General features: G+C 43.7%; 7 protein-coding genes across 14 annotated transcripts in view; 5 read left to right on the plus strand and 2 right to left on the minus strand.

The window, feature by feature from the left end:
* Nucleotides 1–2952: 2952 nt before the first annotated feature.
* On the minus strand, nt 2953–12868 carry LOC130403052 (ubiquitin-conjugating enzyme E2 Q2-like). Of its 3 annotated transcripts, none has more exons than XM_056607178.1 (13): nt 12098–12868; nt 11666–11770; nt 10763–10885; nt 10347–10403; nt 9141–9281; nt 8330–8414; nt 8159–8219; nt 7920–8010; nt 7752–7810; nt 7564–7612; nt 7290–7385; nt 6450–6516; nt 2953–4589 (listed from the first exon to the last, which is right to left on the minus strand). In XM_056607178.1, the coding sequence occupies exons 1-13, from the start codon at nt 12254–12256 to the stop codon at nt 4558–4560; spliced, it is 1125 nt and encodes a 374-aa protein (XP_056463153.1). In that variant the 5' UTR covers nt 12257–12868; the 3' UTR covers nt 2953–4557. The 3 variants fall into 3 exon arrangements, with proteins under 3 accessions (XP_056463153.1, XP_056463151.1, XP_056463152.1); XM_056607176.1 differs by having other exon boundaries at nt 9126–9281; XM_056607177.1 differs by lacking the exon at nt 2953–4589 and having other exon boundaries at nt 4607–6516; nt 9126–9281.
* Nucleotides 12869–21261: 8393 nt separating this feature from the next.
* On the plus strand, nt 21262–29087 carry chrnb4 (cholinergic receptor, nicotinic, beta 4 (neuronal)). 3 transcript variants are annotated; one of them, XM_056607161.1, is made up of 6 exons: nt 21262–21332; nt 24268–24413; nt 25353–25397; nt 25659–25768; nt 26088–27144; nt 28014–29087. In XM_056607161.1, the coding sequence occupies exons 1-6, from the start codon at nt 21281–21283 to the stop codon at nt 28176–28178; spliced, it is 1575 nt and encodes a 524-aa protein (XP_056463136.1). In that variant the 5' UTR covers nt 21262–21280; the 3' UTR covers nt 28179–29087. The 3 variants fall into 3 exon arrangements, with proteins under 3 accessions (XP_056463136.1, XP_056463138.1, XP_056463137.1); XM_056607163.1 differs by lacking the exon at nt 21262–21332 and adding an exon at nt 21996–22324; XM_056607162.1 differs by lacking the exon at nt 21262–21332 and adding an exon at nt 23411–23731.
* A 1576-nt stretch (nt 29088–30663) lies between these two features.
* On the plus strand, nt 30664–36101 carry chrna3 (cholinergic receptor, nicotinic, alpha 3). 3 transcript variants are annotated; one of them, XM_056607181.1, is made up of 6 exons: nt 30664–30761; nt 32756–32800; nt 33847–33956; nt 34096–34908; nt 34978–35320; nt 35437–36101. In XM_056607181.1, exons 1-6 carry the CDS (start codon nt 30741–30743, stop codon nt 35563–35565), a joined length of 1461 nt encoding a protein of 486 aa, XP_056463156.1. In that variant the 5' UTR covers nt 30664–30740; the 3' UTR covers nt 35566–36101. The 3 variants fall into 3 exon arrangements, with proteins under 3 accessions (XP_056463156.1, XP_056463155.1, XP_056463154.1); XM_056607180.1 differs by having other exon boundaries at nt 34096–34876; nt 34937–35320; XM_056607179.1 differs by having other exon boundaries at nt 34096–35320.
* Nucleotides 36102–38385: 2284 nt separating this feature from the next.
* chrna5 (cholinergic receptor, nicotinic, alpha 5) lies at nt 38386–43574 on the plus strand. The gene is made up of 7 exons (XM_056607190.1): nt 38386–38428; nt 39796–39947; nt 40178–40222; nt 41036–41145; nt 41450–41627; nt 41926–42606; nt 43242–43574. The coding sequence occupies exons 1-7, from the start codon at nt 38392–38394 to the stop codon at nt 43398–43400; spliced, it is 1362 nt and encodes a 453-aa protein (XP_056463165.1). The 5' UTR covers nt 38386–38391; the 3' UTR covers nt 43401–43574.
* Nucleotides 43575–46990: 3416 nt separating this feature from the next.
* LOC130403048 (UDP-glucuronosyltransferase 2A2-like) lies at nt 46991–48997 on the minus strand. Its single transcript, XM_056607165.1, has 2 exons — nt 48923–48997; nt 46991–48570 (listed from the first exon to the last, which is right to left on the minus strand). The coding sequence occupies exon 2, from the start codon at nt 48557–48559 to the stop codon at nt 46991–46993; it is 1569 nt and encodes a 522-aa protein (XP_056463140.1). The 5' UTR covers nt 48560–48570; nt 48923–48997.
* A 1534-nt stretch (nt 48998–50531) lies between these two features.
* On the plus strand, nt 50532–55997 carry LOC130403047 (UDP-glucuronosyltransferase 2A2-like). Its single transcript, XM_056607164.1, has 4 exons — nt 50532–50658; nt 52032–52178; nt 52460–52547; nt 53312–55997. Exon 4 carries the CDS (start codon nt 53323–53325, stop codon nt 54889–54891), a length of 1569 nt encoding a protein of 522 aa, XP_056463139.1. The 5' UTR covers nt 50532–50658; nt 52032–52178; nt 52460–52547; nt 53312–53322; the 3' UTR covers nt 54892–55997.
* Nucleotides 55998–59847: 3850 nt separating this feature from the next.
* LOC130403050 (neuroplastin-like) overlaps nt 59848–70029 on the plus strand; it is a 20117-nt gene continuing 9935 nt past the window's right edge. The window contains exons 1-2 of one of the 2 annotated variants that reach the window (XM_056607170.1): nt 59848–60242; nt 68355–68702. In XM_056607170.1, coding sequence (XP_056463145.1) covers nt 60164–60242; nt 68355–68702 — 427 coding nt within the window. In that variant the 5' untranslated portion in view covers nt 59848–60163. The remainder of the gene's footprint in view (nt 60243–68354; nt 68703–70029) is intronic. The other variant, XM_056607171.1, reaches the window with a different exon arrangement.

The following is a 70029-nucleotide window of genomic DNA, read 5'->3' on the forward strand; positions in this document are numbered from 1 at the left end:
CCCTTGCTTTTATTGTTCTCAGTCATTTATAATGCTCTAAAGTTTCACTTTAAAGTACTCTGGGCACTATTAAAGTGCAACTCTAAAGTTGCACTTTAATAGTCGATGAGTCAAAACTAGGCAATTTGTTACAACAAACCGTTTTTAATAATTTGCAATGCAATATGAGAAATTAAACCTCTATTGATCAGATTAAGAATTCATCACAAGCACCAACTCCACTGCGGGGGAAACGCATACGACCTCTAGAGATATTTGAGAGGTGGACGGAGATAAGAACAAGATGCTTTGTGATGCTGCAAGCCTGCAGTTGCTGATAAGTGTCGCGGAGGATTCATTTAGCTCTTTATCACTGGCCCATGACATCCATGAAGCTGTCAGCAAAACAATCGCTGATGCAGACACAGAGTTCAAATGAGCTGTCAATAATATCCAACTGTATGTTTCCATCAACAACCCCCTCCCCCATGCGATCTGCTCTAATAACTGGCCTGCTGGAGATCTGACCTTGAGATGGAATGAACCACATCGAGACCATAGTCAGCCTCATAAACCAAACCATAATGGACTGTTGACCTGCTGCATGACGTTATGACAATGAACAATAATTGGCGTGTTAATGGCTGTTGCTGTTGTGCTGCAAAAAGTAGCAGCCAAGGGTCGGGTATCTGTGTGGTATGTTTCAGCACCATCTAGTGGTGACTGTTGGAAGCACACAGAGACGCAGACAGAGTGAGACAGTGTGCGTGTGTGTAGAAGCTTTCTAAATGAGGAAGAGTCTGAATATCGATTCGGGGAAGTAGCAGAAGGTTTCCTATGGAAATTATGGGTGGGCTCAAAAAGACATGGAGAAAGAGTATGCGTTTTGAAAAGCTTAGTGAATTGAGATACATCTCATTGAGGAGGCTTTTGGCTGGAAGTTGAGCCAGTTCAGACCCTGTTCTTAGTTGTCCGTGTTCGGTATAACTTGAGCCATTTTGAGTGAGATGTGTTCGGGAACCTTTATGGGAAGCCTGCTTCAGTGAGGCCAGTAACAGAGTTGCGAGTACATAAGGGGATAGAAGCAACATTGACAGGACATATACACACCGTGTAGAACACACCATCTGCTGGACGGTACAACACATGTCTGGTGGTGTCCCATTAACCAGGTTTCATCCCAATGCGAGACCCAGTTCACCCAGACATCTGGACACACTCTGACAAATAGAATATACTGTTTGAGGGGTAGGAGGACGGGGTGGGGAGGTTGAGATCCGTGTCTGGTAAAAGCATCAGCTGAATGCTTCATCCATCTGTTTGACAGGTAAGACAATATTGCTCTTTTTAAATCAATAAGATATACGACTGATAAAGTGGTTAATGTCACATCGCACATTGATATAAAAGACTGATCTCTACGGAGCTCACCACATATCCCAGAACCTGAAGTGAAACATGACAGATGATACAATAACACCTGAAACAAATGGTATTGTATCACACTTTTTGTTGAGTTACACTCACCACAGTCACTCAAGGTATTTCATAAAAGTCTTTATTCATAAACTTGATGCAAGTTTACAAATTGCTGTACATGGTCAACGTCCCCCTTGCAATGAGAGAAATGAAACCCAAAACAAATGAACTTGAATCATGCTGAGAGTGTAACCGAGTTCGGACCGGGGGTCACCACGGAACGACACCCAGCTGGGGGGCCGGGTCGGACCTCCTGGGATGGAGGGGGTCCATCCTTAGTCACACCCCCCGGTCGACCTCCGGACCTCAGAGAGATGGTCCAACGTCTCGAAGACCAAGAGCTCTCCAGGTCCCCTTGTTCAGCGGTGGTGGCACATCTGTATCAGAATCTTTTTTTTTTTTATCCAATAGCACAAGAATGTGAACCGCGGCCGTGTTTTAAAATTTACAGAGGACACGTGTAGTGGAAAGGAGCCCAGATGTTGCTGAATGAAGAGTAAAGGAATACATCAGAGTAGCGCTGCTCTGTTGGTTAGAGGACAATAAGGGGGAAACCAAAATGGACCTGCATCTTTATATAGCCCTGCTTACTGCCCTGTATTCTGGGGGGGTAGGGGACACCACTTGATATACCGACATGCACAAGACAGTACAACCAAAAGAGCCAGGGCGCACATCCTCCGAGATGCACTCATAAGCAAAGCAAAACCCTGCCCATCACTTCCAAACGTGCTTATTAAAAAGAGCTACCATTATACTCGTTTTTATTTATTATTATTTATTTAAGTGTGAAGTTCAGAGGACGAATATGTCTGTATGCAGTCCAACAGCAAAAGAAAATAAATATAAACAAAAGACAAAAAACCCAACCCCCTAGCCAAAACACCTGCCAGCCAACGCCTTTTCTTAAACAACGGGAAGTTTTGGAGTGTCTGGACTGAAGGTAATGACCTGTACTTTAGAAGTTTACATCTTGGACGTGACGCCATGCCTGGGTGAGCATGCAGTATGTATTCCTGAGTTTACTTCTCCAGAGAACAAAAGGGCGTCAGGATGTAAAAAACGTCCACCAATTTATCTTCTTAAACCCATGCTTCTGATTTGTGATTATGATTGCCCGTGTGGAAATCCTGTGTGGAGTACGCGAAAAGAAGAGATTACATTGGGTGTCAAGTGGAATGGCTTGTACAAATAATCAATTATCTGAACCAAATTGTACATTATAAGCCCGTTGTGGCCACTTCTTTTAATTTCGGTAGACGGACTGAGGTTACGACAAACTCCACTTCAAAACATGAGGAATAACTTGGGACGGGGCTAAGCATCTACGCTGGTAGCTTAGCACACGGAAACGACTACAAGACGGAAAAAAAAACAAAGAACGGACACACATGTAGAATGGCATCCACTGGAATGCTTCTCACGTGTCTCCTGCATATTCACATTTCGTCTTTGACTCAGCTCAATGGGGGGGGGGGGGGGGGGGGGGGGGGGGGGTATGGCAGCGAGGTCTCGGGTGGCAACAAATACCAGAGAGGTAGCGATGGGGGAAGCCGGGTCTGAAGGGTTTTGGTTCAACCGGGGGCATCCTGGTGCAGTCTTAGCGGTGTTGGGTCTGGGACTACTGCTGATGATAATGTGAGACTCTAGCAGTGTTATTAAAACACCTGGGGTAACACAGGATTACTTGTGGACAGAGAGTAAAAGGTCAGATGCTGTGAAGCTAAACTAAAGCTGATCAGGTGTCTTGCTCGGTCGTGCTGACGGAACATCTTGTTCCGCACATCCAGTTCCCTCGATTGGGTAAGGATTCGTAAGAGGGGGATGGGACGTGAATAGCCACAATGTCCCTCGGAAACAAACAGGCATCACAGTCAAGAGGTACCATTGAGGGAGAGAAATTAATGTTACGGTCACCAATTACAACTGAGACTCAGAACCCGGAAATAAACGCAGTAGTCGTTTAAAATTACATAAGAAAAATAAAATAGGTTTAAGTTTTCGTAAATTGTTCTTTTACTTATGCAAAAACATCGATTAAGCAGTTTTTCTTTCCTTATTCTTTAAAGTTGCGTCGACTCTGCTGTTAATAGTCAAGGGTATATAGTGACGCAGCCTCTGCCTTGGCAAAGACCTACACACGGTTACATTTAAAAACAGATCCATTTGCAGGAGTACAAATTTACATGTTTACACGTGGAGTTAAAATCAAACTACATTACAGTGTGATTCACTTCCAATCAGAGGCCTCCGTTTGACCCGGTCGCGTACAAGCGGGCTGCCAGGTGCGGTCAGAGGTTCTGTGTGCTGCAGACACGTGGACAGTCCCAGACTAGTTCTGCTGGAGCAGGGACAGAAGCCTCCTCGACCAACGCGGCAGCAGGAGGAGGAGGAGGAGGGCGTGGCCTCGTCGGGGTTTGATCCAGGCCATCGACGAGCCGTTTAATCCCCTTTCCCAGCCGCAGAGCTTAGAATCGTACGGCTGATAGCAAGCTGGCCTCTGGAGCGTAATATCCCAGAGTCTTGGCGATACACAAGATTTTACATGAGCACAAATATGACACAACGTCACCGGGGGGGGGGGGGTCCCCGTGCGGCGGCGGCGGCGCCTCCAGGCCACTAGGGGGCGATACGAATGGTAGTCAGGGGCGATGTGAGGAGGCGGACGTGACACGAGTATTGACCTCATGGCTTGCCTGGGGAAAGGAGGGGGCCTTGTCCGGCGGCCTCGCAGCTCGGTGCTAAGGCTCACACGGTCCCCCCTCCTCCGCTCTCACTCACCACCAAATCACACGGGATGCTCCGCAGCCCACCGCCCGACGCCGGCGGCGGCGCTTCTTCGTGACACGTCAGGAAAAACAAAAAACAGATGAGGCAAGAGGCGCAGGAGAGCGGGAGAGAGAGGTGGAGATTTGATCTCCTGCCAAGCAGCTGATGGGTTTGGGGGTAAGGGGTTGTGCACACCGGTTGGGGATGGGTTCCGAATCCAGGTTCCATAATTTGGTCACAAGAAAGAAATTCAAAAAGTTGGGGGGGGAGGAACCATGTAAGATGTGGGGTCCCAGTGCGGGGGGAGGGGGGAGGGGGTGCCGAGGGTTCCTAGCCATCCTCTTTAGGTGGGGTGTACCAACCTGCAGGGTGAACAAGAACACATGTTCTCACAGCAGGAACAGAGCAGTGTTCTCTGGAATGAGTGGTACGTCTACGATAAGCATGGCTTGGCAGGGAATACACAAACATGCAGCTTGGTTCAACCAAGTTATTATTCAAGTCACATCTCATTCTGATAGCTAAATGATGTACATATTAACAACGGATATATACATACATAACACGGCGCTACTCTTCATTTCTAAATCCCTTACTATACAAACTTTCTTCCGCTCCACTACAAAAATGCCAATCAGCGCTGACGCACCCCTAAAGCTACACCCAGCTGTGTTATTTCACCTCAACCCCGCCTCCTACTTTAAACCACTCCATCCAAAACACTACACCCACTAGACTGCACAGAACAATCTGTACGATTCCGGCTCCCAATCCAACCAGCCAGCCACCTGAGCCAACACCAGACCTCTGCCCCTGGTTCCACTTGGCTGAGCTTTGGTTTGGGCCGTGGTGGCCTGACGTCCATTGGGTGTTGTAAAGTGTGATTCTAGAGTCTAGGGAGGGTGCCACGTCTCACTGCACCGCTAACTTCCTCCTGGACAGGCCACTTTACTGTACGTTAATATTTGCAGCAACAGGAGCTAGTGGGCGGTTTTCTGTACTCCGTAGAGCATGTCCCCCATCACAGAGTGGAACAGATAATGACTTGAGGAAGTTTGTAGAAGGAAAACAAACTGGCCGTTGACCATTTAAAAAAAAAAAAAAAAAAAAGAGTACCGGTACATTGTAAATTGTAAATGTCTTCTGACCACGAATTTAAATAAATAATGTAGATGGCCAGCATTGGGTAACAGGATAAACTCGCCGTTTTAAACTTGATGATCGCACTGAGATAGAAGGCATCCAAGGAGACAAGGAGATTTTACACACATCTAAGGTGTAAGACACGAGTGAGAGGACTCCATGACACCAGGGAGCCGTCAGGTTAACCTGACAGACTCAATGTACCCTGTTGCTGCAGCTAGTTCACTGAACCGCTTGGACAACCGCCAATGTCATTAAGAAAATGTGCATGATTTTTTTTTGGGTGAGATTCCTGTGAGGATAAGTATCTTGATTTGTATCTTCTAGGATTCGGTTGCGATTCACAACTTTCAGGAGAATTTTTTTTTCTTTCTCCTTAGGTTTGATGCAATCCTTTGACATAAACTTTTCAATTGTAAAAACGACATAATCCTATGCACACTTTACTCTGCTATATAGAATCGGAATCAGGAAATATCGGTCAATGTTCCTTTACAAGTTACCTGTTCAAAGCCTTTTTCTGCAGAGATTAGAGCAGCTAACCATGGATGCAATTCTACCGTAATCAAAGCGAGATTCTCTTGTTCGAAAAAGAAGGGTTACACTTAAAAGCAATTCAAAAGATTAAAAGTAACTTCTTGTCTATTGCTGGTCATGTCAACTTTATATAATTTTGAATTCAGTATGTTCTAGAGAGGCAGACTAAATAATGAGCAGGAGTAGCAGCTGACCCACTTTCACTGTGGGCAGGTTGAATGAGCAGGTAATGGCAAACGTAATGCATTATGTTCTATTCCTTGAGTAGTCATGGTGATGCAAGAAAAAAATATTTTTGTCATTCTTATGGATTCTAAGTCGGAGTAAGGCGGTAACGATTGCTGTCGTTCCTGCTATTCACGCAAAACATGTAATACCAATCATGATGGCTATATCAATCGATTAATGACGCACAGGATAATGTTGTTAACTGGCATTACGTCACTGCCAGCGTTCGTACTCCAATGTGTCGACAGTGGGATAGGGTTTCTGTAAACAAGGTTAGCATTGCTACGTCTGTGAAATAGGAGACAAACACTCACCATTCTTTTCGTGGATCTGAACCAGGGATTTGTAGGACTGTTGTGCTCTTGCAAGGTTGTACTGGTTCTTGAGAAGTCAGAAGGTGATAGTTAGAAGTAATTCGGTCATGTAGAAGCAATCGCTCACTCAAGCATTAAATAGGACAGGTAAAGACACCAAAACGACCACAGTATCATTCGGTAGCCCATCTATTGCCATCTCTCCTCAGAACGCATGCCCAACCTGAGACACAGGCCTCACTGTGTGGGATACAGTGAAGCGTACATGCGTAGGATATTTCAGATGCTGATTGCAGCCCACACTCCATTAGACCTACTCCAACACACTTTACCTCGTGGGAGAACTGGTTGAACCGACCATAGCGCTAAAGATCAACACTCTAACAGCACCCTCTGTCGCGTCAATGAATAACTAAACACCTTGTCCTTCGTACAGGACCAGTTGACTCCCGGCTGAAACTATTAGCACGGGTTCGATATCACTGCCGCAGGCCCGTCTGTGTTGCGAAATTGTCTTGTATGTCGTGTTCTACTTAATGTACGCACTTATTGTTAGTGTGCGTCCTTGCATCTAAAATAGTATCTTATCCTAGCAATCTTTGGTGTACAAGGGGAATGGGTTAACATAGCAATTGTAAGTGCTTGGCACTTGTTTCTATGAACATCCTTACTGTACAGACAGTTATATTGTTGTTTGTCTCTTCTGACAAATGTACTTATTATAAATCGCTTTGGATTAAAGAGTCTGCTAAATTAACTAAACATGAATGCACAAAGTTAGCAATCAACAGGTTTCAGGTTACCTGGGCACATGCACTCTCCCATCTGAGCACTGCTTACCTTATTGGCTCCAAACTGCACTCTGGCTTTTCCTTTGACTAAAGTGGCGTTGATCTGCATGATGACAGACTCTATTGAATAGGCACTACTCCAACCCTGTAATACACAAGCCCAAATGTTAGGTCACAGAGGCTACAAACAGCCTTCCATATAATGTGGTGGAGTGAGTGCGTAATGTATGTATGTATGCATGCATGCATGCATGCATGCATGCATGCATGCATTTGAGCGAGTATGCATGGATGTATGCATGTACGGGCGCAATAGGACCTGCCTGCTTGGTCAGAAGCTCCATGCACAGGGCTCCTCCTCCGAGAACGTATCTAGCCGGACAGACAGACGGACGAGGGGAACAGGGACAACAGCAGGTTCAGACGAGACAGCGGATGTCTCTGGTTAACATTAAAGAGGAACAGAGGCGTCCATGTGTCAGAAGGTGGACCGACCGGCCGGGCGACTCACCCTCCGGAGAGAACCGGGGAAACCACTCGCACGAACGGAGGATCGAAAGGGAAGTTATCCTGGGGAGAGACAAAGGGGAGGGTGGGGTTGTTGTCGTCGGTGAGATATGCGTGTTGTAGTAGTGGCAGTCATGCTGAACTAGAACAGCCCCGGGTGACTTCTACATACTTTATATGAGAAGTTGAGGAGTATGTAGTCCATCCCCTCCTTTTCCTTAAGCACCTGGAGATCACTGTGCAGAGGGCTGTCTGGGTCCACTCTGTGGCGACGGGGAACACACGCGTCGTTCAGGACAGCGTCGCACGCGACTCATCCCAGATGGGGAACTCGGAATGCGTGTGTAATCATGGGGTGATTTGTGCAACGAATACCATCGGCAGTGAGTGACGCAGAAACAGGTGACTTACGTTCTCAGCTTGACATGCCATTCATAGAGGCTGTCGTTGACAAGCTCCACCGAGTAGATACCTACTCACGGAGGGAAGGAGAGGGTTACATCCAAGGGCAGACTTTACTAATTGGACACAAGGCAGATGATGTGAGAGTAGGTTCTGGTGTGTTCTGTTGTCGGTGTGTACCCGTCTTGTAGCTCTGGGATCGGTAGATCTCCCTCAGCTCCTTCATCAGCCGGTCCGAGGCCTGCACCGAGCCAGAGACAGCACCCTGGAAAGATAAGTAAAGAAACAATAGAAACCAGTCGAAACAACACTGGCTGCTCTAGAGGCTTTCACAGCCCAAGAGGAAAAGCAGTAAACAGTCCACTAAAATAGAACCTACCGCTAGAATCTGTAATGGATTACCGCTCTAACATCAAACACATTTTATTTTAATTAAATTCAAACAACTTTTATTCACTTGACCATTTCAAAATATTGTGTGTTTCTGCTCATTTCCAAGAAACAATGTTGTTCTCATTGTATCCGGGATTGTAGAGTAATCCCTAATTGAGAACCAGTTTGACAGGGCATCTTCACATTTTGACACGTTAATAATCCAAAACCAGCCCCACGGCCAAATCAGGGAAATCAACGCCTGATCTGGCTGGAACAGGTTAAATCTGTGTGCGTGTGTCTGCAGTGCATTGAAGGGCAGAATAACCTGAAGGGACTGAACCAGCACTGTACTCTTGGAACAAAGACACCGCTCTCTGCGTATTGTTAGCCCTTCACAAAGCCTCAGCACGTCTGTCATTACAACAGGAAACAAGCACCTGACAACGACCCAATCCTGGGTCCACACACACACACACACACACGTGTGTGCGAGGCAGCGACACACTACTGACCTACAGACTAGTGTACATAAGCTAGACAGACTACTAGTATCCATGGCATGCTCCCCACCCCCCAGAGAAGTAGGAAAAGGTGACCTTACCGAATGAGCACTTACGTTCAAGTGGTCCTGCCTCTGGTTCTTGCGGATCTTCTCCAGGATGGCCAGGTTCTCCTTCTCGATGCCGTCGTCCTCCGACTTCTTTCCGTCCACCGGCTCCTCCTCTTTCATGTCGTAGTGGTCGAGGTCCTCGATGTCCTGTTGGGTTCCAGGTCAAAACACGCGTTACTGGCCTGCCACATCCACAGCCCGATGGAGCCTAGTATACAACGCCACCCGGGCTATTGACAGTTCAGTGTTGCCCGTCTGGTGGACGTTCCCGAGCCCCATAGACCCCCGAACCGTTCGCCCACCCCCCCAGCCCCATAGACCCCCGAACCACCAGGTCTGAACCAGCCATGTTAATCTCCGTGGTGACCTTGATTAGCCCAATGTATGCACTGATCACTGCCTATGGACACTCAATGGACAGCGCCAAAAATCTATGTTTAGATTGAGTCCTACACTTTATATATAAACTATGATAAATTCTTATTCCCATGTCCATCTTCCCAATCCTTACTGTCTTTGGAACTGCTGCTAGTGAATTATTTTCAACTGTTAAGTATATTTCCGCCTTATTCTTTGCCATTTGTTTAGCTTGCTTATGGCTGCATTTTATTGTTAAGAATGACCCTGTGTTATAGTGTGCATCTGATAATAAGGAAATTACTTGCATCAATTTGGAAGGTTAAGTCACTTTTGGAAAATGAAGGTCCAGTGTTTACAGAAGGTGACCAGGCTGGACCAATGCCTTGATGTTTTGATTTGATATAGGAAATGAAATATATTTATTAAATTCCTAGTCCACAGGATGGGGAAGTATGCAATAGAACTTCATCACTTAAGCTGCATATAGTGTTAAGGCCTTTTATGTACATATGAATGGATGGAAAAGGCAAGCACGCATGCCTTGATATTTCAGTCTGTATATAAAATAGCTCCACTGCTCATGTTAGCAGTAGAGCTACTGACTACACAGCCCCTCTGGGAGCAAGGCGCGATGGCTCCTCTGCTTGCTCAGAACCCTTGACAAGATCTTGTCTGAACACAGCTTGAAAAACAGAGTGGGTGTAGAAGAAGATGAAAGGAAACAAAAATATGGACCAAATAAAAAAACAGAACAATGTCTTGGACAGCAAGTATATTTCCAACCCTCATTCCGTCACATAAAATTCAATAAACCATACATTGTGATATCTGTGAACAAGGGAACACCCTTACCTCTCCCATCTCTTCCTCCTCCTCTTCCTCAGAAGTGACCTCGTCTGTCGTCCCATGCTGAAAGACAAATCAACACATCAATTAATTAATTCATAAATTAATGCATCAACTAGCACGAGTGAAGTAACATAGCTCGAGGCAGAACCACTGGGCCCGAGGGTCAATCTGTAGGGAACAGTGCCTCTGGCTGCTGGTGACCAAAGGCAGAGACGATTGATCTGCTCAGAGCATGCACCTCATCATACGCTGGTCAGCTGTGATGCAGGCCAGGCTGGCTCTGCAGTGAACATGAGCAGACTTGGCTCGCCTCGGTCCGTGCCATGTCTATAAATATACACTTTTCATCCACAATCAAAAACGAGCCCATTGGCCCGTCATGGGCGATGGCTTGACGAGAGTGCATCAGGCAGCCTTGCCTTTCGGTCGGGCCCCACTGGCCCTGCAGGTAGGGGCTGGTCCAGCATCTCCACATCGGGGTGCTGGGGGAGGTTGTACAGGCGGCAGAGATCACAGATGAGCTTCTTCAGCTGCTGCAGAAGCTGGGGGATAAAACAGAGACGGATGTTTGAGATACAGGCCTGTCTTGCGAAAAACATCGGACAACAGATATACAGTCTCTGGCCTAGATAGATTGCTGCATGGCTTTGTAAAAATAAAAGGAGGACATGTATTGACTAAGAGCAAGGGACTGCACCATATGTCTATAGTTTATAATTCATTGAATTGTTTGTTATTCCAACATATTGCTAACATAAACCAGTTGTGAACATAAGTTAATTGTGAAAAAATTATGCATGAAAAAAATCATTACTATTAAGATTGGACATATTGTAATTTGATTAACCTCAACCTGCTGTATACAATACATCAATGCAACAACAAACCACCACAACTACAACCAGTGTCTATTTAGAGAGGCTGATCTAACTTTTCAATACTACTTGTCACATTTTGCACATAATGAGATTAGACATTGTGCAAGGTGTCGGCAATAAACATTCCAGCAAAACATAGCTGACAACAAACTCACAGAATAAATACAATTATATAAAGTGGACTATAGGGTGTTCAAAAGCAATAAGTACAGTCGGTCTAATCTGAAGAATGCACCTACTGACACAACATTATGGTGGCTCATTGCCCACCAGCAGGAAATAAAGACTACAAAAGCCCAGAATTACGTCACCATGGTACGACAAAAACGATGTCAACAGATTGTGATGACAAAGGATTTCTAAAAACGCTGGGGCCTGAAATGAACAATTCTCAGCCGGCCACCACCGTGTATGCAGTGGATAAACGCAGACCGGTATACCAACCAATGTATTGCCTCTTCTGACATCCTCCAACCGCTCCAAGACTTGCGTTAGGCTGGGGTCATCGGAGTCTACGAACCATATGGGCGGTGTGGACGGATAGGACTCCTGGATAGAGATTACATCACATCAACACAACAACGCAGCAACATTTGATAGAACCAGATTGTGCACTTGAACTGTCTGTTGTGTAACGTCCTGCCACACTGATCCGTTCCGATCTGAAGTTCACAACACTACACACAATCATTTCGCATTTTAACCCAACAGTTCGCATAATAACACAACTCAACATCCCACACACAAAGACGACAAATAAAATGAGCCCAGTGGCTGTTTGTAAAGCGGGGCTAGCTGCTAAGTGAAGCTAACTAGGCTAACGGAAGCTAGCCAAGCCGGGGACAACAAGGGCTGGGGTTCGTGCCATCCACCCACCGTGATGTTACAGTGGATAATCAGCAGCTTCTCCCCCGTCACGTTGAACTGGCAGCTCAGTTCGTCGGGCTTCCAGTCGATGATCCTGAATCGTTCATGGTTCGGGTCGAAAATGGACTCCAGGAACTTCAGCTCGGCCTTAAGCCCCGACACCGACATGTTCCACCGCGCATCTCCGGCCGGGCCGCCGGGGGGGGACGGGGATCGGCGGGCAGGCAGTTGCGGTGGAGCGGGCGGGTGCCTGGAGAAGGGAGAGGTAGCCTCGCCTCGCGTCGTCCCAGTCCTAACAATTACTAAACACTTAAATTATGATAACTAATAATAACTTGAACACAACGACGACGACACCCGAGGTGCTCTGTTATCGTCAACAACCCGTCCGGTCTGATGTCTCCTCGCGGGTCTGCCGCTGTTGATTAGCTCGCTACGAAGCAGCTAGCCGCTAAGCTACGAGCTAGGCTAGCTCCACCTCCGCTGATTTGCTCCGAGTTTAGCCTGCTACATGCTAGCGGGCTCGTCCCCTTGTTGTTGTCGTCTATTGTTGTGTCCGATCACTAGATCGTCCGCATCGTAGCTAGCCTCGTTCCCGGACCACAGCCCTCTACTGTCCACTGCAGGGTCCAGCAGTAGCTCAGTGTCACACTTCCAACACAACACAGTCCCCACCAGTCCGAAGATCACAACTTGTAGTCCGACGTGTGGTTCGTTTCGCTGCGTTGCCACCCGTGTTCAGCTGAAGCTTATTGTGGGGTTTAAAGATGGCGTCGTGCGGCTCCTTGCTCCCGCAGCGTCCCAGCATGCACCGCGAGGGGGGGGGGGATTCTAGGCAGAAAGTTTGTTTTCTAAAACTGTCATTTCTCAGACGTCTCCTTCTAATCTTAAAATAGCACGACTTCAGGAACAATAACATAATATGGGGACATATTTTCTTTACTTGCTAGACTGTATACTCTCTATAGGAATGGCCAAATGAGGTATAAAATACCAAAAAATATTAACAAATTATTTAATTAAATGGGGCCCCGTATGTAGCCTTTTGTCTATTAAAATGTACATTCAGATCAGAAGGCTTTTAGAACTTAGTTTTCAAGCCCAGTTATTTTCAAGAGAATATATTTGACAATAATTATTTTACTTTCAAGTATTATGCAACAACTTATGTTGTTAATATCTCTACACTTTTTAAATACCACCATGATCTCAGCCTCAAGCCTACATATGTTGCTTTGGAGAAAACGTTGTGCTAAATTACAGAATGATAATGTTAATAGAAACATACTGACTGGCTGCTAGCTTTGCTGTGGCAAAACATAGTGGCAATCATTTATGTTAAGTTATTAAGCAGACAACTTGGTTAACAACCTCTCCAGTGGATTCAAGATCAGGCCTTTCAGTCCATATTGGAGTGCTGCATTAAAAGCTTCATTAAAAATATATACTTTTTTTTTCTACAGGATGGTTGAAGGAACAAAGAAACAAACGTTAGTCCTTATGTCACTGGCAACTAGTGTGTTGGCGGGAGAGATTAGTCTTCAGGTGCCTTCTAAAGCGATAGGGACTCCAACCTTTGGGGAGCAGGTTCTATCATCGAGGTACCACACATGAAAAACACTTTGTCTGTTGTGCCTAGCAGAAGAACAAGAAGATGGTATACTAAGGATCAACATATTTTACATCAAGAATAGCAGGATCTTGGTGCTATGGCTGCACATATGAACATCTGATTGGAATGTGGGAGGGATGATGAAGAGAAGAGAAGGTTCTCAATTCTTCCACTTGAATACCCTTTTCACCTTTCATTCTTCAAGACATATTTTGGGTTACTAAAATGCCCACTGTGTAATCTAATTGGACTGTCCAAGTATTCTTCACACTTGCACAAAGTGCTCTAGATATAATGGCTATGGCATATTATTAATAATTTGCACATCGTACAATCAACTTTTCTTGATCAGAAAAGATTAGATCCAAGAAAACAAGACAACAGTACTTGGGTAACAACACACTATTATATGATCAGAGAACTGATGCATTCGCCCTACCACTAGATGGTAGCAGACACAAACGGCATTTATTTTCTGTAGTTAACGGTCAGGTAACGGTCAACTTGTGTTTGGTACATGCATCTACATCTTTTGAGCTTGGAGAGACGTATTTAAATCTAAATTTTCTGTAGTTCAAATTGACAGTTACGGTCAGCTTTAAAAGTCATTACCCTCACATCAACAATTTCCCTGCAAACCGTTTATTTCCAACTCTTTATCAACCATCCATCTTGATCAACACTATCGATGTTCCTTATTCTACTAATATTGGAATACCAGACCCTGCAACCCTGAGGTAAACTTGGCTCTGATTGGAGGTCGAAGGAATTCTTTGTCGAAGAAACATGAATTATTCATGTCACATAGAGCCACAGAGAAGGAAATGGTTATCCCAGACCCTTTTATTTCACCACATTCCCCCAGTGTGGATTTACACAATTGAGTCACCCATTTTTAGATGACAGTAACAGTCTAATAACAATAAGAAACCTGGTGGCCAATACGGGTACTATAGCCAATAATTACAGGAAATTATGAAAAAGGGCACCAACTATAATTTGTCGAGGGGAGACAACACAAGAGTACTCAAGTACTTAAGTACTTAATAGTACTTAAGTACTTAATAACTAATCAGTAATAACTCTAGCGGGACCATCCATCTTGATGAAGGTGGGCCATGTGGTGAATCTTGCAGGTGACTGGTGTGGTAATCTGGACAACCAACGCCTCATAGCTTATCTTAATAGCACTCAAACTGTTGGTCCAGCAGTGAGAACAGAGCTGTCTCCACACCTTTCACTAACGGACACGGCAGGTTCAATAACCTGAGGGGCAATTTTGCTGAATTTATTGTGGTCAATTGCCAGCCGCCTTATTTCTGAACTTACTTTGTGTTGGACACAGATGTGGGATATTATGGCTGATGTGGTCCGGTCAGCAGCTTGGCTGATGTCTCAGTTTCTCTGGAAAGGCCAGGGTTTCACTCCACTTCACAAGGTAATTCATTTCTTCAGCCATTTGGCCGAACGGCTGCAAGTGGCAGACTTTCCTTGTTGTATATTACATTACAACGGAAAGTGTATCTCATCTCAGGGCAATAAGCTATAACGTGGAACATCGTATGTACCGCAGTGCTCTTGAGGGGAAAACACAATTGTTACGTTTTCCAGATTGAGCTCACTTATGATCAGATCAATAACATTCAGTCTTTATTGGTGTGTAATCAGCACCTATTCATCTCGGAATAAACACCAATGAAAAGTGTTGTGATAACATTGTAATTCCTTATATACTGGTTAAAGCATGTTTATGTTAGCGTATGTAGCACGCAAGGACAATAGAAAGGCCAATAAGATATTGAGTGAATGTTTTAAGAGGAGCATGCAAGGGATTGGCAGTCCAATGGAAGGCCTTCCAACATTTTAAGATACATAATAATGCATAATACTTTCTTGGCCATGTCACGAAAGCATTTGCAATCAATCTCTTAAGACAAATGTCTTAGCTGTGATTGTCTTTCCCATCTTGTTTTATGAGCAAACAGCAGATTGGTAGTCAGTCACATCCTGCATGTGCCTGCACTCATAAAGAGGAAGAGCGCCGTTGTCCGTTATTAATGCTCTTCCTCTGTCCTCCATCTGCCCTGGTGAGGTAGTGGATTAAATCCCCGTCTTCATCGGATCCCCTCAGTCCGTCCCCAGAAAGGAGGAGCAAATCATCTCTCAGCGTTTACAACCTTTATTATATCTTTATGATGAAGGCCCCTGTGCCGTTCTCAGGAAGACCATGAAATGCACTCTGAGGCTCTCGTATACTCTTAGACTCATATCCCGTATCTTGTGTGTCAGGCCTTATTTACTGCAGTGTACACACCAAGCCATCCCCATGGTTATTGTCTTTATGTTAAAAAAAAAATCATTATAGTCCACTGAATAGCTTTATAATGAAATTGCAAATTAATGCACAAATTGTTCCTCCAGACGTTAAGTGCATAGTATTAGGTTTAACAATTCGGCTTTATTAATGAAGTTCAGCCAGCTCAGACGCAAGACCCTCTTTTAAGATGAATCACCGGAAGGAATTCACAAAACAACTGACACATCTGCATTCCCAAATTGCTGATTAAACCTGTCATCTTCAGCATAGCCTGCAGCTTGAAGGAGATTCAGGAGTTAGAGGTAAAAAAAAACAGCAACTTTATGCAGTTGGAACCGGAAGGACATGAACCAGAGTCTAGACGTCTAGAGGAGATGAGGAAGGGAGAGAAGAGAATACGCTGTGTGATGTCTCAGTTTTACTGCAAACAGATGTTTAGAAGGCCCAAGCATAAGACCTGTTTGGCTGGCAGACATGAGAGGCCACGCCTAGATTAAATTAGCACAGAGGACAAATGGAATTTAAGACATGGTTTGCATGGTCTGGCCAAGGGCGTCTGCAGAAATGAGTGCAACAACACACACACACACACACACGCACACACACATGGGCACACACACACACACATACACACACACAGACACACACAAATTGATTCACTCATCTCTGCTTTCGTGATTGAATAGCTTGTGCAGCAAAATAAAAGCTGTCTCTATCGTAAACATTTTGTTGGTTCCCCCTTACACATATATTAGTGAGTCTGCAAAGACCTTGGGAACACACACAATATGCATCTACCTGGGGCCCACACACACACACACACACACACACAATGTCCCTCTACCTGAACAGGAGCTTCATCAAGAGAAGGAGCTTTGTCCAATCAGCTTCTCTGTTCTGCAGCTACATACAGCCCGCCCGTGATTAGCTGATTACCTCTGCCCTCCATACATCCTCTTGTGTCCAGACAGGCAACACTCAGCCATCACTCAATAATCCACCCGAACCTGCCTGCTGGGAAGCTGATGGCTGATAAAGATGACAGGCTGTGTGATCCAGTGGTTGCCAAGGGTGACAGCACAGAATTCTCTCTCTCCCTCTCTCTCTCTCTCTCTCTCTCTCTCTCTCTCTCTCTCTCTCTCTCTCTCTCTCTCTCTCTCTCTCGTGTCATAGTTGTAGCTGTAATATGGATGGTGTATTGAACTACTCAAAGCGGACTGTAGCTAATCACCTGACGCCATTAACCGGGGATAAACTTAGAATATCCAGGGGCGATAAGGAGTGTGGCATTGGTGATGCTGCAACTTAACACGTGTATAGCCTACACATTGCCTGGCTCTCACCAGCAAGGTATTGACCTCACAACAGCTCAGGTCCTGCACCGGGGAGCAGGTAGCCCTCAGTCTGATGATATGCCTTTGATCACTATCAGTCTGATAATGAGATATGGCTCATTATCAGACTGATAATAAGCCTTGGCTGGGGTGCTGCGAAAAGGATAAAAGCTGTAAGCAGCTGGCCTCCAATGCTCAAGAGAGCCAAAAATCTTCCACATTCCTATTAAATATTCTCTCTTTTCTCCTTCCCTTTCAAACAAGGAACATCAAAAAGGGCGATTTTCCTGTGTGTGTCAGTGTTCAGTTCCAACTCTTATGACTTGTGGCCGATCCAGCAACAGCTATACGGATGCCACGGGCATCCGCGGCATACTGGTGAAGGAGTCGGACTGGTAACTGGAGGGTGGCCAGTTCGAATCCTGAAAAAATCCACGGATGAGGTGCCCTTGAGCAAGGCATCTGAAACCCCCACCTGCTCCCCGGGCGCTGCACTGCGGCAGCCCACTGCTCCGGTAGTGCCGGTGTGCCCCCATGTGTGTGGACCTCTGTGTGTGTATGTGTTCACCGGTTACCCGGATGGGTCAAAAGCAGAGAAAGAATTTCCCCCTAAAAAGGGATGAATAAAGGACTTAACTAACTAACTTATAATAAAGGACGGCACCACGGCCTTGCTCTGTTGCGGTTTTCGTCTCAAACTTCTAGGAAACCCCTTTTCTAAGCACATTAACATCTCCTCTGGGCCAGAAGGAACTGATGTGATACAACAGATAATTCTCAGTCTTGTAAATCCAGTCATGTAAAAGTCATGTATTTGTTGTTTTTGTCATCAACATTGTGTATTTATCAAGAACACAAAGGTACTGCATTCATTTGCACAACTAAAAAGTATCAGAGTAAAAAAAAAAGTAACCAATGATAATTCTTGAACTAATAACATAACTCAAGAATTCCCATAAGTTTGTTACTAAAGTAACTAAGTAATGCAGCATTCCTATCCACTTTAACTCCATTTAGTCTCTATAGCTTTCTGACCTTTCTTTCTCTATAACAACTTGCTAGAGATGTCTAATTATCCTTATGGATTCTTCGTCACTTAATGGAGTTCCGTAAAGCCTTTGAGGCTCAAGGAACACAGACACTTCCTAAATACCCACCTTTGACTAAATCAAACGACTAAATGAAAATGGAACACAGGGCGATGTCAATCCCCTTGAATCTTTTTGAACGCAGTCTTCCAAGACAGGGGCAGCTTTATGTACGGTCCCATAGCAGTCCTCGAGAGATTTGTGGAGGACCTGTTGAGATTGGCACTGCAGAGTATGTTTGATTGCAGTTACAGTGTGAACCATCCCGTCTTCCGGTGTCCACCAGGGCCTCTCCTACGGACCATTCGTCTCCATCGGGATGGCGGGAAACATCGGACATCCCCATTGGTCACCGTCCATCCTTGAGAAGCTGAATACATTGTTTCCTCATCTGTCATGGACGCCCCCCCCCCCCCCCCCCCACACACACACACACACACACACACACATACACACACACACACACAGGTCTGTATAAATTGCAGTAGGTGGTGAGGTGCCACCGAGGGACAGGTCTCTTCCCTTGGAGGGGGTGGTACTCTCTAGCCAATCAATACGCTCCTATGAGACAGAGGGCTATGGAGCCAAGCACTCCATGTAATGAAGTGCCTGGCTGATTGATGCCCCCTGCTGGCTCAAACTGCAGCGGTGCACCGTGGTACTGCAACAGCAGCACTTTTCTTTGATTGGACGTTTCTCTCCTCCATCAGCATCGCCCACGACCCACCAAAACGTTTACAACCACCTGTCTCCCATCCTGCCCCAACCCCCCCCCCCATCCCCCCCATCCCCCACCCCTTCAACCCCCACTACAGACACTCTCTTATCATTCTTATATGGTCTGCCTCCATCTAAATGCTGGTGCTGGTGCTATGGATGCTGATGTTACCACGGCAACCGCTGCGCTCTGCAGAGGGACTCTCGGGCTGATTGGTCGATTGTTTGTTTAATTTGAGTCGATTTTCGGCAAGAGTCCTGACCCGGGGGAGTTGGATTGTTGATTTCCTGTTATTAAGCTGTTTTCCTTATTTTTTCAGATTTCATCGTAACTGAGACAATTAAATTGGTCGAGACAAGAAGGGTTGGTTCAGTGGAGTACAGTACCTCGAAATGGATAAATTCTGTGAAACGTTGTGATCAATAACAACTACTGCCACGCATTACGGTCAACACAGAGACAACGTACCACGAGCTGGAATCACCTCCTGAACCGCTGTTGTTTTCCCCATCTTATCCCTGACCCTGTGGGGCCGAGCTGGCCGTCTTCCAGGGAACGTTTGATTAAAGTGGTCTCTTCAGGATGTCAGCCAAGTCTGGGAAAACCCTGAACTTCCAGATACTCTCGCGTGCTCCACACCCGACTCTCCTCTCTCTACCAACACCTAATCAGACATCACCCCTATGATGCCCCGCACCTACAAGGTGTCTCAGCTCCATCTGTCCACCTGGCTCAGTGACACACAGTTATGATCTATAGATCCAACATCTGTGAATGCCGATAAATACTTAAATCGATAAGGACTGATTTATTCTTGATGTAAAAATCAATCTGTTAAATGTCCATTCCATATGAAGAGATAGCCTTAAAACTACACTTCATCATCTATATCTCAACAGAACTGTTTCAGATTCAGATTCATGGGGACTTTATTAATCTGGGGAATGGTTTAACCCATGCATTATAACTCAACCCTGGCAATACTACTTCTATCAGTACTGTTGATACACTGCACATTTCCACTAAAAACAGTTTACAAATCCAACAGAATGAAATCGAAAAAGCATGACATTCGAAGGGCAAATGATAACTAATTCCTATTGATCGGTCTGTAATATTTTAGAGTGGCACATCTCAAAATGGAAGATGAAAATGGAGGATCTCAGGGCATGCGTTGGGGAAGCATTTGATGCCGGATGCCCATAATAATGCGCTTCTGAGCAGGACAGGGACTGTAAATCTCGGGGCTAAGATTGCATTGCAGCGGCCCGTCTGGGCTTCACCCGACTATATATTCCCCTAGACAGGGCACCAAGATAGTTTATCACACAGCCTCATCCCCTCTATGTGGAGAAGTTGTAGGGTTTATAAAACGACCAACTATAAGTTAGTAGGGAACTATATTTAATCTGAAGTAAGATTAAATGTGCAACTTTCTTTCAATACCAGCGAGGTAATTTATAATGGTTGGGTCATTAAGGGTTAATGTGTGTTGATTGAGTGTGGGGCAGAGTGGCAAATTGGGCTCACACCACCAAGTCTCCTCACATAATGAATTGAGAATTCATTAAAAGCCAACTGTTTGTTTTACATGACTAATTTGGCCTCACATTTGCAGTATTGTATGGTTTGAGATATGTGAATATACCCAGAGGATTTAACTTTATTTTGAAGAATATTACACGGCTATTTTTCGTTGCTTGTTAGTTTGGGAGAAATGGAGGAAACAAGAGGTAGACCTTCAATGTGAACATAAATTCTGTAAAAAAATAAGCCTCTAACAATGCAGCCATAAAATAAACATCGTTAGGCACAGAAACCCACACAATCAAAATATATGCGAGGCGAAACGGAGGACTCCGAATCCTGGGAGGAGGATCGCACTCACGGGGCGACGCATATCTCCTCTCCCCGTCAGAGGGGCTGGAGACGCAGACAGGACTCCCACTCTATCCTAATCATGTTCACAGCCACTAATTGCCTACTTTGCCACGCAGTGAGTGAGGTTCCCCAACCTCCGAGGAGCCTGCATGGCGCTTGAGCAGAACTTGCTGATCTCGACAAGGCGCGTGGGTCGTTGCCCTGGTGAATGAGAACTTCCACCTGGACCAGATGCTGAGAAGATGATCGGAGCTCTCCCCGTCATCGCTTGCTATTTCCTCAGTTTGATTTACGGTAAATATTATTTTATCTTATTTGTATATCATTGCATGACTTCTCTATCATTTTTTTATTATTTTGCCGGCAAGTTATATGTAGGCCTAATTTACCTAATCAATAGCATAGTCTTTACTTTTCTTTTTTATCGTTAAAATATTCTTTATCTGCTGTCATGAAGTAAACATTAAGGAAAATACTCTTATTTTTTCAAATAACACAACCACTGCATTCATGTTATCACATGGAAGACTGCCTCAAATAGCAAAGGAAAGTTAAAAAGTTAGCTTCTCTTTATACGGTTTGGACTCTGTCTTGTGATATGGTTCTTGATGTTTCTTCAAACTGAGGCCACGTTTATACGTAGCAGGGTATTTATAGAAACGAATATTTCCCCCCCTCCGTTTTCAAAAATAACATTGTGCACACAACATCGTTTTCAAAAAAGTTGTCGTTTACATCAAAACGGATAAATAAGCCGTTGGGACATTATAACTATGCCAAACCTATGGTTGGCAGTGTAGGGAGAAGGATAAAGCCGTGCAAGCCAATCAGAATCCTCAGAATCAACAACAACGAATAACACGAGCGTCTTCCTGTAACAAACAAACTGTAAACATAGGGCGCTCATATGACGTTAAGCATTTCCTGGCGCATAATGTGACGTTTCAGAACCTAAAACCCCGTTTCAACCCGTTGACACGACAACACGTAACCGGCGTTTTCAGAAATCTCCACTTTGGCCGGAGTTTTTTAGAAATTATCGTTTTCTGTGACAAAAACAGCGTTTTCGTGTAAATGAGAGGCCAAACCGTGTGAAAATATCTGCGTTTTCCCTTCGTGTAAACGGGGCCTGAGAAACCCCTCCAATTAAAGTTGATAGGTCTCAGGTGTGCCGTGTGAGTCTCACGAACGGCAGAGGGAGAATGAATGAATGAAACAAATACATTAATTTATGATAGGTATTTTAGTGGAACACATGTTCCACTAAAAATTCATCGGAACATCAGGTCTGTAATTCCCAAAATTCATAGGAACATCAGGTCTGCACTGTGATATAATAACTCCTTCACAGCCCTGCATGGAGGGCTGTGAAGCCCACAGCCCAAACAAATGTATGCTTGAAATGTGCTTTTAAAGTGTATAATTTTATAAATGCACTTGGGTATATGAATATTATACTAAATTAGGCCCACTACACTTGAAGTACATTTAAGTAAGCCAAATGTACTTCTTTAGGACTTTATACTTCGAACACTTAACTAATAACAATTTCACATACTTTTCTTAATAAACTAAATTGGCATAAAAAAAAAACCTTACAGTACACTTTATTTATGTTACTAATGTATTTAAAACACTTTAAAGGCCTTTCTATTTGTCTGATAACACTTTCATAGTCACCAGTATATTGGAAACACACTTTAAAGGCGTAACCATTTGTATGATAGCACTTTGATAAGGTCACCAGTGTATTTGGAACTTACTTTAAAGGTACTGCAGTGACCTTTACCAGGTTATTGTGCCACTGCATTAATAGTCCTGAACTCGTCATCCCCCATAATGTCAACCTTTATAAAATACACACTCATGTGGATGTATGCAGCGTATGCGTATACACCTATATGCATACAGACGGACAGACCCATGACAAATGCACATGCAAACGCACACTTAAACAAACAAATGGCCAAGTATGTGCAGAAACACAGACACATTTACACACAAACGGACACAATCACACCAACTACCCGTCAGTGGTCAGTGTTACGGAGCCAACGTCTCTTGGGGGTCTGCCGGCATCCCGGGCGGGCTCGGTGGCCCTGTTTGATTACGGCCTCATGGAGCTATGACAACCATCCGTCTGTTAGACTGAACTCTGCTGCTGCGATCGTGCTGATTGGGCCCTCAGCCAAGGAGCTGATGAGGCTTCTGTCATGGTGGCGATGGCGTTGACGAATGGGTGGCGGACCTGCCTGTTAAACTCCCATAACTCGTAGCACCTTACGGAGTGTGTGAGGAATGAAATGCAGTTTTAGAGTAGTGTAGTAAAATTCAAATGAAGAAACCCGTCCAAAACTTCATAGGGTTCATATGCCTTACATCAACGTCTGTAGGGGGAAATTGATAGCAAAGTTGCAACCTGATGCAATCAATCTCTCGAGTCCCTGACTACAGTTTTGTTTTCGTCCCTCAGCCAATGGGATGGTCAATATTAGTCCCGCATCTCATTGGGCGGTTTCCCGTGGGTAGTTTGGTGCAACTCAGCTACCCGTGGTAGTGTCCGGACATTAATTATAAACAGAGGACAAGAGTGTAGCGGTATTCTATCCATCCTGCCTTAGTGGGATAGGGCTAACCATCTGTTTAAATCAGGCAGCTCTTTACCACTGATATGGATTCCATTCATCAAGCAGGTGAGGTGTAGTCACTGCTTTTGCAAGGCTTGCACATGCGCTTTTTTAGCAAAAGCTTGTATTTAAAAGTTCCTTTTAAATACAAGTTCCTATAAACAAGTTCCTATTTAAAATGAGCTTTTAAATACAAGCAGGACAAACACAATTGAAGGGAATAACTGAAAACCAATACAAAGCACTTTGTCAGCACAAAAAATCTTAGCATGGGAACCAGGCAGTGGTGCTTCAATGAAAACAATGAAAACATTTGCTTTACCAGCAGCACAAGTCATTGACTATTTATCTCCAAAATAAATACTCTTCAATGACTTCAAGAGTGAATTTTTCAAAGACCCAAGACAATTGAATAATTCTAATAATAAGAGTCAACTGTTGAAAAGGAGGCAGTTCATTATAACAACACATTGAGCAAGATATCCCTTGCCTTCCATCTCCAGCTCATTGTTATGCCTTTATAAAGAAAACCTGAGTTAACCTTTGGTTGGATGCAGATGCGTCACTCCTTAGTAGGTAAAGATATCTGTTCCACGGCACAGGTAACAGATGTGCGGAATCTGAAGAGCGCCTCATGAACCGGCTGCTTGTGAAACAGCATTACAACAAGCTGATCCGCCCAGCGATAAACAGGTCGGAGAGGGTGACCATCACACTGCAAGTGTCTCTGGCACAACTCATCAGCGTGGTGAGTCACCAACCATCCACACGTCTACAATCTCAATTGACAACAATACACTGAATCTTGTTTTATGTTTAACTGAGTCTTGAAATAAATCAACATTTATAACAGTTTTCACAGGGTTCCAAAATAGATTAAACATTGTTAATATTCATGCATCACACCAACTACCTTACAAAACATATTGTCAAACTGTCTCGATTGTATTAGTCTTGCTTAATGCTTAATGAGAGAAGGGACATTTGTGTCAAATGGTTGTATTTACTATTTGTCCTATATAAATGTACTTGTTTTTAATTAATCAAAAATATACAGCCATAGAGCAGGGCCATTAGAATGTTGGTGATATGCAGCCAAGGTTTTACGCTGCAGACCAAAACAGCCTGACTCATTCAATGCCTCCGTTTATGAGCCACAAAAATTCTTTGCAGCAATTGACATTTGGTTTACATTATTGGAATTGTTCATCAGGACAATGCGATAAGAATGTCATGGACACAGAGGTTATCAATGCACTTATTATTTCATTCTATTGGACAGCTGAAGGGCCCTGAGTGATGGGATGGCTGGGATGTGATTTTGTCTGTGTTAGGCAGCCTATCTGCTTCTTAGGCTTATGTAGGCCTAGCTAAAATCATTCTAAATCGCTTTGGATGAAGGCATCTGCTTAATGTAAAGATAGTCGTTAGTTGTTAGATTACAAACTCATTTGTGTATACAGTATTTCAGTTTTTATTCTTGATGGATGAAAGTACAACACTTTGCATTCTTGTGGACTTAAAGGTGTTTCATTTGTGATAAATAATATAATTAATTTCTTGAATATGGCTTCTTTATTTGAGCCAAGAATCAAATTATTCTTGGTGTTTTGTTTGTGAAGAAATGCATGAAATTTATATGAATTGAGGTCACCACTTTGACCTCTCCTTCCCTTTCCATTTCCAGAACGAAAGGGAGCAGATTATGACAACCAATGTCTGGCTCACTCAGGTAAGCTTAATAAAGGCTCAAGGTCAATCAGCATCAATCACCAACCGCTTCCACCCTGACCAAAGCCGTCTCTTCTAACGTCCTTCCCCTGAACTTGGATTAAACCATATCCCTTCCGTTCTACCTCAAAGTGGAACAAACAGGCTCTGTAATTGTGCTTCTTTCCAGTGATGATGAAGCTTGTAATGGCCAGTTTGAGCTGGTCCCCGGTAGACTTTGTGACAGGATTTGACTGTGTCAGTTGTCTTTGTTTCTCTGCAGTACTGGGTGGACTACAGATTGGTCTGGGACCCCTCGAAATATGAAGGCATCGAGAAGCTGTGCATTCCCTCCAAACAAATCTGGCTGCCCGACATTGTTCTGTACAATAAGTAAGACCCACTACAAACTCATTCTGCTACAATCTCCTTATTTACTATATACTTTTAACATATCTAACAGGGTTTGTTGCTGTTTTACTTAATAATGATGATGACCACAATCTACCCACCTTGTCTTGTCTCTTACCTTCTACAGTGCATGCCTCTTTAACCTTCAGAATCATTTAGGTTTTTTTAGGTCCAGGCACAGACTTTATTCAATAGTTTCGTGGATTTCTTGAAATGGCTGTGAAAGATTTTCTATATGGTATTTTATATGATTTAGTCGCACCCACTCTTTTATGTCATTTCCTTCCACTGTTGTTCTCAGTGCGGACGGCACCTATGAGGTGACGGTGTTCACCAACGCCATCGTGCAATTCAACGGCAGTATCTTCTGGCTTCCGCCCGCCATCTACAAGAGCGCCTGTAAGATCGAAGTGAAGCACTTCCCCTTCGACCAGCAGAACTGCACCCTCAAGTTCCGCTCCTGGACCTATGACCACACCGAGCTGGACCTGGTCCTGAAGTCCGAGGTGGCCAGCATCGACGACTTCACACCCAGTGGAGAGTGGGACATCCTGGCCCTTCCAGGCAGGCGGACCACCAACCCTCTGGACCCCACCTACGTGGACCTAACCTATGACTTCATCATCAAGAGGAAGCCCCTCTTCTACACCATCAACCTCATCATCCCCTGCGTGCTGATCACCTCCTTGGCCATCCTGGTCTTCTACTTGCCCTCAGACTGCGGGGAGAAGATCACCTTATGTATCTCCGTCCTCCTAGCGCTCACTGTGTTCCTTCTCCTCATTTCCAAGATCGTTCCGCCGACGTCCCTGGACGTGCCGCTGATCGGCAAGTACCTGATGTTCACCATGGTGCTGGTGACCTTCTCCATCATCACCAGTGTGTGTGTGCTCAACGTGCACCACCGCTCGCCCAGCACACACACCATGCCCTACTGGGTCAAGGTGCTGTTCCTGATCAGGATGCCCGCCTTGCTATTCATGAGACGACCTCGAGATCACTTGGCGCAGCCGAGATCCCATAAGCAGCCAAACACGAGGCCTACCAGGTCCGTGCTGGGCAAGGGACGGCCTCCTCCTAAAACAGGCATCACCGTGTCCTCTTCCTCGGCCACTCTCCTCGCCTCTGACTCTGTCTTCTCCATCCCGGGACACTTTTACAACCGGGATGCCATTCCCCCACTGACACACAGGCACATGAACCGTAGAGTGGATGGAGGGTCTTTCCCCGTTGGCTCCTCGTGCAGCCAGGACCTCAGGCCCAGAACCGGCCGGGACTGGTCCGCAGAGCTCCAGGAGGCGGTGGATGGGGTCCGCCTCGTCGCCGATCACATAATGGAAGATCACGATGATCAGGGTGTATGTATCACACTCAATAAGTCACTATTGTTGAAAGGCTTTATGTACGGTTGAAAGGTTAAATATTTGACAAGGGTTTTGGAATTGGTGTTAATAATAGGGTTGGGGTTTAAGGCATAGGGAATGTAACCATAGTCAACATTGAGAAGGCCCACACATTTCTATTTCACTGTCCAGTAGGAGGTATTGTTAATAAAAGACGGGGTATGGATGATCAACCTCATTGTGAATCAAATCCTGGGTGTTTTTCGCTCAAAGCAGTTCCACCATATCATCACTGACCCCAACGCTGTTCTCCGGTAGTGCTTTGACCCCTGTCCATTTGGTCTTCTGAGGAGGCTTGTAATATGTGGCATACTTTATGCCTCTGGGTCGCAGGAGGTTTCACACTTAAAGTTAGACACTATGTAATGAATCGTTGTCTTGCCGAAATCAATGGAATAGGTTGGTCACAAGGCTGGACAAATGAACCCCTTCACAAATTGCCACGGACAGCATAGCGTGGTCATTATCCATTTCTAATGTGGGAGTCAGCAGAATAAGTGATGAATCCATGCTCAGACATGACTTGGTTTACTTTACAAATATACAGCATCGTTAAGTAACTTAATAATAGTGAGATGTGGGATATAGAGATATATAAGCAGTGGCGGTTCCTGTCCTTGAATTGTCCATCACTAGTATTCACATACAATCACTTGTATTGATTATTTGCAATCTGCCCAATGGCAGCAAACTACGCATGCCTCATCCAATAACTTTCTAATATAAGTATGATAAGAAGTATTTTTCTGAGACTAGAATCAGGGCTGTGTTTAAATTGTTGTCATTTTCCAAACCATTTCACCCTTATTTCTGTGTTATCGCAGGTAATTGAGGACTGGAAGTATGTGGCTATGGTGGTGGATCGTCTGTTCCTGTGGGTCTTCCTGATAGTGTGTGTGGTGGGAACGCTTGGCCTGTTCCTACAGCCTGCTTTCCAGAAGCCCATCGTTCCAACTCTGCAGCTAAGCTCAGAGACTCCTCGCATCTGATCCGGCAACAAGCAGATCAATGGCAGCATTCACATTTTGGTGTGTGTGTGTGTGTGTGTACGTGTGTGTACATGTATTTGTGTATGTATTTGTGTGTGTGTGTGTGCGTGTGTTTGTGTCCGACGTTAACACTCCAATATGACATGGGTAGTTTGAAAGAAATTTGAATTGTTGATTGATGTAAGATGCCATGGGACAATTTGGTATGAGTCTGCTGTATTGCGAATACTTCAAAGGTCGCTGGTAGATCATTGTCAGCCAGAGCGTAACTAAAACTCAAAATGATAGCAATCATGACAAATCATTGTATCACAACAAGGCAGCTGGGTAGAACAGCACGTTAAGTGAGGAAAATGATTTGCAAATATGATACAGCAGTGGTCGATCTGTGCATTCTAGTCAAAGGCACCAATATAGTGCAGCAATATAAGCCAACATAACAGCTCTCTGGTGCTGTGATGTAATGAAAGAGGGGCATCTGAATGGACCTCATGAGCAACATTAGTGGTCAGTGTCAGCAGAACATCAATGTCCAAGAACTGCTAGAGCACAGCTGCAAAACATTTGAACTTAGACGTCTCCATTTGTGGAAGTAGAAAATAGAGAGGTTCCAAAAATATTGAAGCTACACAGATGTAGTGAAATGTGTGGTAATGCAATAACGTCCACCACTGATCCATTAAATGTATTAAAATCTGAAGTCTGAGAATGAAGGATGTGAAGGATGATTTGGAAGTGCTTGCAAAATCCCCATGGTGATGTAGTCTTTCTTTAAAATCAATAAGATGTGCCAATTAATTTAATCACAACTGTAGAACCCAATGTTTGAACGAATGCATTATTTATGACTAGACAAGCAATTAAAAAAAAAAGTTGCTGGGATTTGATTTTCTTTTAAATAAAACATTGAAAAAGCTGAACTTGTTACACCAAGTAAAATGTGTTTTGAAGCACTGCATATTTTGAATCTTATAATCCAACACAAATATCTGCATGGCTCCCATGAACAATTACATTTATACTGCACCATCTTAGGTTTGATTAAACACTTTACTGATGGGTGTCCTGACAAATAGCACTCAATTAGAGTGCCCCCCCCCATCACACACGCGCACACACACGCACACATGTCACTTTCGATGTATTTCCAGTTCATATAAATCATTTACTGTAGGCCTACAAGCAGCACCTCGCCATTATTTTTGTTTCAAATTACTTTACCTCGTGCTTAAGTGGAACAATATACCTTATGGTTTTACAATTGAATAAAACCCGATCATATTATATCAGAACACGGTTATTGGTTATTGGGTCACTAACAGTAAAACGCTTTATAAACAGTAAACTAACGAAAAGTGACCCCCCTTTAAAGAGAGACAGAGAGATACTACCCAGTCAATGATTTAGCATTCTTTCTTGGCTACAGTCGCAAATTCCATTACCTCAATATTTTTTGAAAATTCCAATCTCAAAGGAACACGTCAGACGCCTGCGAGAATAAACAACAAAGTAAATGACGTCAGCTGTCCAGTGGTCCAGAGTCGACAGTCAAATGGCTCAGTGGTCCAGTGGACGCACACGGGTCACTTGACTCTCTCTCCTCCGCCCACAGTGTGCTGTGGACGCTCGCGCCCTTTACATCCCCGATCGCTTCCGTCCGCTCCGGGTCGCGGTCGCTCGCTCCTGTCTACTCCGGGTCTCAGTGGGTCTCTCTCATTCATCTGCTCCTGGTCCCGGTCGCTCATCATTCGGGGATTAGTTGCTAATAAACATGAAACATAAGATTTCAATTCTCCTGGCCAACATCTTGGTGCTCTTGTTGCCGTCTGGTAAGTGGAGTCCAGTACTTGTTGCGATTCGACAGCTTTTTAATTTAAGGTAAGAATTGTATATTTACAAAGAACGATTATTTTTTTAAACATCTTAATTTTAATGTAGGCTAACTTGTATTATAATCTGTGCAGGAAAGGGGAAATATTTGACACAACAGGACCGCTTATTCATTGTTCAATATAAAGCTTGATATTTTATAACGTTCTATTTTTGAAGTTCTACCAATTTTTCTTACGTTATTGTTTTGTTATTGTTCATCATTAAACCAATTTCATGCGCTATTCTGGGTGAAAATTTTTCAGTACTGTTTTGGATTAAATATGGAATTAAATAACTGTTAATCTTGAAATAAGACAAAGGTGGATAAATGTTTATCGGTTGTGTACACGCCTACAATAACTTATCTAGCTTTACTGGCCATTCAATGATGTGACAACTACCATATTAACACTAATGACAACAAAATCAATGATCCCCCAGTTAATCAATGAGTGCATCTCACTGCATCTGCAGCCCCTAAAACATAAGCATCAGTGCCAGCAGCAACCCTGATTCTCTTCACCATGTAAAACCTCAACGTAGCGACACAGAGTCTTCTGCTCTCTCTCAGGTGGAGGTTGCTCGGAGGCTGAACACCGGCTCTTCAGGAAAGTGTTCGAAAAGTACAACCAGTTCATCCGCCCCGTCGAGAACGTCTCCGACCCGGTGGTCGTGCAGTTCGAGGTGTCCATGTCTCAACTGGTCAAAGTGGTGAGACAACGGCTTCTACAATGTCGTAGAGGTTATTAAGTCCGATGTGTATGTTAGTGGTTAGTGTCTATTCTGTCCTCTGTGTATGAGGATGTATTGGTAGTTAAGGCACACTTTTGAATGATCTTTCCCATAAACTCTGATCGTACTGGAAAGACATCATAGTAGTACCAGTTGATCGTTGACATCGGGAGTGCCTGCATGAGCCCTCAAAATACTCTTGTGCCGTACTTTATAGTGTTATATGAAAGCAAGTGGTGGGAGTGGATTGGGAGTATGACAGCAGGGCTTAGCCTCAGTGCCAAAGAGCAAGACAAGAGACCAAGCTGCACAGCAGTGCAGGCCAAACTCATCTCCCTGCCATTTCAACAGCCTCCCCCCGATCGCTAAATAACTGCAGATGAGAACCGATGGGATGTAACAGCATGGTACAGCCTGAGCCGAGAGAGGCTGCAGAGGCAGCACAGTGAGGTGTCAGGCGGTTGGAGAGAGCACACGACCACAATTACACGTAAACAAGCACACTCATTCAGAAAATAAGTGCAAAACAAGTGAACAAATGGCAGATAAGCGTCTTTGAGTATCAAGAAAAGCACAGTAAAAAAACGATCTATTTTTATTATTATTATTATCGATGACGTGAATCTGCAGAATCTCACACCTGGGTTGTTGATTATAGAATATTGATTATTGGGAGCATCGTGTCATGGGAACAATAATTTGACCCAAAAAGAAATGTTAAATAAATGAACATCTTCATAGCACCAACGGCAGTGCACTTTTCTCTCCTATACTGTCCTCAACCAACCTAACAAAGATAATCCCTAACCCTAACCCAGAACCACAGTATCATTTATCTCAATGCATTTCTGGGCAGCGTCTCCAAGACAAGGGCAGGTCTGTCCAGGAGTAGAAGACACAGATATACAATCTGTGTCTTTGATACAATCTCTTTTAGATATTCTCCCAGCAAGAGGATTCAGCTGTGCCGGGCTGATGGATGATTGTGTTTCCTCCTTAACGTATTAGGCCCCGAAGCGGCCTTCCATTGGGCCAGCCTGTGTCCAATAAGCCAGGGCTGTATGATCTAATTTAAAACATAGACAGCTCATTGCCTGGACAATACATCATCTCGCAGTCGGGAAGGGTCGCTGGTGCAACAGGTTATCGGTGTTTGACTGCCAACTGAGTGAACGGCTCAAAGCTAAATCAGGCTGTTCACTGAGCAGTGTGCAGTTCTGCCCACCTTGACATATTTGTTGCCCTGTATTCTAGTCACCAAATTGACAGACACACACAGATACACAAATGCACACACACACACACCCAAACACACACACACACACACACACACACACACACACACAAACACAAAGTAACACACACCAGACATATCAGCCAGGGGCCCGGGGCCACATGGTTAATTCAAGAGCCTGGTTCATGGGGTTGATGTATGTGCAGACACAGTCCGAACACAGACCGGATATCTGCCATCGCTCCCCACTGCCTCCCCTCCTTCAGCCTATATGCTTAGCTTACCTCTTACCTGATCCATAACCTTACCTCTACCTGACATCTTACGTTACCTTTTACTGTTACCAGATTATTTTACCTCTTACCTCTTACCCACCTCTTAGCTTTCATCTTAGTTTCCCTCTTATCTTACCTCTTTGCTTATCTCTTACTTAAGCTCTTAGCATATCTTGCGTCCTTAGTGCACCTCTTAATTTAGCTCTTACCTTACCACTTAGCTTACCTCTAAGCTAACCTGCTGATAGCTTCTACTGATCGACGTGGCATTGTGAAAGAGACGCCCACTCCCCCCACCAAACCTCTGGTTCTCCTGTGACCATATCCACCTCTTGAAATGAGGAACGATAGACAGATAACAGGATCACATTCGATAGCTGTAAAGTTTGTTTAAAGTCACATTTGGCCTTTCTTGTGTTTGCCAAGTGATTCTTTCCCTGAGGAAATACTTTCTCTGTTTACAGGACGAACTGAACCAAATCATGAAGACCAATCTTTGGCTGAGACACGTGAGTTTATTACCCATCCATCACCCGAGCACATTGAGCCCTTGAGCAAGGTCATGAGCCATGGACACAATCCCTGTCCCTGCCATACATGACTGTTGGGTGTCAATCAGATAGCTTCAATTAATCATCGGCTTCATTGGGTTTGTATAGATTGATGTCACTTGCAATTGCCTGTTTCAAGTTAATGTGAATTAGATGGTTTTGAATATTGCGACTTGTGGTTGCTGATGGATTGCTCTGCCCATTTAAATTCAACATTACAACCACTAACCTGCTTAATTATATTTACTTAATACGTGTCTTGTTTATTATTGTATCCATTTACACAAATTTATGTTGCCTCCAAAACAGCTTGTAAAGCCTATACAAACCTATACTATAAGTTGTAATTGAATTCAGTGCGGCCGTATAATTCTAAGCTCTACAGTAAAGCTAAGTATTCAACAGCTAATTATATTCTACGGCAATTCAGCCTGTTGCAAATTCATTAACTGTATCAGTGTTAAACCAATTCACATTCTGAAATGCTAATTAAGTTAGACAAAGGAGAACTGATTTGTGGCATCTTTGTGGTAAGGGTACGGCGGGTCTATTAAACAAGACAGATGATTGTATCTCCAGGGGGACTGAGCCTGTCGGAGACTGCACTAAAAGACACACCAGACACTTGGTGTTTTCTAATTAAATAGAAGCTTTACAGCTCTCTGTGTGGCATGAACTTTGGTGAGAGTTGATAGATAAACTTTGAAAGGATGGTTAGGAATACATTGGCCCCAGAGCTCGTCATCCAGAGTGATTGTTTGTGTGTTTTATAAACTCATTGTGCGCAAATGTGCATTTTCATTTGATGCATACTGTATGTCTATTCATAAATTCTCTAAATCGTCTTAATTGATCCTCAAGAAAATGTTCGTAATTTCGTAACCTATTGTTTGATGCATATAATTAATGGGAACAATACTGACATTTTAATAAGACATGTTAGATTATAAAGGTAGATAAATGGCTCCATGAGTTTTAACCAAGTCTGAGTTCCTTTCTTTCAGATCTGGAATGACTACAAACTAAGATGGGATCCAAAAAGCTTTGGTGGAGTAGAGTTCATTAGAGTGCCATCCAGCAAAATATGGAAACCAGACATTGTGTTGTACAACAAGTGAGTTCACTTTGACATTTTGATCGATGTTTCTGAGACAGAGGAATCATTTTCTCTATTATCTCTCAATTTCAAGTCTCTATTTTCCCTTCATCACTTCCATTCTGCTGTTCCCTGCCTCTTTATTTTCATATTATAGTGCAGTTGGAGACTTTCAGGTGGATGAGAAAACCAAGGCCTTGCTCCGTTACAACGGGGACGTCACCTGGATCCCTCCGGCTATTTTCAAGAGCTCCTGCAAAATAGACGTCACGTACTTCCCATTTGACTACCAGAATTGCACCATGAAGTTCGGCTCGTGGACCTACGACAAGGCCAAGATCGACTTGGTGCTGATCGGCTCCACCATTAACCTCAAAGACTTCTGGGAAAGCGGTGAGTGGACCATCATCGACGCCCCGGGCTACAAACACGACATCAAGTACAACTGCTGTGAGGAGATCTACCCGGACATCACCTACTCGCTGTACATCCGTCGACTGCCCCTCTTCTACACCGTCAACATGATCATCCCCTGCCTGCTCATCTCCTTCCTCACCGTCCTGGTCTTCTACCTGCCCTCCGACTGCGGGGAGAAGATCACGCTGTGCATATCCGTCCTGCTCTCCTTGACCGTGTTCCTGCTCGTCATCACCGAGATCATCCCGTCCACCTCGCTGGTGATCCCCTTGATCGGCGAGTACCTCCTCTTCACCATGATCTTCGTCACCCTCTCTATCGTCATCACCGTCTTCGTGCTGAACGTCCACTACCGCACCCCAAAGACCCACACTATGCCCGGCTGGGTGCGCAGGGTGTTTCTCGGCATGCTGCCCAGGGTCATGTTCATGACCCGGCCGGAGAGAGAGCCCGAGAACGAGGTGGTGGTCAGTTCTGCTCCTCCGCTGCCGCCCAGACTGTGTGCGGTGCGCTCGTGCTCCGCTCTGCGACTGCATCCGCAGCATCCGCAGCAGCAGCAGCAGCAGCAGCAGCAGCAGCAGCAGCGTAAGCCCCGGTCGAAGGCCACCAGCGTGTTGTCCAGCCTGGCCCGCAGCCAGCCGCTCTTCATTAACACAGAGCTCTCCAGAGTCAACAGCTTGACCAGAGAGCCAGCCAAGGCCCCGCGCTACGAGGGAAAATGCTGGCACCAAAGGGGCTCCAACCTCCCTGCGGACTGCAGGGGAGGAAGCGGAGGGCTGGGCAGTCTCGGGGCCCTCAGTGGAGGTAGCGCTGCCGGGATGGGCCTGAGTAGTCCCTGCTCCAGTTCGAGCTCAGTGGAAGGAGGCCTGGTGTTCTTGTCCCCGATGTCCCCGGAGGTGAGGGAGGCCATCGAGAGTGTTCAGTATATAGCGGAGAATATGAGGCTTCAGAATGAAGCCCAGGAGGTGAGTGCATCCTTATTAGACCGTTCCTGTGGGACAGGGGGAGAAGTCCTTCCCTATATGACATGTCATAGTTTACAAAGTGGTGTGTATTATAAATGTGACGGAACCTTTTTCAGGTTCAAGATGACTGGAAGTATGTCGCCATGGTGATTGACAGGATCTTCCTGTGGGTTTTTGTTCTGGTCTGCATCCTGGGAACAGCTGGACTTTTCCTGGAGCCGCTGCTACTTGGAGACGACATTTGACCGAGACAGAGTTGAGACTTTTGGTCTGAAAAATATCATAACATTTCAAATGCCTTTATTTGAGTATTCAGACTGAGGAAACAATGGCAAACACTGTGATATAGTAATTTCTTACCCCAAACAATGTATCACCAGTATAAAGCATATAATGTATTCATTGCTCAATAACAGAATGCCCATAAATAACTGTGTTCAATTGCTGAAACAATTATTCAATTGCATCTGCCGCTTTTTAACATGAATATGATTTTACAGACTTTAAAGATGTAGGCATATAAACACAGTCGACTACCTACCATCTGAGATACAAGGTCTTGTTAACCATAATCAAGGGTGACATCTTGTGGATGTTATCTGACATTGCCCTTTCTAAAAGGCTGCATATGCAAAGTTTCCTGCTGGCTTAATGAATGCTGCATTCATCTATGTATATATAGTACATAACTCCTTGGCTAAAAGAACTTACCAAATATTTTACTCAAACTATGGTGGTAAGATTAAATAATAATTTGAATAAACAAAAAAGATTCTAAACAGCCTAGCCATTTTATTATCTGTATATTGTTATAAAATAACTCTTTGTACATCTGATGTTTTATTAAAGAGCTAATTTGGTTACTCTTTTACATAACATTCATTCTGATAAAGAGCATCTTATGCTTACATGACAGTGAAAATTATTTTAGCACGAGTCTCCTCTCAATCCAGCAGTGTGAGGGACTTAAGTATCGCTCTCTCTCGTTGATATAGCATGCTAGAGAGAAGAGGCTGAAGTATCGCTCTCTCGTTGATAGAGAGTGCTAGAGAAGAGGCTAAAGTATCGCTCTCTCTCGTTGATAGAGAGTGCTAGAGAAGAGGCTAAAGTATCGCTCTCTCTCGTTGATAGAGAGTGCTAGAGAAGAGGCTAAAGTATCGCGCTCCCTCGTTGATAGAGAGTGCTAGAGAAGAGGCTAAAGTATCGCTCTCGTTGATAGAGAATACTAGAGAGGAGGCTGCTGTTATGGGGAGGCAATTAAGTGTTGGTGTGTGTATGTTTGTGTGTGTTACACGGTTTTATATCCTCTGCACCCTTGGAGCTGCGGCTTGTTGCTTCAAAATCAATACAGAGATCTTATCACGGAGGACCCATTAAACCTTGCTCTGTACATCTTCCTCTGGGAATGGAGGGGGGGGGGGGGTTCTTGCTTTTACAAACCCTGGCTGAAGCAAGGACTTGCACACTTTAAAAAAGCAAGGGCAAAAAGGTTTGCTCTTTTGTGAGAAAAAGTTCTTGATTGAATAAACCATGTATCAAATCTATGACATGCAGCGCAAAAAGAACAAACACAAAATGCAAAACTGAATCAATACTCCAGTTTTAACGAACAAAAAGCAATCAAACACAATCCCAGGTGGATTGTGGCTATTCTGAAACCAAACATAATTAGCATCCAAACAATCAGATTTGAAACCTACTACTTTGAAAATGTACAGATGGCAGGCACTGTTATTACAGTGTGACCGACTGCAGCGTAATTGAATGCTGGCAGGGAAGCACGGGTGGATACCAGTTCCTGATCTGATTAGAAGTCCCCTGGTTAATGAATTTAATTAAAACTCACCCAGTGCTCGTTCAGGGGATCTACGGGAGGCATCCGATATGATAATGGACAAAATGGCTGAGGGTGAATTTTAGAAGCCAGACGGGGCTCTAACAAGGATGTAGCTCTCTCAAGGTTAATGTTATATAAATTAAGCTTTAAAAAATGATAAACCAAGTACATGTTTTTACTTACTGATATATATAGTGCATCATTTCTGCAAGACTTTTCAAACATGCACTGGTACAGATGAGTGCTGTCTCAGTGTCCGAGACATGGAGCGATTGTATTAGAGACGGTATGGAAGTCAAGCCGATGGTATCCCTCAAGGCTACGACTCGAGGTGTCAGCCAGCTGCATAAAAGGGACAATCCCTGGCCAGGATTAATGACCTGACTGTTCAGGGAAAGCGCTCAGAGGAGAGAGAGGGGGGTGGGGCTGGCTTTCCGAAGGAGGAGGTGGAGGAAGAGGAGGGGGAGAAGGGGTCTGAAGGAGGAAGGTCTACAATAAATCGGCTGCTGCATATTTTCAGAGGCAGCGGGAACTGAAGCAGCAACGCTGAACGGCAAAGAAGGGAGAAGAAATGCGTGCGACGGATGAGCAGTAGATCTTCGCTACGCTGCTGTCATTAAGACCCCCAGCCCCCCTCTCAATCCTGAAGGATTGAGCATCGATGGCAGAGACACAGAGCAGGTGAATATATGCTCCTATGGTTTATGTAGGAATTCATGCATGTGCTGCTGACTGCATATTATTGCTTTGCTGCTTGCAGGATTAGCAAGGTGATGGGAAAGGGACATAGGTGCATCCCTCTACGTTTAAACGTATGTTGTGTGCGGGTGCATGAATATCCATTTAAATGTGTTTTTGTTTATAGCTGAGTCTCCCATTGTACCACTTTATCCGTCCGTATTCCGAGAAAGACATCCTGGAAAGCTCTTGCGCCGAGGCAGCAAATTCATGGTCCCTCAAATCTAAAACCCAACACGTTGCTAGGCTGCCTAGGATAGCCAGCGCTCACCAGTAGTCACAATCATGACATGTTCTGTATGTACTTGAACTCCCTCACAGCCCCGTGCTCCCACCAGCCTTATCCTATGCATCGCTGTCCACCCAGAGGACGGCTGTGGCTGTGCTTTAGGCTCCTGCCCTGTGCTGCCCGAGACCAGCTGTAGGAGCCCAACGTACCTCTGATACCATGCTGAGAGCAGAAGGGGCACCCCCCTCCCTCGCCCTGCTGCTGGTGATGGCGTTGAGCTGGTGCCACCTGTGCCACTCGCTGCGTAAGTTACCGCCCCCCCAGTCCCCCACCCACCCTAGGGCCAACATCCCCATGTGCCTTAAGGGGGCTGACACGTTGTGTGACAGCCACTGATTGCATGTGTTGTTATCCAGGTGGTGTTGACCACGTTGATTGCACAGACACTAAGTCAGTCTGCGAATATCTGTGTCTGTTTTTGTTTCTTTGTGGTGGCAAAGACCGGTAATGGGTTTATGTAACACAAGGTGCATAATTCCTGTTGCTGAGCATTAAGGGGTGTTTGGGTTGAAGAAGGAAACTCTACTCTTTTAATTAGGCTAGCAGTGTCATTAGAAGACACAAAAGATCTTTACAGAACCATCCAAACCACAGGTATTACAACCATAACAGGACTGTATGCTTTCAAAATAATAAGATACTCACTTATCTTGTACCGACAAACTCATGTGTTCTTCTTTTAACAACACTGAGGAATGTGTTTGTGTTCTGATTTACTGATTAATAGTAGATGTTAGTTTAATGGAGATGCATTTTTAGATGTACCCCAGTCCTATCATTTTGGAATGAAAGTGAACTATTGTTTCAATGTTTCTCACAGGGATGCTACATGCTAACAGTATCTGAAATCTGAATATGAATTAGTAGTCTCAAAGCAGCCTCAAGCTTGTGGTAGGGAGGCTACCCGCGGGACCTGACCCTACTGTTAATGAGAATGATTCTGTAACAGCTTGTCTTTGAATGTCCTAAGAGATGCTGTCACACGGCCGTCTTGTTGGAATCAAATTCATTTGAGTCAATAACGGGAACCACGGCGCATCTGATAATCACAGTAAATGATTGCTACGTGGCCTTTTATCGATCCATAGATGGAGGAGTGACACAGCGACATTAGCAGTCATTCCCTCTGCCCTCCTAAATGGGGGATTGACAACCTCACACCCATCCAATAAAATTAGCCCTTGAACATCTGGGGAAGGAATTAAGCAAAAGAACAGAGCCAATCGATGTGGTTGATCTGCGAGGGACTTCGGAACATGACTTAGGTCATGAATCGACGTGGCTTTGGCAGGGCTTAAGGGGTCATTCCAACTGTTTCAATGTGCAGTTGGACATCTCGTACGATGATCAGATAGAGTGAGAATGGCCGGAAGGAAACCAGGACCTTTTTCGCTCGGCCTCGAACACCCGACTTTGAAATTAATTACAGTTCAGATAATGTGCGACCCCGGTGTGCTTTGCACTCAACTGATGTAATTATTAACTGTATTCATCAGATGCGTTACAATATTGATAATAATAACATTTTTTAGTTTGTTTTTTAATTAATAATAAAGATTTATCTATCTAGTTTTCATTTGTTTTTCTATTTTTCCTCATACCTTCTCCTAGGGACCTCAACACTTTCCTCCTATGCAAAGGCAGAGGACAGATTGTTAAACTACCTCTTCAAAAACTACCAGAAATGGGTTAGGCCAGTGGAATTCCTCAATGGGACAGTAACAGTGAAATTCGGGCTAGCCATCTCCCAGCTAGTCGACGTAGTAAGTTGAATACAAATTGAATCACTATGATGTTGAATTAGTATAAAATTGTGAAAAACAACATTTAAGTTGTAAATCAATCTATAAATCATAAATTTCAAATGCCATGAATCGTAAATCAAAAGATTTTAAGTACTGGCATACGTGCCTTTCTGGATAATCACTGCACACATTTTCATCAGAACTACATATCAATCCAATAAATTATTTCACTTATTTATATTTCCCAGGATGAGAAAAACCAGCTCATGACAACCAATGTGTGGATGAAGCAGGTGAGTAAATGATTTAAAACATGCAGATACGGTGTGAAACATTTACACACGGTGTAAAACATATGTAAACATGATGTAAAACATATGCACACATGGTGTAAAACATATGTACACATGCTGTAAAACATGTAAACGCGGTGTAAACACATGTAAACATGAAAACATGTGCCGCTTAGACATCTTTCTAAGTAATTGTCTGATAGGAGACCCAGTTTTACGTTCCCCCCCCGGGGATTTCTTGATCGTTTTCGTCGTGTTCTGGTGGCATTTTGGTGACATATAAACCCCTTGCTTGAATGAACCACCCATCTCCCCCTGCCCACCACAACCTGCTGCCTCCCCCATGGTCCTATCAAGTTTATTTATGCTTCTGAGGGTTCACTTTACAGCTCCGAAATTGGTCCCTGCAGACCCAGACTCTGCAGCAGCCTCAGTTACAAGCAATGGTTATGTAATGGAAATAAGGAGACAAATATCAGAGGCCAAACTTTTTCAAAGTTTACAGAAAATTGGAGTCAATGAGTGTGTCATGAATAAACAAAACATTACGGTACAAATATTTGTACAAGAAATTAGTTTTCTATAGTCGTCAGGCTATGTCACCTGCTGTTTTTCATTTGAGGGGACCAGACAATATCTTATCAGAGGCCTCGTAACCTGCGCGTTGCGTCTTAAAGAGCATCCTTTCTTTGCTTTTCTATTGTCCTGGTCAGAAAACATTGAACATCAAACACCTATCTTATGAGACAGTGAACCTTCAGGTCCCATATCGAGGGGATTCTTAATAGGATCTCTCTGTGCATCCCTGTGCAGGAGTGGGCTGACATCAAACTACGGTGGAACCCTCCTGACTATCTGGGCATCGCCAGTATCCGTGTTCCTTCGGATATGGTCTGGATCCCGGACATTGTGCTGTATGATAAGTACGTCTGACGCCTCTGTTCTTGCGGTTGCCAAGCAACATTATGTGACATATGTTAAATTTCTGGGTGGCTAAAATTAGGTATGGCTGGGATTGATTTGAATCAACACTTTCAGCACTGGTATAATGTTAAGTGAAATAAAAATGTTATGCATTTGAAAATATATTTACAATCAATTCGAAGCTTCTCGTTCTGATGTTTTGGTGTGCATTATGTGAAGCAACAAAGTAACAAAGCAATTAAATCTAAGGAATATTAGGGACGCGGGATGAAACATATGATAACTCCCTTTGATCCCCAACAGTGCAGATGGGCGTTTTGAAGGGACAGTCACCAAAGTCATTGTCAGGTACGATGGCACCATTTCATGGACCCCACCAGCAAGTTACAAGTCAGCATGCAACATTGATGTCACCTTTTTCCCCTTCGACCTCCAGAACTGCTCCATGAAGTTTGGTTCTTGGACTTATGATGGCTCACAGGTAACAGTCTACTGCACACAGACAGGATGATTCACAAAGACGTAGAACATCTGTGTCAGCGATTCGAAATGATGTGATCCTTACATCTATGTTTGCTATTGACAAACAAAGATAATTATAAACGTAGCTTTTTCTTGCCCTTGGGTCGGGGGGTGTCATAAATATTTGGCCTGTTAAGACCTTTTAGACTGTAATGGTGATTAAGGACTACTACTTTTTGTTAAGACATAATGAAATAGGTAGCAGGGTATGAATTCCCAGTAAACAATGTAATTTTCTCTATCTTTATATATTAAAGGTGGACATCCTTTTGGAGGACGTCAATGTGGACAAGCGGGACTATTTTGACAACGGCGAATGGGAGATCATGAAGGCCACAGGCGGCCGCGGCCTGAGACGGGACGGTGGCGCCTCCTACCCGACCATCACCTACTCCTTCATCATCCGCCGGCTGCCCCTCTTCTACACCCTCTTCCTCATCATCCCCTGCATCGGTCTGTCCTTCCTCACCATCCTGGTCTTCTACCTGCCCTCCAACGGCGGCGAGAAGATCTCGCTGTGCACCTCCGTGCTGGTGTCCCTCACCGTGTTCCTCCTGGTCATCGAGGAGATCATCCCGTCCTCTTCCAAGGTCATCCCGCTCATCGGGGAGTACCTGGTCTTCACCATGATCTTCGTCACGCTGTCCATCGTCATCACCGTGTTCGCCATCAACATCCACCACCGCTCCTCCTCCACTCACCACGACATGGCGCCGTGGGTGAGGAGGATCTTCCTGCACCGCCTACCCAAGCTGCTGTGCATGCGCAGCCACGTGGACCGCTACGCCCCGGACGGAGCTCCTGGGCAAGCCATGCACCCCAACGGGCGGCTAGCCGAGGCCACACAGCCACTGAACTCTCGGCGCAGCCTGCAGGCCGCTTTGGACTCTATTCGCTACATCGCCACGCATGTCGTGAAGGAGAACGAGGTTCGAGAGGTGAGTGTTACCGATTGGTCTAGGTCGAGGTATGCTGTAGGGCACAGCAGCTGTCACTTGCCCATCTAATAACACAATGAGCGCAATCAAATACAATTAATCCCTATCGTGAGCCTCATAGCATAATTGTCTGTATTCCTGTATTTAGCGTCCAAAAATGCCTGAGGACTTGGGCAGATAGTGATTATGGAATGTAAACAAGGCTCTGATTGAGCCTTTTTTGCCAAGATTTGGGCCAAGATTGCTTAGGTATCTGCCTAACATCCATAGTCAACTGGGATTAACTGTTAAAACCAGTAATACGATTGTAAACTAAATAGGTATGGCAACATGTAAGATCATTTGACCTCAAGCACATATCTTCACATCTGTTTCACACATTTTGTGCACAACAAAACCTCATGTATTTCTGTATGGATAAGTACACATTACCTTAAATGTATTGAGTAACACAAACTCAATAAATCCTATAAGAAACATCATGATCCAGCTGTTTTTGCACATCAACCAAATACTCGGTTAGATAGGCCTGTTATGCATGATTGATTACACACACATATTCTTAACTACTATTAACTACTAGTTGTTTTGTGCTGGATGAGAAAATTGTGTGAGATAACTTTCTGTTTGTACAGGTGGTGCAAGACTGGAAGTTTGTAGCCCAGGTTTTGGACCGGGTGTTTCTGTGGGCCTTCCTCCTGGTTTCAATCCTTGGCTCTGCCCTGCTTTTCATCCCCGTCATTTACAAGTGGGCCAGCATCATCGTTCCTGACTTCAGTCACGCACACAGTTAAAGGACAACTACCACAAACCCCCCAAAACTCAAAGGTGTCCATCATAAGACACATGTATGTGCTTTCCTGTGATCCCAGACATAATAAAATGATGCTGATGTTCAAAACCCTCAAAAGCTTAATACATGGATAAACAAAATGGTAAAAGATGTCAACACTTTCAAATTGGTTGATGAACGCTCTCTGACATACAACCCATGTCATAACTTAATAAATTCATAACTTTTTTACCTTTGCAATTTTCTTGACATTGACACAACTGCAGTAACATGTTTGTATACACATCCAGCTACAATAGAACTAAGAACTGGACATTTAGTAGACATTTTGAAAATGTTTAGGCGGTCGTTTGAGATGGCCAAGTGGTGGCCTATGAGTGATGGGCCTACAACCTGCGCACTTTAGGCTACTTGGTAGAAATGTATTAAACGATTGGTCGATATCGATTTTTGGTTTAGATGGGGGGGGGGGGGGTTGATACCTCATCCACTACCAGATTAGGACATCATAGTAAACATCATACTTTGTTAAATTGTCCTGGAGATCACCCTGGCCTTGTGACTTTCTGAGATTAAGATGCAGAAGGACTTTACACATATATCAATCAATATTCAATATTAGTAATATTGGTATTCAGTATTACCATATTGGTAATACGATCCATGTTCAGTCTTGGTAATAATCAGCCATGTGTAATCTTTGAAGGGAACCCAGGTGGTCTCATTTCACTGCGGAACATCCATGCTGTCCACTCAGAGTCAGGAACAGAGGCCGTGGGATGGGGCACCGGCACCGCACTCCATTAATTTCCTACATCATGCATGTACAATATTGTCCGTGTCAATACTGCAGTAGGCGTGATCCTATTATTTAAATCATAATTGCTATAATATACTTGAAAGAATGAATTGCACACATTTTCCCTAAACAGCCTGCAACACAACAAATTACATGAAGTCGCAAACTCATTTTAACACAGGCCTTGGGGATCTTTATTCATTATAGCATCAGTAGATCCACCTTTGGTATTAAAATGAATGCAAAAAACTACTATTTGCCTCATTACATGTAAATACATACATACATGTCCTAAATGGTCGTCCACACTGACCTCCTTAAGAGAGTCCCCACCAGCGCTGTCGCAACCAGTGAGCTGTCCGTCAACGGGGCATGTCTTTCAAGTGCATCAGCCCCCCAAAGCAATAATCTGGTTACTGCTTACTATAGACCCTTACCAATTTGCCAATCAAAAGGTTTGGTGTAAGAGCCAATCCCTGTTACCCTCACTCCCACAGTGAGTAAAAGCCATGAGAAGCTTGTCACGGCTCACTATAGACCCTTACCAATTTGCCTACTAATTTGGCAAAAAAGATCCACGGCCGACACCGTAACCACAACCCTCCTCACCGCCCTGACCCCTGGGAGAAGAGGAAGCTGTTCGTTGAATACATTTCACCATTCAACACCATAGTCCCCTCTAGGCTCGACCTTAGGGACCGACGAATCAACCCCCAGCCTGTGCCGCTGGATCCTAGATTTCCTAACGGGTCAACGCCAGGAGCCCAACAGGAGCCCCTCAGGGCTGTGTACTGAGCCCCCTCCAACTTGGTGATTGAGTTTGTTTGTTTGACAAACAAAATCACGAGAAACACCTTGCAGCCAACTTTTTTTGCATATCTTTTCACTTATATTCTGTGTCGGAAGAAATGAATGCTCTTTTAAATTGCATATCTGTCATTGTCCGCTCCTGATTTTCCCGTTCACCTGCCTGCCACGCTGATCTCACCTCATTAGCTCAACCACCTTCACCTGTGCTCCCTCTATATCAATCCTCTCTCCACTCAGTCTCTGCCAGATCGTCTCTCGTTACTCACAGAGCTTTCCCGCAACTCCAGAACTGTTTCTACAACGCTGATCCTGCCTGTTACCGAACCCTCGCCTGTCTGACCACCCGCCTGTTGTTGAGTCCTTGCCGGCCGGTCTGCTCCCCGGTTTCCGGCTCCTCGCCTGCCTGTCTGCCCTCCTGATATCGACCCCTCGCCTGCCCGACTACCAGACCGCCGACGAGCCCTTGCCTGCTTGATCGCCCGCCAGTGATCGAGTCCCCACCTGTCCGATTACCCGCCGGTTACGGTACCCCCAGTCTACCTGATCGCCTGCCAGTCCCCGAACTCTTGCCTGTCCCCGTTTACTCTGCCTGCCCGATCCTGATCATCGGTGCAATCAATAAACCTCTGAACTGCCCTGTCACCATTGTCAGTCTGTGCACTTGGGTTCTGCCTAACCCCCCCGTTACACATATCTATATTTTTTTTCTGAAGAAAGAACCATTTACTCAACAGATAGCATATGTAAAGTTTTATCTAGTATTAGATAAAATAAATTATTTATTCAATGTATTGATCAGTGAATTTGTACAGTACATGTATCTATATATATATTTATAAATTTAAAGACAACGGTATACCTGATTCAACTGTGATATTTAATTTAAGCCAGAATTCAGAAAGTGTATTTATTCATGAATATGATGGCCCGATGATAATGGCATTCAGATGTTACTAATATACAATTTTTGCCCAGCTCTATCATACCTTTGTTTCCATAACAGCATAATATATGATTGATTACATAACAGTACATGAGAACAATTCATAATCACTTTCATCATGAAATATGATCAACTGTTTGAAGAATAGCTGGAATTGCCTGGTTTCTGCTAAGAGTTGTGCTCCAAACATAGACCCAGACCTGAGTAGACACAGCATAGACACAGAGTGGTCGGAGCACTAAATGTAAATGTAAATGGACTGCATTTATATTGTGCTTTTCTAACCATTGGCCACTCAAAGCGCTTTACAATATTGCCTCACATTCACCATCACGAGGCGACAGCCATCTTGTCGGGGGCGGTTAGGGTTGGGTGCCTGTCTCACGGACACCTCGGCACTCAGCAACCTTCGGGTTACCAGTCAACCCGCTCTACCCCCTGAGCTACTGCCGCCACCCCCCCTACCCAGATCTACCCAGGGGCGCCCCGGTGGCTCACAGGGTAGAGCGCGTGCCATGAAGGCTCAGTCCTGATCACATCGACCCGGGTTTGATTCTTGTCCGTGGTCCTTTGTTGCATGTCCTCCTCTCTGTCTCCCATAACTTACTGTCTATCTCACTGTTTCATAAAGCATTCAAATGCAAATATGAATAAAAGAAAGATCTATGCATCACTAGCGGGGGCTGTTTGAGTGATTTCCCCTAGCCCTTATTTAGATCTCCATGCAATAGACCACAAACCACCTTATTGTGCATATTAGGAACCTGGAGAGGATCCCTCATGCAGCATGGTTACAGGTTTTTAATTCAACAACTCTTACCTTAATACTTTTAGATATGCCCAAAGAAATGTTAATATGTAAGCCACATCAAGGTGATAACCGTGTCCTAAAACAATTAACTTTATCTGCATGATTAGCACCTTTATGGGTTTACACAAGATTTAAACAATTTAAATCAATTTAAAAAATGAAACATACACAAATGTTCAGAATGAAAATAGATTTAATACTTATATGCAAATATATATAAAGATATTATTAGTCCCGTTTGCGTTTTATTCTGCGACAGACACAGGAGCACAGTGTCTTGACTAACACAACAAAGGTCAGGATCATAATCAGCAGCAGTCCTAATAAAAGAAGGATCACATCTACAGAGTAGTAGGAGTACCAAGGCATGTTGTAGGACTCTGACCTCAGGTGACCAGCACCCTTGTTTCGTATAACATACTCTATCCAGAAGATGGCGTAGTCTAAAGGCTTCATTGGCAGGTCCCTACTGAGTCTAGAGAGTCGCTCCATGGTCGTCCTGTATGAGGGCTCATGGAGGAGTTCCTCGATACCTTGTCGGAAGCTCTCCCTGTCAATAGTGAATATATTTAGGATTTTGCTGCCTCCTCTGAATTTAATTTTGAAGAGATTGTCGTGTTGGTCAAAGATCAGTGGGAGTCCGAGGATGGGCACTCCGTGGTAGATGGCCTCTTGTACTCCGTTTGTTCCTCCGTGCGCCACAAACAGTTTGGTTTTTTCGTGTCCTAAAAGGTCATTCTGTGGCATCCAATCGACAAGTAATGTGTTGTTGCCTAAGGATGCTGGCCGTTCACCTTTATGTCTCCAGATGACTTTCTGAGGTAGTTTTGCAAAAGCGGCGGCGATCTCCTCTGATATTTCCTGGGGCAGGCTTGTGACAAACGTCCCCAGAGACATGATGATGACTCCGTGCTCTCCTGAACTCTGGACAAAGTCCTCCAGGTGTGGAGGCAGAGGCTGAGCAGGTTTACATTGAAACCCTCCCATGTACTTAATATTAGGCATGGTGGGCCGAGGGAACTCAAACACAAAATCTATTCTCATGAGCCACAGATCAGCTCTTTGAAACAGGCTCATAAAGGAATCTTGGCTGAAGTATTTTTGCATCAGCCCCTCATAGTGTGGAACGATATATCGGGCAAAATGAAATTGTTGGAAGCAGTAAAAACATGTATTCAAAACTCTTTCGCTGAAGCTCATCTCATCGGATAGCTCTAGCCCTGGCACTGGAACGTAAGAAAGAGGAGACGGGGCGATCGAAAAATGGCCTTCGCCGTGAGTCGTCCATCTCACGTTAAAAGCTAAAGGCAGATCTAAGTGGCGGGCAAGCATGACACCAGTTAGTATCATTGGGTCTGTCAGAACCATGTTGAATTTTGCATCCTTTAGAGACTGCATCAACTGCTTGTCCTCAAACATACGCTCAACCAATTGGGCGCCCTTTAAGTGCATCACAGAGGCTGCCTCCATATCCTCCATCTCCAGTTTGAAACGTGCCCAGGGAGACCTTCCGTTCCTCTGGATCTCCAGAAGCTTCGCAATTAACTCAGTGATGAAGCCCTCATCAAAGCCACTCTCCGATTTGACGGTAATAGCAGTATAGAAGGGGGAGTGTTCCTTGATGTACCAGCTGTCTGTTGTTCGCACCACTGAGATAGTGTGGCCCCTTGAATTAAGCTCTTCAACAATGATTTTCATGTTCACCCAGTGACTCCCATCGACTGGGACAACCAGCACATTTCCTGTCCACACAATGGCTGGACAGAAGAGAAGGAGGGATATCCAAACAGAGAGCATTTTCGTTGAACCTTTTGCCGAGGGGGGGAATTAACAATTCAAATTATTTTCCTTGATACTATGCCTATAGACACAGAAAATAACATATTGGCAAAATAAATGTACGTAGAAATATGAAAAACACAAACAAAGAGTAAATTGGTAACATACATACACCACATAACATGTTATAATCATCGGTTAACTTTTTTTTAATCATTTAACTAAACGTCAACCTTAAATGTAATTTCTGCTACTTGAAAGGCTAGACACTAGACATCACATTTTGTCATTTATAATGCGCTGGCCTATGTCTTGGTTTACATCAGTTATTTGAAATCTTTCATTCAGTTGAGCGTAAGGTAACGTAGAGCGCACTCTTACCTTAGCAGAACCACTGCAGTCTCCTCCGATGTGGGCCTTGATGTGGTGCGCTTCAAGACACCGCTTCAACCTGACCTGAACTTTAACATAAATTGAACACTGTAAAACATTTACCTGATAAGAGTATTATAGGATTGTGTAACATGAATGTACCAATGTACACCAAGCATCAGTGACCAAGCCTATGTGGAGAAGGCTAAAAGATCATGAGACTAATAAATGCAATAAACAGACAAATTGAAGCGACAAAATAATTTATTATTTAATATTTTGCTTGATGAGGCCATGGTAAATTTAACTTCTGGGTTGGACTGAAAAACCCAGGTGCTCTCCAAGCACTACAACAGTGTTTATCTAACGTGAAGCTCACCTTTGCTCCCCCTAGTATGCTGGCCCCAATGTCCGTCGATAAAGCAGTCTGTCTGTCCAGCTTGCTAAACATATAAATGACTATGGAGACTCACACTGACCAGGTTGCGTGGTCGTTGTGATTACTTGACAATTATTATTCTGTGAAACTGAAACAAAGAAATACAAAAATTCCTCAAGTACGTTTTTTTTTTATAAAAAATCTTTAGAAGGGTAAGAAGTTGTCTCTCAAATTTTAGGAATATAAGTCCTCTAAAAAACACTAACTGTGTGTTCTTGTGGCTGACACGCATCACTATGCATGCACTTGCACACCATGCACACCATGCAGCTTGATTAGTTATTATTTGTTTGTTCCATTATAAGATAAGAGGAAAGATTATCATCAAGGCTGCCCTTTCCATTATAAATAAATTACATTTTAACACAAAGGTATTTACCTAATTGTATATATTTATTCAAACTAAATGTATGACCACAATAATCGTGTGGCAGTTAAAAGTAGTGAGACAATCAAAAGGTTTGGTGTAAGGGCCAATCCCTGTTACCCTCACTCCCACAGTGAGAAAAGCCTTGAGAAGCTTGTCACGGCTCACTATAGACCCTTACCAATTTGCCTACTAATTTGGCAAAAAAGATCCACGGCCGACGCCGTAACCACAACCCTCCGCACCGCCCTGACCCCTGGGAGAAGAGGAAGCTGTTCGTTGAATACATTTCACCATTCAACACCATAGTCCCCTCTAGGCTCGACCTTAGGGACCGACGAATCAACCCCAGCCTGTGCCGCTGGATCCTAGATTTCCTAACGGGTCAACGCCAGAAGTCCCAACAGGAGCCCCTCAGGGCTGTGTACTGAGCCCCCTCCAACCTGGTGATTGAGCTTGTTTGTTTGACAAACAAGCTCAGGAGAAACACCTCGCAGTCAACATTTTTACCTTGTTCAGAATCTTTTCACATATATTCTTTGTCGGAAGAAACAAATTATCTTTTAAATTGCATAAATATTTTTCTAAAGAAAGAACCATTAACTCAAAAGATAGCATATGTCCAGATTTATCTATTAAATGATTGTATAACCAAGGCTGTTCATTAAAAAATATTCAGTTAAACAGCACATCCTTTTGGCACACAGTGGTAATGCACCTTTAAAGATATTACATTATTCTGATAAACACCACCACCTATTGGCACACTGTGGTAATGCACCTATACTATATTTTTCAGTTAAACACCTACTGGCAAGCATTGGTAACGCACGTTTAAATCGGGGTTGGGTTTCGTTATTCCCCGTGACCTAACAGAAGAAAACATTAATCGTTGTGCTGCACAACGCAAACTCTGAAAACCCACCGGAGTCCTTGTCCGTAAGTTACTCTATGTTACGTTAGCGATAGTTCTAGTCGAGGGGTTTGGGCATTATTCCTCCATAACACCAGGGCTAGAGCCTGATAACTCATAAAAGTTTAACTTCAAGCCCAACTCAGCATCTTGCCAGCCTTCTGTAAACTGAAATCACCCTCAAAGTATGTAAATGTTAATGTTACTCTGGGCATGCTCACATCCAGAATATCCAAGGACGCGGTGATCCTGCTCACACGCATGGGCAATAGGATTGATGGAACTAAATTAGTGAATAACGTTATCTAAAGATCGGGGCTCACCAAGCTTCATGCGTGCAGTAGGCCTAGGCTATTTATTTATGCAGTTTGGGGAACTAATCCCCAAACTAAATTCAACTAATCCGTAACGTAAGTAGTCTTTCTCTCGGACCGGACTAAAGTCACGATGAGAAAGCTTCGGGAATATATTTACTATTTATAACGTAACATCTGCATTTCATTATCCTACTGGTTAACTAATCAGGTTTGAGGCATATTTCTGATGGCATTTGTGCTTCCAGGAACACAAAAAAATAGTGCGAGTTTAAAGTCTTATTTTGGGACGGATTCGCCCCTAAATGAAGCAGTCATAAACCTATCCCCGTATAACCTAACAAGTGGTATATGCGATATAATCTACTCCTGGGTGTGGGACATTATGTTTGGATGACCCCCACACCTAGTCATGGATTGACCCTTACTAATAACAAACCTTTTGATTGTCATGCATTTGCAGATTGGGAATTTGTTCATGCATTTTTGGTTTAACTGCCACATGATTATTGTGGTCATACATTTAATTAGAATAAATAGGTACAATTAAGTATATACCTTTCTGTTAATATTTAATTTATTTAGAGTGGTTAGTGTAGCCCTGATTATAATCTTTCCTTCCATCTTATAACAAACCATGTCTGCATGCATGGCGATGCGTGTCAGCCATATGAACACACAGCTATTGTGCTTTTTTGAAGGACTTGCATTCCTAAAATTGTAGCGACAACTTCTCGCTCCAAACAGCAAGCAGTGCTGACAGTTTGACCCCACTACAGCTGTGCTCCTTCTCCAAATGGAAATGGAAATCATACCCGCCTTGTTTTACCACAAGTTCCAATGGAAAAGTGCCAATGTTATATAATGTAGGCAGTTGATGTTATCTACTCCTCTGTCTCAGCCCCCTAGTGGCAAGGAGGCCCTTGGCATGTGCCAAGAAGTAGTTTGAGCAAACTGTAGCTCTGTAACATGAGTTTAACATGGAATTTTGTGTTTAATGTAATAATAACCTATTGTGTAACCCTTCTAAAGATTTTTTTATAAAAATAACTTACTTGAGGCACTTTTGTATTTCTGTGTTTCAGTTTCATCAAATAATAAATGTCAAGTAATCTCAACGACCATGCAACCTGTTCAGTCTGAGTCTCCATGGACATTTATATGTTTAGCAAGCTTGACAGACAGACTGCTTTATCGACGGACATTGGGGCCAGCATACTAGGGGAGCAAAGGTGAGCTTCACGTTAGATAAACACTGTTAAGTGCTTGGAGAGCACCTGGGTTTTTCAGTCCAACCCAGAAGTTAAATTTACCATGGCCTCATCAAGCAAAATATTAAATAATAAATTATTTTGTGGCTTCAATTTGTCTGTTTATTGCATTTATTTGTCTCATGATCTTTTAGCCTCCGCCACATAGGCTTGCTCACTGATGCTTGTTGTACATTGGTACATTAATGTTACACAATCCTAATACACGTATCAGGCAAATGTTTAACAGTGTGCAATTTAAGTTAAAGTTCAGGTCAGGTTGGAGAGGTCTGTCTTGTTGCGCACCACATCAAGGCCCACATCGGAGGAGACTGCAGTGGTTCTGCTAAGGTAAGAGTGCGCTCTACGTTACCTTACGCTCAACTAGGGCTGAACGATTTTAAGAAAAAATTGAAATTGCGATTTTTCTGGTAGAGATTGCGGTTTCGATTTCAACCACGATTTATTTTCTTTAAATCAAGTTTCAGTATAAATTAATATAACCAATGAATTCCATTAAGGTAATGCAATAATGAAAACTGCTGGCAACAGATTTCAAATGCAACACTGTTTATTCAAGTACCTAAGAAACAACAACCAAAAAAGTCAAATAAAAAGGGAGCCCTCTTTCTTAAGCAAACTTGCTTCAATGGCTCATCAGCATCAAAATAATTGCACTTTTGTAAAATAAATAATAATAAAAAAAAAAAAACCCGCAGCTTTGACGATCCCAAAATCGTAATGCTTGAGATCGCGATTTTCGGTCGAAAACGATAGATCGTTCAGCCCTACGCTCAACTGAATGAAAGATTTCAAATAAAAGACGTAAACCAAGACAAAGGCATTATCAACAACAGGATGTCATGTCTAGCGTCTAGCCTTTCAAGTATCATGAATGACATTTATGTTTGACATTTAATTAAATGAAAAATAAAAAGTTAACCGATGATTATAACATGTTATGTGGTGTATGTATGTTACGAATTTACCCATTATTTGTGTTTTTCACATTTCTACTTACATTTATTTTGGGCATGTGTTATTTTCTGTATATGTAGGCATAGTATCAAGGAAAATAATTTGAATTGTTAATCCCCCCCCCCCCCCGACAACAGGTTCAACGAAAATGCTCTCTGTTTGGATATCCCTCCTTCTCTTCTGTCCAGCCATCGTGAGGACAGGAAATGTGCTGGTTGTCCCAGTCGAGGGGAGTCACTGGGTGAACATGAAAATCATTGTTGAAGAGCTTCATTCAAGGGGCCACACTATCTCAGTGGTGCGAACAACAGACAGCTGGTACATCAAGGAACACTCCCCCTTCTATACTGCTATTACCGTCAAATCGGAGAGTGGCTTTGATGAGGGCTTCATCACTGAGTTAATTGCGAAGCTTCTGGAGATCCAGAGGAACGGAAGGTCTCCCTGGGCACGTTTCAAACTGGAGATGGAGCAAATGGAGGCAGCCTCTGTGATGCACATAAAGGGCGCCCAATTGGTTGAGCATATGTTTGAGGACAAGCAGTTGATGCAGTCTCTAAAGGATGCCAAATTCGACATGGTTCTGACAGATCCCGTCATACTAGCTGGTGTCATGCTTGCCCGCCACTTAGATCTGCCTTTAGTTTTCAATGTGAGATGGACGACTCACGGCGAAGGCCATTTTTCGATCGCGCCTTCTCCTCTTTCTTACGTTCCAGTGCCAGGGCTAGAGCTATCCGATAAGATGAGCTTCAGCGAAAGAGTTTTGAATGTATGTGTTTACTGCTTCACAAAATTTCATTTATCCCAGTATGTCGTTCCACACTATGAGGGGCTGATGCAAAAATACTTCAGCCAAGATTCCTTTATGAGCCTGTTTCAAAGAGCTGATCTGTGGCTCATGAGAATAGATTTTGTGTTTGAGTTCCCTCGGCCCACCATGCCTAACATTAAGTACATGGGAGGATTTCAATGTAAACCTGCTCAGCCTCTGCCTCCACACCTGGAGGACTTTGTCCAGAGTTCAGGAGAGCACGGAGTCATCGTCATGTCTCTGGGGACGCTCATCACAAGCCTTCCCCAAGAAATATCAGAAGAAATCGCCGCCGCTTTTGCAAAACTACCTCAGAAAGTCATCTGGAGACATAAAGGTGAACGGCCAGCATCCTTAGGCAACAACACATTGCTTGTCGATTGGATGCCACAGAATGACCTTTTAGGACACGAAAAAACCAAACTGTTTGTGGCGCACGGAGGAACAAACGGAGTACAAGAGGCCATCTACCACGGAGTGCCCATCCTCGGACTCCCACTGATCTTTGACCAACACGACAATCTCTTCAAAATTAAATTCAGAGGAGGCAGCAAAATCCTAAATATATTCCATATTGACAGGGAGAGCTTCCGACAAGGTATCGAGGAACTCCTCCGTGAACCCTCATACAGGACCAACATGGAGCAACTCTCTAGACTCAGTAGGGACCTGCCAATGAAGCCTTTAGACTACGCCATCTTCTGGATAGAGTATGTTATACGAAACAAGGGTGCTGGTCACCTGAGGTCAGAGTCCTACAACATGCCTTGGTACTCCTACTACTCTGTAGATGTGATCCTTCTCTTATTAGGACTGCTGCTGATTATGATCCTGACCTTTGTTGTGTTAGTCAAGAACCTGTGCTCCTGTGTCTGTCGCAGAATAAAACGCAAACGGGACTAAATATATCTTTATATATATTTGCATATAAGTATTAAATCTATTTTCATTCTGAACATTTGTGTAAGATATATAGTAAATCGTGTGTAAACCCATAAAGGCGCTAATCATGCAGATAAAGTTAATCATTTTAGGTCAAGGTTATCACCTTGATGTGGCTTACATATTAAAATTTTATTGGCATATCTAAAAGTATTAAGGTAAGAGGGCATGTTGAATGAATTATAAAACATGTAACCATGCTACATTATAGATTCCTTCCTGTCATGGTGTGTCGTGTTTTGGTGTGTTTCCCTGTGTTTCCCTCCTGTGTTGATTACTGCTCCCTCCCCTTATGTGTCTCAGCTGTTCCTCATTGCGTTTGTTACTTAAGCCCTTGTCTTTCCTTTGTTCCTCGTGCTGTCATTGTGGTTTGTTGGTCCTGCGTGTTCTCTGTGGTTACCTGTGTTCCCTTGCTCCTTGCTCCTTGCCTTAGCCTTTTGGCGGAAATAAAGTACAGTTTTCCCTAAACCGTCTGCATCTGGGTCCTACCTGCCTGCCTGCACCCACAACCCTAACACCTCCAATGTCCAGACCTAATATGCACAATAAGGTGGTCTGTGCTCGAATGCATGTAGATCTAATTAAGGGCTAGGGAAATCTAGCCCTTAATTATTGCATTTGAATGCTTTATGAAAGAGTGAGATGGACAGGAAGTTATGGAGACAGAGGGGAGGACATGCAACAAAAACCGGGGTATCTTCGATCAGGACTGAGCCTCAATGATATGCACCGTACACCGTGAGCCACCGGGGCACCTTTCGATAGATCCTTTAAATGAGAGGCTGTTGCTCCAAACACCGTGTAGAGGGTCTAGGTTTGGATCACAACAATTAACCCTTAGTATGACACCTCAGGTCATCTTTTACTGTTCTTGAAACAGTTGTTCACATTTCATGATGAAAGTGATTATGATTTGTTGTCATGTACTCTTTTGTAATCAATCATATACCATACTGTTATGGAAACAAAGGTATGATAGAGCTGTGCCAAAATGTTATACTAGTAACATCATCATAATCATCTGGCCAACATATTCATGACTAAAAATACATTTGCTGAATTCTGACTATATATATATATATATATATATATACACACATGTGCTGTACAAAATCACTGAACAATACATTAAATAAATAATTTCTTTATTACAAAATCAAATGTCAGTACTTTTTAAGTCACATTTTCTTGCTACAAACCACAATCAATGACAGTTTCTACATAATGCATGAACAATATTTTATGTAAAAATACTGCAGTAGGCATTATCATATATATTTGAATCCTAGTTGGTATATACATAATAAACCTGACAGAATGAGAATCATTGGATGATTCAGTCAGGAGTCTTCTTCCATGTAGCGCCCCTGAATTATTAAAAGTGATATTTTACTTTGACAACACATTTTCACTATACAGCCTGCGACACTCCAAAATGTATGAAGTGGCAAACACATTTCAACACTAGCTGCCTCGGGGATCCCTATACATTAAAGCATTAGTCCATCCGCCAGCTATTCGTATACAAAGGCAAAAAACTCTTATTCTGGCGACAGAATATCCTGTTTCCCTGTATCCAATTTCCCTTGTTCAAGTTGTTTTTAAAACGTATATTACATGGTTTTACCGAAGGTACAAAAAAGGGGCTGGCATTTAGTTTCTTTAGAACAATAAAATATGTGCACTTAACAATGCACTTAATATAATATAAGTGAACAACCACGTCAGAAAAAAGTTGTAGTTAGAAAGGACTGTATTGCAGTTTTAGTCCAACAACAAATGGTGCATTAAAGAATTCCCACACATAATAGTAAACAAACACAATAAGGCACTAAGACACGAAAGAAACAATGAAATAACTATTCGCAAATGTACACAAGGCACTGATTGACAAAACAATGGAGACCAACGGTGAAGTCTATTCCTGGTGCTCTGTAAGTGTTCATTCCAGCCAGGTTTAGCTCTCGCCCCCATGAGAACTGGCTGGTCCGGCCGACCACACGGCTCTCAGGGAGTCCTGGTCCGCAGTGAGCTCATCCTAAGTACTGTAAGCTCAGCTACGTCTGCCTCCTGCATCTCCAGGTCCTGTTCACAGCTCTCTCTCGCCACATAAACGATGAGTCCCACACAGATGAATATCAGAAGGATTATGCCTATCACCTAGGGAGGAGGAGAGTGAGTCACAGTGCATGGTGATAAGTGATGCAACTATTACATGGTGTTATGATTTGCTATTCAGCCATTTAGAAACATTTAGAAACTTTAATCCAAAGGAACTCCCAGTGAATTCCAATGCAGGTCGTTAAGGAGTATGTGAGTCCTGCTCAAGAATGACTTCAGGTAGACCGCAGAGACTGAGGAATCGAAGCCAGAACCTTCCTACGAGGACACTACACTACACTGGACACGATATAAGGCTATGCAATGTTATTTATATGATCATTATTGTAAAGGTTCATTCATTTTCATTATGGATGATTTAGTCCAGTGCATTCATTCAAGTCAAGCTTTATACAGCGCATGTCATACATAGGATAACACAGTTTGCTAAACATAAAGTAACAATACAATCAACAGACATGTGTAAGGGCCGATTATAAGTATGCATAACAACTGTTGTCGGTGAAGACCTCACATTATCCAAAACACACACAGAGTTAGAACTGAAGTATAGATAGCAGTAAAAAGCAATGTTTTTTAACCTGCTTTTCAAAGGGTTCAGCGTAGGGGCCTCTCTCCGGCTCTTAGTGCACACAGTGTGTCCCTGAACCCTGTGAATGCATTCACTCACCTGAGAGAAAACAAACAAGTTCTGGGAGCGCAGCATCAGCTCTTGAAGAGGGATGTCCCCGTCGCTCAGTGGCTCGCACCACTTCTGAGGCGCTGCCTTGTCCACGATCACAAACCTTCCCTCCCAGTATGTCATCGCACAGGCAAAGTATTGGCCGTCCAAGAACAGCAGAATCAGCCAAACGACAGCGGGGACAAAGCTGGAGAAGGAGATGGTGTTCCTGCACCACGTATCGCACCGGCACCCCTGGATGATCAGCATCAAGGTGAAGGCCATGACGGCGGGGATGATGAAGAAGGCAGACGAAAACACTCCGTTCCACGTAGGATCGCAAGGACACTCAAACTCCAGCTCCACCAGCTTTTCCAGTCCCATGAGGATAAAGCCAAAAGCTACGTTTGACACCAGTGGACTGTTGCTTAGCTCATTCTTCAGCCTGGTAAGCCATTGTTGTCTGCCTTCCATAATAAAAGGACCGGAAAATAAATAGAGTAGTTGTAAAAAACCCAAAAGAGGATCCACCGTTGAGAACACATTGGCAACAGTTAAGTGATGCGTAATTAACACATCCAGGGCTAAGTTTTCCCCCCCAGGCAAAATGCCACACATCCATTCTCATTGGCTTTGAACAAAGAAGGGCGTGCCATCCGTGCAGGCGTTCTAGCATGTGATTGGTTGACAATGGATTTCAGGTGGGGTTACATTTTAAACGTAGTCTCCCATTGACCAAATGGAGGGAGGGGAGTAAAAGGGAGGGAAGTTTGTTCTGTGGTTCAGTTTGGACCAGCTCTTTGCAAATGTCCTGCAGAAAAACTGTGTACATGGAATGGCTAGGGCAAATCCGTAGCAATGAAACATGTGAGAAGGATGCACTTATTTAGGTATCGTGTTTTATGATGAAGATAAGTGGTCATACTAATCAACAATGTATGTGAACTAATTTGATTTAACATTGATTATGTTTTGATCAACTTTTAGGATTGTTCTTCCAGACATGCCATAATACATTGGTTCAACTGTGGGTTCCAAGCTACTGGTGTTTTACAGCATAGTTCCAGATATGTTGAAGGAGGGTCAAATTAAGGCTTTTTACCATCAAAATGATTCTGATACTTACAATATTCCAAAGGGGTTGAAAAACGTATAGATCAATCATGTCTTCTGATTCGTACAGGTCTGTAAACCTAACAAAAAAAATACACAAGGATCGGATGCCATATTCATATTGTTTGACAACTCACTAAAAGGTTCCTTTCCACGTCCTGGACGTCTGATAAGCGTTGCAATAAGTCACCACATGAGGTCGCCCACGTTCTAGAAACCCAACGGGATTACAGGGGGCCATGTTAGGTGGCGAGACGCACGTCGTAGGCCTAAATACAGTTTGAAAATCCGATTGTTCTCTGGGAGGATTGTTTTACAAATCAGCTGAAGAGTAACGCCTCAGCCTCCTCCCACGCAAACACACCAGACAAAGGCCTGCTGTGCACATCCCGCACACATTATGGAAGACGTTAGAGGGGAAACACATTATGTAAATATAACAACTAATAATTATGTGCGAGCGTGTTTGCGCGCTTGCGTGTGTATGTGCGTGTTTGTGTATAGCTGGGGTCCATATCTATATCTGGCTATAGCACTATATTGTCCCCCCCGACTGTGTGCAAAAAAACATGATGTCCCCCCGCTGGACTCAGAAGCCTTCTGCATTTCTATGCAACAACACAGTGTATCCTGCTTTACTGGTGTAGCACGAATCATTGACCCACTCTACTCTGTCTAATTCCATTTGACCCCACTACCTGCAATGCACGACTGTTGCATGGTTGTTGTGAAAGCCAAGCTGTAGTTGCGGTTGTAGTTGCAGTGGTAGTGGTTGTAGTAGTAGTAGTAGTGCATCAGCGGGGGTCGTGAGTCGTGAGCAGGTGACGCGAACGACCGCTACCAACCCTGCCCTGGCTGTCACTCACACTCAATCCATACCACCGGGGTATCTTTAATGCTGCATTATTAACCGCTCAACACCGTCTTAACACAGCTTTTTGACTCGTTTTGTGTCTATAAAAATAAAAACATTGCCCCTTTAATCGCCAAGCTGTAAACGCTATAGCGCCACTGCGCATCGCTCTGCGCATCTTTGAATTAACCGAACTACGATCGAGGACCAGATCAGCACACAGGGAGACTTCTCCTCTGCGATCGAACCGCGGAACCCTCACCTCCCAGGGCCAGATTTTAGATTTTGACATCCCTGAGTCGCTGGCCTCTTCTGACAGCCCACAAGTCGTTCACCTGATCCTCATCGCCACGTTTTGCAAAACTCGGTGCTATGTCCAGACCATCTCTTTAGTTACTGTAGCCTATTCAGTGATTGACTTCCTCTTCTTCTTCCTCCATTCGTCCTGCCAAGACCCCCATCGGTCCTCTCGTCGAGCCGGGAGAATGCATTCCAGAACAGCGGTGGTCGCGGTGGTCCTCCTGGGGCACGCGATGCTGCTGCCCTTCACCTGGGCGCAGAACGGTAAGAGAGGGGACGCGACCGTGCCACGGAAATCTATCGTTAACTTGGTTGGGGACGCGACCGCGCCACGGAAATCTAGCGTTAACCGGGCGCAGTGGGGACACGACCGCCCCACGGAAATCTAGCGTTAACCGTGATGGGGACGCAACCGCGCCACACATTTCTCGTTAACCGGGGACTGGAGACACTACCGCCCGGAGGAGCACCTCGCTAGGGCGGAATGCTGGACGACGACTTTACACACACAGACAGACAAACAGACACACGTTTGCAGATACACAAACACAGACACATATCAACGATTTAATCACGAATCTCACAGTCGGAGTAGAATGAACGCACACCCCCGGTGCATCTATCAACATGTCCAATGCAACGGTTTTCGGCGGATTGGGCATCACGACAAGGGAAAGCATCGTGATACTAAACTAGTCGCAAAGTGACGTCTGTGCGTTTAGCGGTGCACACAGAATCAACAGTGGAAGGGGATCGCTGTGATTTATTGTTATTTACAGCTTTGTTTTTTATGCCAGCGCTATTATACAACGGGTTGTGTTACGTGGGGCAAAACTCGGTCGTTATCCTGACAGTGTATGTCGGAATAATTATATAATTCGTTAAGAATATGTCGGCTATCAGTGTCTCCCTGTCTACGGCATGTCGTTCTGCAGGTGGGTTGGGTAGACTAACCTGCAGGCCTTTGCTGAATACTATGAATGACCTTTTTCGACCATGCAACATTGCAACCACTGCAAGTGTTATGACTCGTATGTTCAATCGGGTTCCTGATCTATGTGCAAATCTAAATGCAATATGTTATATATTATATATATATATATATACCGTAATAATTTTCATTTTTGTTTGCAAAAGCAAGGCCTATATGGTGACATCCCTATGATGTCAACATACAGTAGCCTAACTATGTTTTCACCATGGGTTAGGTTATCATAGAAAAGAGTCAATGGTGGTGTCCTTCAACACATTTCTTCGAGATTCTTAACACTGAGAACAGGTTGGTTTCTAGGCTCAATAATAAGGACATATTGTTGCATGCACATGCTCAATTGTGGCTGTGAGATATTATTTAGAATCTTGTTACATAACCATATTGTGTATAATCAGTATCCATCAAAACGAAAGGAAAGCAACTTTTCTAAGCCATGTGTAAAGGGAAACACCACCACAACGTAGTCCCGGACCCTGCAGCGGTTATATAACCGAGTGTGTTCCTTGACTTCACATCAGATCTCCGTATTCGGTGATCTCAGGTTGGAAATGGAATTCACACGGAATCCTCCTTTAGTGTTCGCATCTGGGTGGAAAATCAAATACAATGCTAAGCCCCGTGTTGTTTGAGTAAGCTTCTGCAAAGGCATTCCCAACACTTGGCAAGTCCTTAACCAGTGCTAGCGGCCTAATTCTCAACACACAAAAACATAAGCACAAGGACACAAACCCCCACACAGACACACAGTCGCACAGAGAACCCCAGGGGTTAATGTGAGACACACTGGTGCCAACCTGTCACTAATATGCACGTTCTTTATCATAAAGATAGAGCGGGATGGAGAGATATGTTTCTCACATAGTTTTCCTTTAAGGCAGGATTTACTTTTTCAATATCCATGGCAATATGCTAATAGGGTCTCTGAATCAGTCCTACTTATTTATCTCCCCCAGTTCAGATTGAGGGTTGATTGACGCCTGCCATCATGTACATTTTCCTCGGTGGTATTTCACAGTGGAGGCAGCAATGTGGAGAGAATTGTAATTAAGAAGTGCACGAGATGTAATCACCGCATGAGCGAAGTAAAGGGGAGTTTTTCCAGTCCTTCACATTCCCTCGACCTGGCGAGAGCAAGGACGGCCAGATTCTTTGACAGATATTTGGAGGACTGTAAATAGCATCTGTCCATTCTGCCCTGATCTATTTTTATCCCCCAAGAAGCCGCACCGAGAACTGAGGCTTTAAGGTCTTTTGTGGTAGTGAATCCATTAACCCTTAATGGATGGCTCCCTTGTGCAACCCTTTCTGAGGTCTCAGTGAGCTGCTCTGCACTGTTTATATTCTAGCAGGCCGGGTTGGTCAATGTGTTTAAAAGATGAATACCAAGACTGGTGATGGGTTGTGGCCAGGCTGACCCGCGGCCTTGGTGCTCGACACTGCTTTCCCCCTACATACTACACATGATACGTGTATTATCTTGCCATAAGGTCAGATTACATTATATATATTCTGTGTATAATAACACCTTCATTGACGTTTATCATCTCTTCACCTTTATTTACCAATAATACAAAAGAGTAAGCCCCATATGATGTCCACGTCCCCAAATGACTAAATGGGCATTTATCAAAAACCATGGCTGATCAATAAATCGAATGCAGATCTCAAGCATGTCAACAAATATTGACCTTGAGAAGGTCAATACTAATCAATAACCTGAATTGTCATTTTTCGTGGCTTTTTGATGATGCCGTCATTATTAAAGCTCCACTAAGTAGCCTTTCACTGCAGGTGTTTGCTTTATGCTAGTGTGTTTATTTCTATAGAATAAAAGCAACCCACTCACGACGTCCATGTCGACAATACCGAGGTCGTGCTGCACAGCCGGTCAGCCCATGTCCTCTGGGGCTAACTCTAGCCATGAGAAGCTGCTTGTGGGCAAAGTTACACCAGGGGAGAGTTAATGGTTGACAGAACATTGAGCAACTCTCTGAGTCATTGATTAGCCTTCATGAGCGTTGCTCTTTTTGGGTGGAGTTATTCTTGCCACCGCGGAATACCAAGTTTTTCCACAAAAAACTCTGCAGGAACAGAAATGGTGAATTGGTACCATGCTAACAATGGAGTGGCAGTCTACAGAACAGCCTTACACAGCATAAATGGACAGCTTCAGTCTTGAATGTCAGTGGTAAAACTTAATGTGCTTACTTAGTGAGATCTTCCTACACATGTCATCCCTGACGATTTAACCGACGGCAAACCCCCTCCGTCTGCATCATCGTTATACAACCTGCCCAAAATGGAAAAAATTAGACTTGATAATACTCACAATTTATAGTTGTTGTATAGAAGACTCTTAAATAAATGACAGCGAACTAGGCCAGCCGGTTAGTCGCTGTACATCAAGTGAATGAGGAGAGTAAGACCTATAAATAAATGGGTCATTAATATTTTATGAATCCCTGTATGTTTTTTATTCTCATCATACGTTCATATAATAGGCTGGCATTTCTTATGATTGTGATTATACGGATGACCAAGCATTGGAATATCATACATTAACAAACATACTGTTAGTAAGTTATTTTATAAACATGATGTCTTCGCCCAACTATATAGAGTTTCTACCCAGCTTGGATATGGTAATGCAGTCATACAATTCAAAATACTGTAGCCGTTGACTCATGCGTATAGATGACTTAGAACTCCTACAAGAGTCATGTTTGTATATCCCGTGAAACCAACTGAATAAACTGCATTGATGTGAGATGCAGCCCACGACCTGAGTTAGTGTGAGCATATGCATTAAAGACACTCATTCCACACCACCAACAGAGTGAGTGCAAACCTCTGCCCACTAATGCATTTCATCCCTTCAGTCTGTGAGCCAGCCTTTCGCCTGCTTCTAAGCAGACAAATATATTGGCAATAATAATTGGTCACATTTAGGAATTCTGGGAGAATTATCTTTCACTGCCGCTGCTATTTTTAGCGTCAGTAGAGATTCTCCAATGACAAGGTGCTGGGGGAAATGCAGCCCGGCTTTCTCGCCAGTCATTAGTAATATCTGTCTCCGTGACCTTGAGGAGGAGCACCCAGGAAGTGTTGAATGGTTTGTGTGGCTGGAAGATTATAGCATTCCTGTCCGCTGTAGGTGTTATTGGAAACGCTATCTAATTTACCACTTCTGTTGGATGATGAGCGACAGCTCCTAGGATTGACAGCCTCTGTAGGCGCCCACCCCACACACTTCCTGTTCTGGAAACACTGCCTTTGCAACTAGTAGCTGTGGTTGCATTGCATTGTAGTTTCAGGTGGATGATGATAATGGTGTATTTGCATCAACGACATATACACCGGCACATAATGCGTGCGCAGATAAACAGATTGCCCAGCATGGTACCCCTTCAGTCGCCTCAGGGCTTTTTTCCAGTAGCTGCCTGTTTTGTGTGTGATGTGGGACGCAGGACCAGAAGCCAGGTTGTAGGCAAGCAGCTGACTCACTCAGGCTGCATGGTGGCAGTGTGTGTTCTGCTCTTAGTTCTCAAGGGAGGTCTCTCACTCAATCTCTCTCTCTCTCTCTCTCTCTCTCTTGCCCCACTTCCCCCGGTGTAAATAAAGGGTGACTGCCAACACAAAATTAGTCAGATGTTAATTACAACTACAATATAGTTATGCCACAAGGTTTTTGAATTTGTAGGTAATGGTCAGTTTGGCATTTAGATGTGCATACACTGTAGATTAGCTGTAGAGTTAGGCATCTATCGATGTTTTATGTCCATTCCATTATTTTATTAGTTTCTCCGGCTAGAATGATTATCATAAGGCTGGCCTTCCTTGTAGCAGGAATTTGTGGTCTCTTCTTTAATGTACAAAACCACAGATCTCCATAGAGGGCTATTATTGTTGCTACAATGTTTCACAATGGTTTGATTAAATAATGACTCTTCATCAAGTAAGCCACCATTTAATGAAATACTTTTATTTTGTCACACAAATCCGTGAGCACATTTCGAGCACAAGTGTTGAATAAAATAACCTTTCCAAGGGTCTACTCCTTTAACCATTTTGGTTTCAGGCAAACAGCCAGTTGAGCTTGTAGCAGAAATATTGTTGGGTCCTAAAGACTCCTTATTATCAGAATGTGTTTCACTATTCTCCCTGGTATACACTTTGTGTATAGGAATGTACACTACTTGATGTACTATGATACCTATTACTACCTTAGCCTTCGTCCGAGCTGAAACATTCAATCTAGTTGTTTGCAAAATGTTCTAATTTAATACCACACTAACAGTCTCACCCAGTGTAACAGTAGGTAGCTGTGCCTTTCTTCTCCCTCTGGGATTATAGTGCGAGTTTGATAGGCCCAGATGTTTCGAGAGAAGCGACGCAAAAGCTACTTATTATAATTCTGCCAGGTTTTAGATGAAGGCCGGGCTACCCAATATAATGAGAGTCCTTCTTGGTGAAGGTACAAGTAATCATCCTGATCATTTTGTTGGCTATGAATCATAGACTGGTCTTGGCACAGTGGCTCCCTGCCTTCATGGTACACACCCGATCAATGCTTTTTTCACGGCAGTGTATGAAGCTTCTTCTAAAGACTGGCACAGCCTGTTTGGCAATCTTCTGTTCTACTGAACACATTGTGGGATGTTTGTTTTACAAGAGGTGCAGAAAGCTGCTTGACTACTTTTAATGAGGAAGTACAATGAATTATGACTGACTCTAAACAAGCTATCTTCCTATTTCTACTGGCTTGTAATACAATTTCAATACAAAAGAAAGTCGGGATTCATTGCAAAAGGGCTTGTCATTTCCTCTGTGTGCTCTGGGCTGACCTGTAAATTATTAGTTTCTGAATTGTTATATTACGTTATATAATTAAATATGTAATAAGTTATAATCATGTTCTACCTTGATGTATTTGTTGATATATTCAGATGTGGTTAACAGCTGTGTCCAGAGGGTGATCAGAGAGGCTCAGGACCCAGGTGTTGGGTCTTACGAGGAGTTTAATTGTGGTGCCAGTGGATTGGGGAGTCACTAGGGATGGAACGGTTCACGCAGAACATCTGAACCATTCGCTCGTCAAGGTTCGGGCCACGTTTGTATTGTTCGGTTAATCCATGTGTTGTTTGTAATCACGCTATCCGGGGCGACATCTCAGTCTCGTATGCTGCGTTTCTTTTCTACCGCCGGCGTCTCGACTTCTCTTTCCTCACTAACCAACTATTCACGCTCCTCCTCCTAAATCCAGGATCTCTACCTACTAATAATAATGGGCTGCTAGGGTGATGCCTTAAAGCAATGGTACTCCGTCATACTAACTTGGTTGAGTGCAGGGTTAGGGGTACCGTATGTACATCATTTTAAATGCACATATGCATTTAATGCAATAATCACCTAAATTGACATAGGGACACCATGGTGAAATGCACTTAAATCACCTTAATGCGCAACTTGCAGGTTGTATCCAAAAACCACTGGGATTTTCCTGTGGTGACTTCTGGCATATGACACACTAAGGCCCAATCCCATTTCTACCCCTTACCCTTACCCCTCCCCCTTGTTTTGAAGGGGTCAGGGGTAGAAATGGGATTTGGCCTAAACACTTAACCCTTACTTCTAATAAGCCTTGAAGTCACCCTACAGCAGAACATGTCAATAGAACAAAGACTAACAGTTAAAGGAGGGAACATAGAATAGTAAGTGATCAGAAAATGAAGCCAGATTGTACTAACAAACAAAATTGAAGCAGATTTTAACATTTTCAAACTCACAAAATTCTCACTTCCTCTTCAACAAACTGCATGCTCAAAATGATGTTGTTTTGGACTGGTGAAATTATTATTATGCATGTGTGTGGTAAGGTTGGCTTTATATTCCAGTAGACGGATTGGCATGTACATACCCACGGTGTTGGGCTGTCATTTAGACAAATTAAGCTTAAGGGAAAAATTCCAAACCACTGATTGTGACTCGTCACATGATTTATCATCGGCTCAAGCAACGCTCAAATCCAGCAATGAAATTATAGAGAGCTCATACACCAAAAACCTGTCTCTCTTTAGTTTGTGCTTATGTTGAAAGACAAACTACCATCACAATAACAACTGAGTTTAGGAGATTCATGAAAATAATCATTACTAACTGAATGTGTTGACTTGGAATTTAAGGTACAAATGTACTTTTTTAAATTAAGACTATAAATACCAAGGCATGAACAATATCGGTGGTATTATCTTACATTTCTCTAACGCTACACAACAATTATTTTGTGTATAGGTTTAAATCCCGAGCTTTGGCCAGTCAGCAGTGACTCACACCAACGACATACCCTTTTTGCCACGATGATTGTATACTTGCAAAGAAATAATAAATGAAACTCTCTGAAATGGGCTGTCAGGGGCTAAACATCAAGTTTGGCTAAAAGCTACAGACAGATTATGTAATTCATATTTCTTTTATCTGTATTATGGTGGACCAAATATGTAGTACTATTGTAGTACCTCTTCTCAAAGGGGCTGTTGGGTAAAGGTGACTTTAGCAATGTTGACAACATCGGTAGGCCAACAACACAAAACCTTATTTGACGCCTCTGAAAACGCAAGACATTAGGGAGAAGGGACACAACTTTGACTAACATTTGGTGACTAACTGGGTTCAAGAGGTGATTCATTTCTGCTTTCTTGTTAGCCCTCGTTTCCTTCTGATTCTGTTTTTACTAGTGCTGTCCAGTGATTAAAATATTTAATTGCATTAATGTCATAGTTAACTCTTTTTTTCCATTCTAAATATCCCTTGATTTCATGCTGCTAGCCTTTTAGTGAGATCAGAGAGCGTTGAGAAGGACAGTAAGAAGAGAGACCCGCAGTTGTAGGCCTATCGTGAAACGTCAATAGCCCAGGCTTTTATTTGTTTCAATAACTGAACTTTCGAACAAAACTCTTGCTCAGCAAAGATGGGAAATACTTTAACATTTATTATTTAAACCAGTATGAATATTCCTACCGTACGTAGGCCTATACACATTACTAGGCTATTGAATAACGCCTACACACACACACAAACACACACACACACACTAACGCTACTTGCTAGACAGCAGGTGAAAAAAGTACAACATTTGCCAAGCCAAAAGAGCGTTAATCACTCGCTTAAAAAATTGACGCTGTTAAAATTGGTTTGCGTTAACGCCGTTAATAACGCGTTAAACTGACAGCACTATTTTTTAACCATCAACTCTATTTTGTATTCCTCAATGAAACTGCTTGCTTTCCTTGTCCATCCCTTGGCCTTGTTCTAACCTCTTTAACGCTCTAACTCTTTTTCTACTCCTTTTCCTTTCCCTGCCTGATGCGATTTCCCCTCTCCAGCCGGGTTTGTGAAGTCGCCAATGTCTGAGATCAAGCTGACAGGGGACACCTTTGAGCTGTACTGTGACGTGGTCGGTAACCCCGTCCCGGAGATCCAGTGGTGGTACGCTGAAATCAACCGGGCGGACTCCTTTAAGCAGCTGTGGGGCGGGGCCCGCAAACGGCGGGTTACTATTAACACGGCGCACGGGGCCAACTGCGTGAGCGTGCTCGGCATCACGCGGCTCACTCTGGAGGACTCGGGGACCTATGAGTGCCGAGCCAGCAACGACCCGAAGCGCAATGACCACCGACAAAACCCCGCCCTGAGCTGGATCCGCGCCCAGGCCACCATTACAGTGCTACAGAGTGAGTTGAACAACCTAGATGTCCCCAGTTAAACCCCTCCCCCCCCCCCACCCCCCCCACACACGGTGGACAGCCCTGACCAGACATGAACCGAAACCTGCAACAAGCACGTATTTTTTGGATTGTTGTTTCCCCTTTTGCGTGAGAAACATGATCAAAGTGTAGCACAGTAAACCGTCCTTTCTTCGTGTGTACCGTGCTGCTTTTTTGTGTCGTGGTTCACTTTTTTGTTTGATGCTACCGATGACCTGTGCATTCATCCGCATTCCCATTGCATTGCAACCCCAAGCAATTTCTGTTTTTTTCTTTTGGTCGTTTTTTCGTCGCGGCGCTTTGAATACTGGTGTTGCTTTGGATTGGCTTTTGCTCCAAGCAAGTGTTAGAATATTGACCCTAAGAAGGCAGAAGGCTGTTGATGTCTTAGGAGTGACCCATGATGTCAAATCTTTACTGATAAAAGTATTCGCTTCCGCTGATCCAGTCTTTATAATGCTCCAGGAGAGCATTATAGCAAGTTTTGCGAGAGATGGTTTCTCCATGGACCACATAACCATTTGCCTTCTTAGCCATTAAGGGTGAAGCTGTGAATCAGTAATGACATTATATCCTCCCACTTCTGCAGTTCACTGAAAGCCAACTGAAACCTTTCCATCAGACCAGGAGTTGGTCTAAGGGAGAAGTTAAGGCTGCATACTCACAGTAGGCTCGGTAAGAGCCGCAGACACTTTTCTTACCTTCAGATTCCAATTCACCTATAGGTTTTCTCCAACTGTGAATATTAAACCAGTTTTTTTCTTTTTTAACCCTGTAGTCATCTTTCAGCGTAATGTGTTATGTAGTGTTGCAGAGTAATATATTTTATTCCAATTCCTGTAAGGTCTGTGAAACGAATGGTTCAATAAGTACATAGAAGATGGATATTGTACCATTTGGGAAGCCACCATTTGGAATATCTTTTTGGTTTATTATGTCATCACAGAAATGAAACGTTCTTATATACATGTACATGTTGACGATATTACATGTATATAACAGGCTATACATAGTTGCCCGTTCATGTGTATGTATAGTTTGAAGCTGGGGAACGTGCACCAATGGAGCTGCCCTGTAGGTGTTGATCATTTGAGGCTGTGTTTGTTTATAGCTGTTGTTCTATTTTAGTACAATATATTGTCATTCATTCCCTTGCAAAGGACGTTTGACTGTGGGTTTAATTTGAAACTGGGAACAACAAATCTTAACAATGCGTATGCTGCTCGAACCACGACAGGATGACATTTGGGGTGAAACCCTTGTGTGCAGTTAATAACAAACATGTGATTTATTA

This window comes from Gadus chalcogrammus, chromosome 14 (genome assembly GCF_026213295.1).
Source record: "Gadus chalcogrammus isolate NIFS_2021 chromosome 14, NIFS_Gcha_1.0, whole genome shotgun sequence".
Classification (NCBI taxonomy): domain Eukaryota; kingdom Metazoa; phylum Chordata; class Actinopteri; order Gadiformes; family Gadidae; genus Gadus; species Gadus chalcogrammus.

Excerpts from the sequence above, each read along its gene's own strand:
- LOC130403052 (XM_056607176.1), bottom strand. The coding sequence starts at position 12,256 with ATGTCGGTGTCGGGGCTTAAGGCCGAGCTGAAGTTCCTGGAGTCCATT. Across the intron at positions 10,886-11,665 it reads TCAGAAGAGGCAATACATTG|CTTCTGCAGCAGCTGAAGAA; the intron begins GTTGGTATACCG and ends TTTATCCCCCAG. Across the intron at positions 7,386-7,563 it reads TGGAGCTTCTGACCAAGCAG|GGTTGGAGTAGTGCCTATTC; the intron begins GCAGGTCCTATT and ends TGTGTATTACAG.
- chrnb4 (XM_056607161.1), top strand. The coding sequence starts at position 21,281 with ATGATCGGAGCTCTCCCCGTCATCGCTTGCTATTTCCTCAGTTTGATT. Across the intron at positions 25,398-25,658 it reads CCAATGTCTGGCTCACTCAG|TACTGGGTGGACTACAGATT; the intron begins GTAAGCTTAATA and ends GTTTCTCTGCAG. Across the intron at positions 27,145-28,013 it reads AAGATCACGATGATCAGGGT|GTAATTGAGGACTGGAAGTA; the intron begins GTATGTATCACA and ends GTGTTATCGCAG.
- chrna3 (XM_056607179.1), top strand. The coding sequence starts at position 30,741 with ATGTCTCAACTGGTCAAAGTG. Across the intron at positions 32,801-33,846 it reads CCAATCTTTGGCTGAGACAC|ATCTGGAATGACTACAAACT; the intron begins GTGAGTTTATTA and ends CCTTTCTTTCAG. Across the intron at positions 33,957-34,095 it reads GACATTGTGTTGTACAACAA|TGCAGTTGGAGACTTTCAGG; the intron begins GTGAGTTCACTT and ends TTCATATTATAG.
- chrna5 (XM_056607190.1), top strand. The coding sequence starts at position 38,392 with ATGGCGTTGAGCTGGTGCCACCTGTGCCACTCGCTGC. Across the intron at positions 41,146-41,449 it reads GACATTGTGCTGTATGATAA|TGCAGATGGGCGTTTTGAAG; the intron begins GTACGTCTGACG and ends GATCCCCAACAG. Across the intron at positions 41,628-41,925 it reads GGACTTATGATGGCTCACAG|GTGGACATCCTTTTGGAGGA; the intron begins GTAACAGTCTAC and ends TATATATTAAAG.
- LOC130403048 (XM_056607165.1), bottom strand. The coding sequence starts at position 48,559 with ATGCTCTCTGTTTGGATATCCCTCCTTCTCTTCTGTCCAGCCATTGTG.
- LOC130403047 (XM_056607164.1), top strand. The coding sequence starts at position 53,323 with ATGCTCTCTGTTTGGATATCCCTCCTTCTCTTCTGTCCAGCCATCGTG.